The sequence below is a fragment of the Ruditapes philippinarum genome, unplaced genomic scaffold (genome assembly GCF_026571515.1).
Source record: "Ruditapes philippinarum isolate M1 unplaced genomic scaffold, ASM2657151v2 ctg12004_1_1_1_1, whole genome shotgun sequence".
NCBI lineage: Eukaryota > Metazoa > Mollusca > Bivalvia > Venerida > Veneridae > Ruditapes > Ruditapes philippinarum.
The window spans coordinates 623-72,711 of record NW_026856601.1 but is presented as its reverse complement, the minus strand read 5'-3'; the positions used below and the strand labels follow the sequence as shown (position 1 = coordinate 72,711).

Sequence of the window (72,089 nt, the reverse complement as noted above, 5' to 3'; positions counted from 1 at the left end):
TAAACATTACAGAAAAGAGGGACAGCCAGGTAGATTATCACAAGCATGAGGATGATATAGTGTAAGTGTCTCTTTACTCTTAATAAAAACTTTATCAAAAAATTAGCTTGTTTGTAAACATGTATTTAAGACATTTGTCTCAGGTAGTACAAAAAAAAAAAAAAACAGAAAAATCTAATTTTTTCTGCAACTATATATATGTGCATATAATTATTTTATGTTGGCTTTTTAAATATATCTTAAGCATTAACGATCAAAATTTGATTGTTTTATCACATGATATTGTAATAACTAAAACCTTTTTTAAATGATTTGTATATTTCATATTTGTGCCATGTTACAATTTAGACTGTTCAATTTAAATCTAATTTTAATCTTTAAAAACAATCATAAGAATCATGGTCCTGTGTATACGATTGCAGATTTTCTAAACAAAACCCGGAGGTTCGTCCTTTGGGAAACCTTAATCAGAATGCGCATGCGCTTGAGAACGAGGCAGAAGTACCTGTATATTCTCAACCAGTTAAAAAGAAAACTATAGAAGACTCGGACAATACATATGCGCAAGTAAACAAAACAGGAACATCAGCTTCTTCTTCAAAAACGGAAAAGGTGTGGATAACAATTATCACATTTTCATTTGTTTTTATAATTATATAGAGACGTTGTGATGGCCATGGCTTGCGCTAGGTAATCTGCATATTTGATATAACAATTTACTTGACTGAACATTTTGTAACAGCTTTTCACCAGTATAAATTTAGATTTAAATATTATGAAATCTGGAAAATAAGTATATTTTATGTTTGTGTTTGATTTAATTTTAAGCCCAAACATTCACAGGACGGACAATTACTATATGCTGATCTTGCCTTTGATTCAAATGAGACTCCATCAAAAGCAGCAGTTGCCAAGCGGCGAGATTCCCCGACAGAATATGCTGATATAGATTATGTGAAGACAAAAACTAATAAAGGCATCGATGATACTCCTACGGAACAAGACAATATTTATGCAAACCAGTAGATTTATTTGATAGAAATAACGTTTGTGTCATTACACAAATCAACTTTACACACGAAACACTGTAAATATTAGCATGTGTATGCGAGTGTTTGTCAGAGCTTATTGCCAATACCCTAAGATTTAATCTGTCGTGAAAGTGAGTTATTGAACTTTGATGAACTGCTTTTTGTGTTATGTATTTTTCCTTTGTTTTTTTATGACAATGTTTGTTGCGCATGCACCTTTAACTGATAATTGCAAAAGAATATTTTATCATTAATCAATGTAGTTATATTGTTAAAAACTTTTTTTAAGTTTCACTTGCTATCTTATAAAACTGACAACTAAAAAGTCAGACAAGGATTTTATTTTCATTCAGAACACCTTGCCGATAGATTATAATGGAATCCGGAAAAGGATTTAAAGACGTTGCGTGCCATTAACAAACCAGAACGTGTATTAATGCATAACAAGTAACATAAAAAATTATGAAAAAACATCAGTATTAAGTGAAGTACATTTCGATTAAATTATGATATTTTAAAATATCCCGCAATCAGAAACTTTAAAAAACAATTATGAGTGTAAACTTCAAAATTATGCCATTCACACTTTTTGATTTTGTTAGGAAATGATAGTCAACGTATACAAAAGTAAGTACAATTAACCAATTGACTTCACACCATATAATACCGCATAATTAGGAATTATATCATGATTTTGAGAGGGGTTTATTTTTGCTATTTCATAGGAAGGTATGGAGTTCAGATGTTCAGTTATATCATCACGAAGGTCGTAGACTTTGATAATGTCAAACATCTGAAACGACATACCACAACAAACTTAGATTTATGATATTTTGAAATTCAATGAATGTGATAAAAGTGAAGGAAAACAGTGTTTGACAATAAGGTATTTCATTATGCTATAAAAATGTTGATGAATTTATCATTTGCACAATTATTTTGAGAGCACGTTTTGAAAATGCCGAACCTAGTTTTTTCTTTAACTTGCATAAATTATATGAAGGAAATACAAAGTATGACTGGTATTTAGTGACCGTTTCGATCCTCGGACTCGATATTAAACAGTATATGTAACCGATCTGAACGCATCCTCTCTTTTCCTCTCAGTACGGGTACATCGTAGAAAAACTACAAGCATCGGCATAAGAGTTGGAGCCTGGCTGATTCATCACCAGTGACACGTTGGTAAAGATCTGAGGGTTGTTGTAAACAAAAAGGGTAGGTCCTGGATGCAAAACCTCCCAAATCGTCGCTATAGAGTTTAGATTCTATCGCAAACTACGACTCAGCTGTCGAGGTCGTGGGGATTGGCTTTGCAAAGTAGGAAGGAACGACGAGGAAAAATGCGTCCCAAGCACAGAAAGTGATGAGCCTTATCTGGCATAACAGTCCTTTTCAGAGCTACCTCATCCTTTTTACATTGTCCCAGGTACTGCTACTGTTAGGCTCTCATTTTCCGCCGTTCAGTAAACTTTTTCTTTAGATTTCATATCTTTTGTCTATACTAAACTGAAAATGCTTGTAGGTCCATTCTTCCAATTAGTCTGAATGTCTGATGAGAGAGCGGATGGACCGTCATTAAAGGCAAAGACTACCGTAACGTTCGGACAAAATGCATCACATATGTGCGTTTGAAGAACCAGATTCTAGGTTAAGTGTACTTAGTTTTATCAAGGTTTACTTTAAAGGCACATTACGCTTCAGAAATGAACATTTTTTTACTTCTATAGAAAAGGAAACATGAATTTAAAAAAAAATTAAATTATTTTTCAAGAGTATGTTAGATGCTTGTTACCTGACGAAATTAGCAGTAAATGCGAAATAGTTTGTCTTAAAAGTACCAAAATGTAAGCTGAGATGTATTTATTATAAAATAATAGCATAATACAAAATGAATCTAAAATTAATATAAAAATTAATATAAAACCGTCTCAGTACAGAATAAGATAATTAAATTCTCGTATAATTAATTTCCGGACTCACTAAATATTCAGGACATCATATGTTATTATCTGATAAAATGCAGACGAATACTTCCAATTTAAACTCTTTGCCAGCTGAATTTATGCAATGGCAACTCCCTGCTTTGAATCTAGCACAGTTCATTCGGGGTTGAAAGGATTTCAATATATATAACCAAAAAAAAAAAGAACCTATATATACATGTATATATCTAAAGTATAGATTTTTGTGTGAATCCCGTATGGGGAGGCTTGCGTGACTCTAAACTATTGCAGAGTGTCGGCATGCCCGAGTGGTCAACACATCGGAAATCTAAGGATTGCTGACCGCGTGGATTCAAACCCTGTCAGAGGCAAGACGTTGTTTACCTGAGCAAGAAACTTTACATTCACCACTTAGCATTTGTTTGTTTCAGGAACGGATTTGAGAGTGTTTCAACTGAACTAAAATGAATTTGTATAAACGAATACTATTAGAAAAGTCACACCACTCTCGGGTCCAGCGGGTTTAGTCTAAAATAGCAACTTAATCAGCAGTGTTATGTTTGGTCCAATGAACTTTACATAATTCTTTATACGTTTCTAAAGTACTTGTGTTTATATGGTTTTTTTGTGTGAGTAGATTATAATACATATTCTGCATGTATTTTTGTTTTTATTCGGTTGAAGCTAGAAACTTTCGCGGATTTGTTATAAGTGACATATTCGCGTCTATAAAGATTCGCGGAATCATGCCTACCGCGAAAAGCGCTAACTTAAAACGCGCGAAATCCTTTCTAGGAATACAGTACATTGTCGAAAATAGATCTCATTATAGATTATTTCAGAATAAAGATTGGTAACTCTTGCACTTTGAGCGATGGGGATATATTCATTTCGCCAAATTGACTTTTCGCATACGCAATTGGAAGTTTTTATTTATTATAGATAACGATTTTTGTGTTCAATCATTATTTCATTATAATCGTACATGTAACTTATGGCATAAAACCTTCAAAATATTTATTTTACTTTCATTTTAGAGTGTAGAACGACATTTATTTCATCAAAATTTTATGATAACATTTATGAATAAGTATAATTTTCCCATTTGTTGTACTTAATGGTTATTTATGTTTCTTATACTCTCGCAGATATTTAGGAATCCAATCAAAACAGTGCAGACATATTCCTGAAGCTGGTCCTTTCTTTAAAACGATCTGTTTTTTTTTATTACACTATATACCTATTGTGTGTCGTCCACTTATACTGCGTAGGATTTAGAACTTAACATACTACTTTGTGTGAAGCCAAAACATGTTAATTTTAAACATTGTATTTACAAAAAGACCATGTAGCAATTATTGATATTTTCAAATATCAAATTTAAGCATAGTAAGTGTTTTATAAATAACTAATTTAATTTTTAACTTTGGCAATATTCTTCATCTATCAGGCATTTAACATGTACTGCATCTACGCCGACACCCGCAAGTCTATGACATAGGTGTGGGACTGTATTGAGAGTACTATCTTAGACTTTCAGGTTTCCCAATGCCACTCCAATCATATAATTTCTATGTTTTATAATAAAAGATAAAAAAATGTTTTCTTAGACCCTCGCAGACGTGCAGGAATCCAAGTGTCGGTCACAATTATGACATGTTTGACGTCTGGGGACCCACCAGAGTACATTGCACAAGTCTGCGATTATTTCGATATCTGGAAAAAAGTGATCCCTCGGAGGCATAAAAATAAGCTAAATTAAATGAAAATTGCAGACTCGGTCACACATCACCTGACAGCTGCTTAAGCTATTTTTCAACAATCCAAGGTGTCAAGCGATATATATGATGCAATTTTTATTTCCCGGGATACTCCAGAAACTTGCAGAAATCCTGATGCCAATCGACATAATGACACGTAAGCCTTTATGAAACTCATCTGGGGAAACTATATGAACCTGCCATTGTAACTTTCCAAGAAATCCTGGTAAAATTTGTCATGTTAAATTGTGAGAAAACTGTTGCCCATTGCCTCGGAGAGGGGTAGAATATACAAGAATTCTTACAGAACAGATCAACTTTATTTACAATAATGAATTGAACTTTTGCTTCTCCTCCAGTATGGAAATATAATTTTAAAAAGTTTATATATGAATATTTAATTACAATTTTACAAAGCATACAAATTCTAAATATATGCTTAACGGAATGTCAAAACTAGCAAACTGTTAAATGTATATACATGGATTTAGAAAACTTAGTCGAATAAATAAACTATATAGACCAGGAAAATAATATAAGTCAGAGTTGTATAACAGATTTTGTTACATAAACCTTTGCTATATAAACCTTTGCAGATGTATGTGATGTATTTTTTTCTTTTCTTTAATCATATACAAGAAACATAATGACATTTTTATGTAATTGTAAGAAAATCCTCAAACTAGTGACCAAGGCATATGCTGGGATTATACACAATTACTTAAAGGATCAACACCTTATTAGTGGCCTTTATAATTGTTTTAGCAAACCAAAAGGTCTATAGACATAAAGCATTCACAATAAGTTTCTAGATATAATTTGAAACAATATATATCAACACCATTGTGAACGCCGAAGTCTTATTAGGGTCAGAGTAAATTACAAAGTTTTAAATTAGATAATTATTGAAATCCACTATGAAATTTCGACAAAGCTTAAATGTTTTGATGTGTGCTCAAATTCTGAAATGTTATCTTATGCAACAATGTTCGCTTAGGAAAATAAGTTTTCCTTATGTTACATTTTAATACATTTTGTTCAAATAAATACATGTTTCCTGTTGATTTTGTTTTCACTTAAGGATCAACACCTATCAATGTTAACACTTGTTTTTATCAATATCAAATATGTGTCATATACAGAATATGTATTTATACATATGTATTAACATTTCTTTCACTTCCATATCTAATACTTGTTTCACATCAATATCTAATAAGTCCTGTATTATAACACTTGTTTCACTTCAGTATCAAATATGCATCAATATCCATTTCATATCAATATCAAACATTCATCATTATTTCTTTTAGTTCCATATCTAAAACATATCGATACTTTTCATTTAAATATAGAATATATACAGTATACATGTATTTATAAATACTTCACTTCAATATCGAATGTATTCAATATCTTTTTCATTTTAATATTGGATAAGTTTCAATATTTCTTTCACTTCCATATCGTATATGCATCTGTAGTTATGATACTTCAATGATGCATATGTGTAAATTTCAATGTCACATAATTATCGAAAATGTATCAATATTTCGTTTACAGTTATTTATCAATATTTCTCACTAATCAGGTATGTACAACATTTGTTTCTCTTCAATTTCAAAATGTAAAAATTATTTCACATCCATTTCACTATTTACAATACTCCTTTCACTTCAAAATAGATTAGGAATCAAAAGTTATTGACATTGAGTGATGGTTGTTCACATTGGTGTTGAATATGTTTTGTTCGAAGCGCCATTTCTACACGGTGAATTATCTAATTCATACGGTGAAAGAACTATGTTAACATAATCTCTGAAAAAATAAAAAAACACAATATTTTAACCCAAAAGCTGCTGACAGCAAAGGACTCTACTCACGCGACCAGTGCATATCAACTTCATGATCGGTACTGTTCGCTATTGAAAAGGAACTTACCTGGAAAATCTATCTAAAAATGACGATTTTGTCCAAAGTGTAAGATGGACACGTTCATGAAAGCAGAGTGAAAGTTAAATATTGATAAGCAACCCTAAGAGTTAGTTATCCCCATGCTTATCTGACGAAACAAAGGACTTAAGTTTTGACACAGCTTTAAGAATAATCAAATATATTATTTAATTTTACCCATGAAATATGGTGCTATATCAGTCAAATATATTTCATATTTTTTAAAAATAAATATGAAATATAAATATGAAAGTGGGCGGAGTTAAAACTCATATTTATTTTAAGGGACTTCTTTCGCCATTTTGTTTGAAAAATCTGATAAATACAAAGCAACTTTTTGTTGAATTTCGTTTTGAAAACTATCTATATTGATAGAAAATGGTCTAACTAAGAAAATTAATTCGAACACCAATATCTTTAATTCAGTCATCAACGCTGTACAGACGTTTTAGAGTTGTTTACGTGACGTCACAATGTAGCGCTAAATATCGCGTGTAAAACAAGACGATACTTAAATTACTGCGCGCTGTACAATTGCAGTTGCGTAGCAAGCAAAGGGGGTTCGCAACCATTTTTCTTTGATATTGAAATTAAATAAAAATGTTATTTTTTCGTTTTTCGTGAAATATGGTATATATTTTCACGAAACATGATAAAATGCCACATATTTTCACTCGCCGTCCCGGCTCGTGAAAATATGTGGCATTTTATCATGTTTCGTGAAAAATATATTCCATATTTCACTCAAACGAAAAAATATCCTCTTAATATTCGTTGGTATTGTTTTTGCTACTTTAAGAAAACTAGAATTACTGAAATTCATTGCCTTTTTATTTGAAAAGTTAGTATATGCTACAAAATCAAGAACTTATTCAGTGTTACTACACGGAATCAAGAACATAGAATGATCAGGAACACAGAATACGGCAAAGACACCAATAAGACATATTTTTGCAAATAACGCACGTTTCTGTTTCGGCAACAATGCCTTTCATTTGCTTGATTTGTAAGCATATTATACATATAGTATGTAATTTTCTATATTAAAGTACAGCTGTTCTCAATATCAAATGTGCATTGATATTGTAAAAAAGTGCTTAGATGCAAAACACTGATACCCAAAATCTCAATCTACAATGTCACCGACAAAACACAATGGAGCAGCAAATGGGCGAGCTCGCAACGCCTCGACATAGTCAGCATAACCACTATATCACTGCGCATGTTCTTTATTGTTTTATTTTGCTGAACGTCATGTGTTTAAACGCGTACTTTTCTCCTAAAACACCCTTCTAGCTTCTAGTTATATTAGAAATTTGTTTCATATGCCAACAAACGAACTAACGGGGGACATCCGTCATTTCATTCTATTACTCATCAAATATTAACATCACTGAAAATGAATATTCGAAGATGGAAAAGTTATTCACAAACTTTACTGTTTTTCTCATTATATATTGTTGTTTCTATTTCAAAACAAGTTATCTAAATGTTCGAAAATCATTACCAGATATAGATTTAAATGACAAACGTAAGTGCTTAAAAGGTTGAATATACATTGTATATGACGAATTTTGGCAATATAAATTGCAAATAAGGAATTTAAAAAAAAACAGGAGAAGACAATTTATGAATCATCAGTTTCGTTACCGGAAATGAGTGTTTGGTTAAAGCGTCTAAACAATTACATGACATCAATGCTCATGGAACATACAATAACTTTAATTTCCGTCATCATTACAAATATCCTTTGAGGTCCACAACGGGGAATCTAGAGACAACATCGTGAATTTTTCACTTTTAATATACAACAGCTTAGTAAAATCGATCGCATGTCGGTACTTTTATACCACCGTTTTTTTATGTTTCCTTTATACATGTTATTGGGTTTAAATTCTTCCCATATTAACAGAAAAAACAATTTTTTAATTCATGACTTGTAAATAAGTACAACCATTAACTATAGTCAACATAATAATCTTAGCAAAATTATGTCCTCCTGCTTAAGTAACCGCACAACTATTTTATTAGTTGTGACAAGAAGCCCTTGGTAGTCTTCTAAACGGAATTGTAATGTATCCATTCTCTTTTATTATTTTGAAAACAAAAATGTTCTTTAAGAAATAATACCAAAAAAAAAAACGTTTGTCAAATTGTAAATGCTTTTGATAAAGGTGACACGTACATTTATATGATAACTTGAACAGCACACGAAATTAAGACAAAGAGTAAAATTAAGTACTTTCTATATATATTCTATCTAAATTGTACTGCTTGTAGGATAAGGATTAAATGTCTTTTCATAAACTGAGTGAGAATTAGAATTGATTAGATTACATGACTATTATAGGTTCTGATGATATAGTATATACATTAATAAAAAGAATCACTGACTTACACTTTGTCATCGGTATCAATATTTCTTTCCAATTCTGTTGATAATGCTGAAAATAAAATCAGATTAAATATTAACCTTTAAAGAAATTGATAACGTTCTTGTTCAAAATGGAAAAATGGAAACTTTACTGATAGCACAAAACGGGCAAACTAAATAAAAAACAAAATTTTCTATAATCAAATATTAATGTGTTTGCTTTTTCCCCGTTTCGGGAGTTAAAAAGGTTTTTTCCCGTTTTCGTTTTTTGGGCCCATTTTGCCCCAAAAAAAAACTTTTTGGGGAAAAAGAGAGAAGGAAGGGCTAAAAAATCTCCCATTAAGTAATTGGAAAACATCAAATGGTACAGAACTCTTGAAAAAATAAAAAAATATGTCAGGTCCCGTCCTGTCAAACAAACAAAAAATGAATGAATAAATAGAAAACGAAAAAGAAAAAAAAGAAAATAAACACCCCAAATGGAGTCCATTGAAATCTATGTTCCTTGAGGAAGTTGAATTACTTCTTATCATTGTATCAGTTTCAATTAAAAAAAATAAATATACAAATAAGAATTTAAAACAATATGTTCATGTTTATCATGAGAATGGCAAAAATTACAATAATTGTAATTAGTTTTAAGATTTGCACGATAAATAAAACTCAAGTGAAATACTTAGGATTGAATTTCGAATTGATGCACCCGTACTTATAGTTTATTAATAGAATAAGGTATCAACATGAAGCCGAAATAATAAATTATGAGAATACACGATATACCTTTAGTTCTTTTCTGTTTGATCATTGCAATGGCAACACATACGCTGAGTAAAACAATAGATGCAGCAAAAATGGAACCAAGAAGTGTCCAAATCAGCCATTTGTAAAACCATTTTATGGTCTTCGTAGAGCTATAATCTGTAGTTAAACAAATTTTTAACGTTTAGAAAATTTCACTTTTATCATATTTAACTATTTTAACATGCTATTTATTTGTGAATTAATCTATGCACTGTGGAATGAATGGCTGATTTTTGTTACGCCGCATATATTTCCTGAAAAACATAGCTCTCTGCAGAGCTTTATACGTTACTCGGTAACGCAGATCGCTCTTTAACAGCTATATTCGTAAAGTTCAAACGACAAAAGCGCCCGGAGCTTTATTCGTCAACGACATGCATTGATTTTGAAAGTGACACCTCGCTTCGACGAACAAAGCTCCTCGTCATGAAGTTAGTTGTAAATAAACAACGATGTCACCAAGAAAATTTTAACTTACATCATCGTCCTTATCACCATTAAGTCATAACAATCATTACTTCTATTGTCATCAACATCATCATTAAGCTCATCATCATGCCCATTATCATCAAAAATATCAGCAGCATCATCAAAATTGTTATACTATTATTATTGCCTTTATCTTCATAATCATGAAAATCAAAAAATAACATTTTATCAAATTTATAATCATCATAAGGATTTCAATCACATCAAAATTATCATCATCATCATCATGGTCGTCGTCGCCGACATCATCATCATCAATATTAATTTCAAAAACATTATAATGATTATCTTGATGTTCATTTCCTGTTTATGATGATGATTTTTATGATAATAGTGAAACTATTTAGCCGATGCAAAAGATGTTGGCCGTGACAATGCTGGTGATGATGAACTGGTGATTATAATGAAAATGGTCATGATGATGATTTTGATGATGATGATGATGATAATAATAAGGTACAGGTGATGACAGGGGATATGGGAAAATATTATATTAACATTAAATTGACTAATTTTTGTAGAGAAATTTCCCGAAATTGTTTGTACGGGTTTTTGGATGATTCTGGAAATAAAACCCCAAAATTTAACAGCTTATTCACATCTATCAAGTTAGAAAGAATATCTAGCTAATTTTCATAGCTCGTTATTTGCATGTTAAAACTAAGGGAGGTTTATACATCAAAATCCGGCATCTTGACGTATACACCCTATCTTTTTGCGGAGCGGATTTGTTTAAATTATTACAATTGGTCTCGACGAATGGAGTTCCCCGGAGAGCTTTAGTCGTTGGAAGTTCTATGCGGCGTGACACAGAGCAGCACATGTAAGATAAATGTAGATAAGTAAACAACTCTGTAAGTATTAGTTATTGCTCTCTGTACACTTATTGTCATATTATTATAGCAAAAGCTGAAAACTCACATAGAAAATCAACCGTTGAGCTCTGGTTTAATATCTCATTCAAGTCAGGAGAGACGGCAGCGCATGTTATCTGTTTGCCGTTGTCGTCTTTACTGACTTTCAAGTTCACAGCGTATACTGCCGTCCAAGCGTCATTAGATAGACTTGAGTTTGTGGAATACATTTCAGAACCAATGATTCCACTCGGTGCCATGAAGCTTGCTTTATATACTGGGTTTGAGTCATTTAATATACATACAGCGTACATTTGTGGTGGTTGCAAACCTTGTTCAACTTTGATTTTTAGTGTGATTGTTGCTGGAGGAACTGCAACAACAAAATAATGTGTCAACAATAATTAGTTTGGATTGTCAGGCCATTCCCTAAACAGTTTAACGTTTCAATCACATATCCATTTACATTAAATTGAGCGTCCTTAGCCAGTTGGTTAAGATGACTGACTTCAATCCACGTGTCCCACACCGCTGCAGATTCGAGTCCCGAAAGGGACTTTGGATTCATTCGTGTGAGGAAACTATCCAGCTAGCTTACAGAACTTTGTTTGTGAAACTCATGTGCCCGTTCGTGCTTTAAATAATTCACGAGAGGGCACCTGTAGTCGCCCTCTACCAGAATAGCTTGTAAGTCGCTATATGGTCTATTTGATCTATACTGTGTTGGTGCAACGTACGAAACAACAAAAAATCGAAAAAGAAAAAAATATATTTTGTTTGAGGTTAAGCATTTTGCACCTTTTGAAATATTTTAATTGTTGAAAACTAGTTTTATAGGTCAATCTTAATACCTTTGTGGAAGCTTCCTAAATGAGTTAGAAACATTAGACATACAATAACAATTAAATGTAGTTTGATTCTAATCAGTTTTTGTGTAATCTTTGGTTTCTTAAAGTTACATTAAATAAATTTCATAAAAAAAGAAATAGCGACATTTCATTAATAAATTGGGTTTCATATCGACTCCAGATCTTTTTTAGGTGTCTAGACAATCCAAATGAGTTTAATGAGCATACAAATGTGCAACCTCAATGTGGCGAATTCGGAAGTACAATTTCTGTTTGCATGAGAACTCGCCTTCAGATCATCCGTACATCAACATTAAATCAACAAACATGACTATAAGTAGCAATCCTAATTTAACGGTATATGTCCGCATTGTGACGGATATTTTCATACAAATTTAATCTTTTTTATGAGATGAATTTTTTTCTGAACCACAGGCCTAGTGCACCGTGAAGCTTAAACGGTAAAAGTGTGTTTGCACAAGAAAATCTTATATTCGCTGTGTTCCGGATAGCAACTATAACAGCGTGACGTAGCGCATACACGAGCTGATTATGGTCTTCATTTGCATGTTAAAATTCGTATACGAACTTTAGTGTTACCGTGGGGTTTTCCATTTAAAATCCTAATTTATGAACAATATTTGATGCGATTTACAACGATACTGTTAAAAAGGTTAATGAAACTGTAGAATGCTTGGTTTTTAGGCCGACGGCAAAAATTATTTTAACATATTTATTTAATGTAGCTTTAAGATTAAATGTAACAAGAAATAAAAATAAGACAATACAAACAAAGTATTTTATGCAATAATTAATACCGTTCAAAGCATACAGAATATAAAAGACAAACACAATCTTATCAAAAAGCAGCAAAGAATGAAGAAAGATGTCAAACGGCATCGATTAAGCTATTATGTTTAAACTACGCAAAAGGTATAGGTAATAAGTAAAAAAGGGTGAGAGAAGTTGCATAAATAGATGTATTTCTAATTATTTTTGGTTTGTGAGTAGCAAATATGTAACATATTACTAAGTCGTTACCTTATTGTTTGTAGAGTTTTAAGTCTCACCGACACTGACCTCAGATGCCCCTGCGTGCAATTATACAGGTAAGCTAGCACCTGAGTAGAACCACTGATCAGGTGAAGGGCAAGTATTTTGAAGTCAACGACCTCTATAGACAATTTGGTTCAACAGAAAGCAAATATCCATTACACATGTATTTAATACTCTTACCTCTAAATGAAGCGTATTATATGTTTACAGAGTTAAAATATCTTGTTAATAAAATCATTGATACCGATTCATTTACTTACAGAGAAAATGTACTTGTTTTGGTTGTGTGCATTCTTCTTTGGTCATGTACCATTCTTTATGAATACAGCATGTGATATTCTTTAGGTTCCATTGTCTTTTGAACGTTGGCAGATAAAAATGATACGTCCAATTGGAATAAAGAGGGTCAACATTTATTTCGTGATAGCTAGGGAAAATCTTAACCCCGGAAATGCTAAAATACACATCAGGGATAGGTCTTGCATCACCAACTGAACATTCAACATCAGTAGAATTTCCCTCATTGAGTGTTTCTGGTGCCGATAATTTCTTTAACTTGGGTTGTTCTAAATATTATACAGAAACATTATATATCATTGGTTTTGCCATAACAGCAAACATTCGTATTTCATGTTATTTAAAGAAGAAAGTATTTGGTTGCGTTTGAAATAAAAAATTGAAACACAAATGAGTAGTCTGTTCAATTTAATATGTTTTAAAGGCAAGTAAAAAAAATAATAACTGTAGTTATTAACATTTTAGCGCTGGAAACGTTTTGAAATATGTCTTCATGTCTTTAAAATAAGAGCATTAAAGTTTGAGTTATCACAAGTTGAACACAATACAAAAGGGCTTCTCCAAGCTGTTTGGTTCATGGGTAAATGTTCAGCCATTTTGTATGTGATAGGTAGATTAGTATGTAATGTCTAACTTCATTCAAGTAGGACATACTTGTCAAGATCTTTTACTTGTAAAAATTATGATTTTTTTTGGAATTACGTTTAATGTCCGTTTATTTAAGAAGAAAATACAAGAATACAAACCATGATAATTTTAGCATTTACATTGATAGGTAGATATTTAAAAATAAATTTATTTTGATATGTTTTTAGTCAGGTATTATATCAGAATATATAAGACATTTTAAAAAGTTAAGAGGTTCATTCATTTACACAATTACACAAGAAAAGGTGCAAAAGGATGGAAAAAAAAGAGAGTAAATAAACCGCTTTGGTATCATTTTTCTCTGCATGTACTATTTAGATATCAAACAATTCAATTAGATTTATCCAGCAATTTTCAAATTTTTCTAATATATCATTTTGTAAGGCAACAAATCTTTCAATTTTTAATCTGTTTAAAATATTTCTTTTGAAGATAATTTTATCTGGAGTTTTGTTTCTTTAATTTCTGTATAAATGTAATATTTTGAAAAGGGAAAAGTATACGATGTTTTCTTATCTTTTGCATGAAAGAAAGATGTAAAATTGTCATACGTAACATTTATTGCTATTTCATTAAGCCATTTGAATAAATTATTCCAGAATATTTGTACCGTTTGGAAGTCCAAAAGTAGGTGCTCTATACTTTCAACATCCTTACAGCAAAAATCACAAAGACTAGATTCGGTGAATTAACATTGAAGGAGAAATTTGTTTATTGCAATATTCATGTGCTAAAAAATATATTGAAAGTTTTGTAAAATATTATCTTTTCGTTTTATCTTAACGTTTTCGTAAATATTTTACTATTGAAATATTTTTTGCGGGAATCGTTCTTCCCATTTTATTTGCCTTATTTCATTTTATTTTATTTCTATTTTATTTTATTTATATTATTTTATTTTATTTGTCAAAATTATGATTAAAAACAAACTCAGGTGTATTTAAAATTACGGTTTCTATATGTGGATAGTACATCAATAGTCATGCAAAGATGTGACAGTGTTTTTCTGTTTCAGTGTAAAAAGGTATTGTATTTTTATAGTCTCTTGTAAATCAAATATATTTAATTGGTTTCATAAATGTATGCCATTTGTTTTATTGTGTATTTTATATATCGATATATATATATATATATATATATATATATATATATATATATATATATATATATATATATATATATATATATATATATATATATATATATATATATATATAATCTATGTTTAATGAGACCTAAATAAATAAATACAAGAAAAACATACGGTTCTAAGGAAAATATTGAAACAATGTATGAACATATCAGCTAGGTCTTCAATGAAATAATGCCTAGTAAATTGTTCTTACTGTCATTACATTAAATATATGATAATTCCAGGCATTTTTAAGTTGTCCAAATTAGTTTTAACCCCAACATTCTACATTTGTATTTTGATTTAAAATTATACTAGTGTGTAATCAAAGTGCTTCACTACTTTAACAATATTCGTTTATGTTGTTATTGTTATTGTACAAACTGCTTGGCAAACCATTATGTTTAAAGTTGAGAGGGTTTGAGATACGAGGACTGAACATCAACAACGAGAAATTAAAAAGCCTTTAAAAAAATTTCAATTTGTCTTGCAACTAGTTATGAAATAATAAAAATGCGTAGAATAAATAACATTTAGAATCATTCCTTACTTTTCCTTTAGTAATACAAAAGAAAATAATAATCTTGTTATCATCAAATCATTTAAAATATGGTATGTATCCTTCTTAAAATCCTCTGAGCGTATTTAATATATAGATCATACGAAAAGAAATATCTCACGACAAACCATATACATATGAAATGATTATATCAAGATAACATTATACTTACTTATAACGTATACTAGAGCTGTTGTTATCAAAGGAGAGACCAGTGCTTCGTTCATTACTGTGCATGTAATATTTCTCCTATGGTGTTTGTTTCTCAAAGTAAAAAACGCCATATAACCTGGTTTCAGATCATATTCAAGCGGTTTCAATGACTCATTCCCTATAGTTATACTGACGTTACTTGGCGGTAAATCTCCTGCTGTCTTACACAATACGCGAAACTGCTCCTCGTCTTCACCAACAATGCAACCTCTGCAGTCATCAATGTCTTTCAAATTATCAAATACTAGTGCACTGGAAGGAACTGAAAATGATATTGACCATGCTTATCCAGGTTAGTTAGTTAAATTATTTTGTGGTTTCATCTAAAATACCTTTTTAAACACATGGCTGTTCGATATTCTGAAACACATGTAAAATATATATCCTGATAGTCATAGTAATTTCTAAATGTTTAAACTCGCGGTTGTATTCCTTATCAATACTGTCTTTAGATATAACTATCATTTGATATGTGTTTAAATACCAATGGTGGAACAACATAACGAGGTCCGCTTGCTTGGCTTATTAAGGAGACAATCGGATAAGTTAACCAGAAATAGCTGGTTTGATACTCGGATGAAATGAAAGTTCTCCGTGACAACTAATTAAGTCAAATAGTCATTTGTCTCTCCCTGCTGATTAAAAACAAATGTAGTCGGTCACATGACATGCACATGTTTATCTAACATTATCTGAATTCAGACTCTAGCAAACGTTTCACAAAATTCTTAACTACTTTACCGTTAACACTATTGGTCAATGATTCAAACTTCAATGTCGGACAGCTACGTTAATGTGTGATTTGATTTTGTTTTAAGATGCGTGTTTGAGGTCAGTTATATTTTTATATATTTATTAAGAAATTCAGTTGCCAATAGTTCTGTTTAATAAACGTTTCCTTTGTTAATAAAATTAAGCTTGACCAGTGTCATCAATACTGTTATAGAATCCAAATGACATAATAAAAATCAATAATTATAATAACAACAATGTCATGCACACAACTTTTAGAGAGTGATTTTGTGTTGCATTGAATGCTTGCATTTTCTATATGGATTCTGTAGATTTCTATATCTTCACCTCTGGTACTGTTTGTTAAAATCAAGTAATATTTCAGATCATTATGATATTGAATAAACTTGGATAACAACGAATGTTGTGGTATCGTCCATTCACTTGTTTCGTTGTCTTTTGCCATTCTTGGATCATATGTATAAGGAGTAAAAGTAAATGTTACACTTCTTCCAAGAAATGCTGGTTGAATAATTTGTAAATACCTAAAGTTGTTTTTTTTTTATGTCAAAGTGTTATGTTTGGAAAGGTAGAATACATGATTGGTTTAGTTTGTTTGTTTGTTTTGAACGACACTGTATATGCCATATAGCGATGTTCTAGCTTTACTGGTGAGGGAAGACCTCAGATGTCCTTCTGTGTATTATTTCAGGCACGAACGGTCACCTGAGTAGAACCAACGACGTTCCGTAAGTTAGCTGGATAGCTTCCTCACATGAAAGAATATAAATTCCTTATCGGCTTTCGAACCCACATTGAGGAGGGGCAAGTGATTTGATGGCAACGACCTTATCCGCGACCAAGGACGACCCTAACGTAATTGGTGATCTTATCTTCAGAATATAAATGATACAATAGTGGCATCAATATTATGTATGATTATAAAGGTCCATATCTAAGAAGATTCCATGAAATCACTTATTTCAAAACTTATCACATTTAAAAACAACATGTCTCGGCCTTTTGTTATCTTGTCTATGGTATATTACTGAAAGACAGACATTCATGTTAAATGTTTTGTTTAAGTTGCTATATAAATTACTTAAGATATTTAAAACATTTAAGAAACTGAAAATAAATATTTAAACTTAACGTACCTTGACCAAAGAGAAACACCATTGATGTTATCAACACAAACATTGTCAATTGATTGCGCATTTCGTACGAAAGTTAATATTTAAAATCTTAGGCATTATGACTAAGTACGTTGAAATATTTTAATTACAATGCTTACTAATATTTTAATACAATGGCCATGCAGTGATAAAAGTGCATATATTATATTTTTATCATTAGTAATACTTGAACACTTTTAAGTGTAAAATATATGTTTAGCTATTGATCTCGTTGTTTACATAGTATGACATTAAGGACAATTACATCCTTATTCCATCAATGTATGTATTAATTTCCAAGTTTGCAAATATAGCTTTAATGATTAAAGATAACTTGCATTAAGTCCCTGATAAAAAAAAGAAAAGCAAGGATGATTAAACAGACATTTTTCAAGCGGTAAAGTATTTTGTATAATGATTTAATTTCCGTATCTTAATTGTTGTATTATTGTTGTATGCTGAATGCACTGAGTGTTTTCCGGTCTAGACCTCACAAGTCACGTAAGCCATTACTTAATCTAGAGGAACTGGCTTCCAGTTAAGGAGGCTGTTAAGTATTAAAGGAAAATATACATATAATTATACAACTTGCTATACAAGATCAAAAATTAAGAATCTATTGTTAACATAAGTGATTGGACCCAAAGGCGCTGGGTCAATGCTATCATTAATGTTTCCATAACTGGGGGAGGGTGTAATCCAACAAATTTGCGGTGTGAGGGAAAAATAATTTGCAAACGCCTTGTGTAACATGTGGTTACAGGCCTATATGGTGGCTAATTTGGACAACTAGATAGTTAGGGTGGTTAATTCCTAAGAGATTATGGTATGGCCGTGTTCTTCAATATCTATAATAATCTAGAAGACAGCTTCTCTTTAGTGTGCTCGCCATTAATGTGTTTTGGAGTTGTGAGACACTCTTTTTTCAGATAAGTCATTTAAACCCATTCGACTGATCCTTTTTACCATTTGTAAGGCGTGTGTATTTGCATGTTTGCTTGCTATGTTAAAACTGGAGAGATACGCATGCTTTCAACTGGTCATAATTAAGGATCGATTGGAAAAGAAGATATTCTTCTATATGTCTTTTTTTAATATCTGGGACATCAGTCTTAACGATCGTAAGGTTTTGAGATCGAAAATGCTGATAGTAGTGCACTTAATACATGGAAACATAATATATTTAATATTATTGAATCACGTATAAAATTTTATCGTGGTAATGAACATCTTTTACCACCAAAACCTAGACTTAGTTTACGACATCTTAGAAAGGATATATTAGCGTTCCACTCTAAATTTGTTTTAGTTCTGGCTGACAATACGGCCAATAACATAATTATCGTGTACGTACTCATTTTTTAAATGTTATACAAAATGAACTTTACAGCACTAATGCTTATTCTAAAACCGTTCTTTCTGAAACAGTCATATTTCTAGTATTTCTAATTTTAAAGTACGTGTTGATGAGAAAGAGCTTAAACTTCCTATCATGTACTGGATTCCAAGATAACATAAATATCCATATAAAGCCCACTTTATTGCTAATTCCACATCTTGTACTACTAGTAATCTTTCTATTTCATTAACTTATTGTGTTACTGCCATCAAGGCACATGTCATTAGATACTTTGAAACAGTTAATGAAAATACGGGCATAATCTTTTTTGGTCTGTTAAAAATTCAACTGAAATCTTAAATAAGTTTAAAGTTAAGAATTATCAAGCTTCATCTGTTAGTACTTACGATTGCTCTATCCTATATACAATATTGCCACATAATCTTACAAATAATAAATTATTATATTCAATTCATAAAACATTTGCAAGAGAAAAGGTCACGTTTCTTGCTTGCAATTCAAAGAAGGCTTTCTTTACCAATGGTATCATTAAACAATAAAAAATGTGGACCTGTGACGAAGTTTGTAGAGCACTTTCGTTTTTATTAGATAACATGTATGTCAGGTTTGGTAATACGGTTTTCAAACAGATAATTTCTTTACTGCTATGAGAGGGATTTTATGTTAAGTCTTTCCCCTACTTCATATCAGGAAATTATTACATGCATTTAATAACACTTCCCGCTACCTAGATGATATCCTTAACATGAATACTCCTTATTTTGATCAATTTGTTTCTAAATTATATCCCAGTGAACTTATATTGAATAAAACTAATTTCAGACATTATTACATTGTTTTAGATCTAAACATTTCTATTATTATCAATACTATAGTAACTAAAATCTACGATAAAAGAGATGATTTTGATTTTAATATTGTTAACTATCCACATTTAGATGGAGATATACCTCATGCTATGGGGTATATATTTCTAAATTAATTAGATTTGCTAGGGCGTGCAGTCTTGCTGATGATTTTAATGAACGCAATTTATTTATTTATTACTAACAAACTTCTGAAACAAGGCTATCGCTATCATAAATTGCGTAAATATTTTCCATTTAGTTTTACCATCGTAATTATGATTTCGTTTTAAAAATTAATTATTATTTGAAAACTCTTTTAGGACTAGGTATTAGCAAACCTGATTTCTATAAAGAGATGTGGTTTACAAACTTCGTAGGATCATGGGTCATAGTAATTTTCTGCCGTCTTCACTAAAATTATCAAACGGTTTATAAAAAGAGGTTATGACCCAATTATTTCAAGGCATACCGCATGCTTGGTGTTCAACCCTTTACAGTTGGACGCTTCGCTTTCCTCTTTTAATTACAACTGACGGACTTTGTGGGAGACTATGATTTATTCTTGTTTTTTTAAGGTTCAAGGACATTTTTAACGTAAATGCATGTATTAGGCATGACAGGGAAGTTTGGATTTCCCTCTTGAACTGTGAGGCTTGTGGAAACATTTTGAATAGACTAAAATAATCTGTTTAGGACAGCATGTGGATTTATTCTACCGCCCCAGTCAAGGTATTTGGTGTTTTCGCATATGCGGAGATTTTAAATTCTGCTTGTCCATGTGTGCGTGGAATTTACCACGGTTTTGCTGATTTTTCAAAGTTGATACTATATTCTGTTGATGAGAAGAGGGGTTGCAAATGACTTGTGCATAACTAATTTACGAAACGAAAAAAGACACGAAAATATGCTTAATCAGTTTAATTTGTAAAATATATATGGAATTTAATGTATCAATAAATTAATGAGAATAGCCAAAATATCATCAGTTATATCGTCATGAAACTTACAACTAAATTGAACAAATGTAAAGAATACTTCAATCATACAAATGTTATTGTGATTATTATTTTTGTGTGTTGTAAAAGCTACTCTCCCACACAAAACGGGTCTTTCACATCAACATATTTGTTGACAGTTATTGCATATGCATAGAAAGAAAAATACAGTTTCCATGAGAAAACTGTGTTCTAACAGGTGTTGTTAGTTTAACGTTGCATAGATATAAACACCCCTTTCATAACACCCGTTAACACGAAGCTAGTAGGACAGTTGATGCAGGTAAAACTTACTATATAGCATCAGTTTTAAACTGGATTACCTAGGTATGTTCTTCTCTTTTTTGTTCTTTTTAGTGACATAATGTTCTATAATATATTGTGCTGTAATCGATTGCAGTATAAAAGACTTACCATGCGCAATTGTTCTACTAGCAACCTACTGGTCTACTTGCAAACAGTTAACGGGTGTGTTTATAAATTAAGTCAATATGTACAAAATAAAACGATACAACGGTTTAAAAATCACAGTAGAATAAACATTGCAAATACTTTACTTAGATATTATTTTCGCCGGACAAGACATGTATATACATCTAGTTTCGTATAAATGTACAAGTCTGTGGTGAAATGCTATCTTTTGATGACAATTTATTTTAAAACCGCCTAAACTACTATGTGTGGGAAAGTAACTTTAAAGTGACATTATACTCATTTGTTAATTTTCAAATTGAGCTGAAATGACTACATATATTAAAAGATTGACTTAATAATGGTGATGGACAAATAGATGATATTATAAAATGTTTAGAATATAATACAAATCTGCCAAAAACATGAACACTTTTTAATTGAATTGTTTTAGGTAAACTACGATGGATATTTACATATATTCCCTTATAACACACGAGTTAGTTATCATTCATGCGAGGTAAACTGTAGAACTGAAATAAATTATGGCAAACTGTAAACTAAAACTTTCACCTGTTCACTGTCTTTATACCTTAGGATAAGCATAATGCCACTCCACTGATGTTAGTTTAATGAAGCGACTAGAAATATCATTCTGAGATTTGTGTACCATTACATATGGGTCTGAACCAATAACTGGTAAAAATTCGTTCACTTCGTGTTTCTAAAATTACAATTCATATTGTGTAAATGATCCAAAAATGAAAAGCGGCTAAGAATTGCATATAAGATAGATTTTTGTTCAATTTCCGAGTACATTCCTTTACCATCTTTTATTTTCCCGTTTTAAGTGTCCTACTAGATTTCCAAATATCCATTTCTTAGGCTTTGTCTAAGGTAAATCATGTATATTGTCAAAAAACGTTATTTCATTTTATAGGGGTAATTATTATACATGTCAAATAAGGAAATCCATGTTTAAAATAAACTGGAATTTTTTTTTTTGACTTACACTAGAACTACAATATAAACATAATTGCGAGAACTTAAAAGTACATGCATCATTTAAGAAATTTTCGATGAAGATAAAACAGTCACAGCTATTTTAAGATGTGTGAGTCATCAAACTGTATACTTCATGAAAACGTTTATTTCACAAACCCTACCTTTTACCTGTTTTGCTTTTTATTATAAGCAGGTCACATGAAATTTTGCAAATGCTTGTTGCTAAACACTGATGGCCAATATTTGCAACAAAAGACCCTAACCTTTTCAGGTTTTATATTTCTTGGTGCGTATAATGTCTCGTGCCTGGACCAAGATGTCTGTGATTCCAGTAATAACAATAATACAAAATTCACACAAATATGATTATTCGGTTATTCTATGCGTGCCTTTTTCCAGATGTCTGTTACATCTTTTCATATATATCTTTTCTGTCTGCAATTTATAACTCACATAGATTCCATGAATATATGCCGTTCTTTAATCAATGATGATTTTGTGGGTTTTCTTTTTTTAATTTACTGATTTACATAGATACTGTCCATTTCTGTCGTGTCATTCTCTTCAGCAACATAAGCTGCAGTCTTTGCGAAATCTATACCAACGTATTCAGTAGGTGAATCACGCCGCTTGACGACAGCTTCTTTTGGCATCTTTCTATCTGCATTGAACTCCAGGTCAACATACATAAGCTGTCCATCTTCAGTGCGCTGAAAAATTTAATGAAACGAAATTCAATAATCAGAACAACTAATTGATTGATTTTCTCAGTTATCATGAAAACTATAAATTATTTTTTAAAAAACATAAAATAACCACCGATAATTTGGAATGATTTTCTTTAAAATTCACACGTTATCTATGAATATTTGCAAATAAAATTTTTGTTAAAAACATGTGTTTAGAAACAATGTTGCTAATAAAGGATAAACAGTATTAAAAGGTCATTAAAATCTAAAATGGACTATCTTATTACTTTCTCAAAGAAATATTAAACAATCAATTTTGACAGTAGATTCTTCAAATATAAACATGAACGAAATTGAATTATCGATTTATCATACAATTCATTTAAAGTGTCATAGCTCATTTTTACGCTGTCAAGTTGAGTTAATTAAGTAATACATATTTCAAGAGATTGACTAGTATAATAATGGTGATTGACCACAAATTGATAATGAAAAATGTTAAGGATAAAATATAGACTACCTAAAATATAAAAAGACTCTCCTTTTTTAAAAAAATTGAACTCTACCGATACACTTCTCAAGTTTTAAAGATATTTTCGTGGGTTACATGGATTTTATTGATAATCTTAACATAGTAAAATATAAATTGAACACAATTTTACAAAAATCACAAGTTATTTCAACTTTTACCTTTGCACTCACCATTTATATTTGGATTGGTATATTGTCACCTTAATTGAATTAATTGGTAAAACTTATTTAGAAAAGAATAACATCTACATAATAAACTTATTGTTTCTATTATTTTCTATGCATAACCTTTTGACAGTATTTCACCAACTAGATTTAAAGATTCGTGATAAATGTAAACTATTTGATACATTAGTAGGATCCATCTTAAATTATAGCGGAGAAGTGTTTGGATATTATGATTGTAAAAATATTGAACTTGTGCTTGTAAATTTCATCGAAAGATCCTTTGCATCCGTTATATGGAGAAATAGGGATATATCCAATGGCAGTACACCGCCAAATCATAATGTTTAAGTCACCTAATAACTCAATTATTTAAAAATGTACAACATGCCTAAAGGAAATGCAGATGATGAGTTATCATACGAGAAATGAATCAAATAAAAAATATACGGAACCAAATAGGAATGCCTAACGTCTGGCTACAACCAGATAATTTTGATATTAATGTATGTGTCATCAAACTGAGAATTGTAGATATTTATAAACAAATTTGGTATTCAAACATATATAAATCTACAAACTTTCGTCTAAGAGTCATTTTAAACAAGAATTTCAGTGTGAAAATTATATAAGCGTTACCATAGGATTACTTTAACCAAATTTACACTATCAGCTCACAATATGGAGATAGAAAAAGAAAGGCACGATAATATTCCAAGAGAAAACAGAAAATGTTGAAATTGTCCATTACATTAAGTAGAAACAGAATATCATTTTTATTAATATACCCAAAATATTATAACTTACATAGAAGGTAGCATTAAACCACATTTTTGTAGATTGTCTTCACGGCAGAAATTCGAAACACTGATGGCAAGCACAAATATCAAAACATTTAATAATCTAGCAAGTTATCTGTATTATGCATTTAAATAAATGACAAAACTTTACATTTTAGCCTTTTAGTATCCATACAACTTCTTTTTCCATATGCAGACTGATAAAAGGGAGAAAACTACGACAACAAATGCTTAGAAAATATAACGGTTATGTCACACTAGAAATATTAATAATTGCTGTTTAATTGGTGGATAATTATTTAATACAACGTAAACAAATATCTCTCTACTGTGTTCAAGAACATTTATTTCTTACATATGCAAACTCTGTTAGATATGTCGAAACCATTGTTTGGTAACTAACTGTAACTTATAACTCTTTACACCACACAGTATCTGAAATATCTGACTATAAATTGTATGAAAACAATTTTATGTTGAATATAATATATGTTATGTTTCTGTATTAATATAAAAATCCACTCTTAATTAAATATGACGTATTAATTTTTTACGATCAAGAACATTAATAATGCACAGACACTTCCGTGCTTATCCATTAATGGAAGCAAACTTTAACTGAAAAAGGCCTTTTATGTCCTATCAATGGCTTTATTTAAATGTTTCATAGCTTTCATTGCTTGTGTTCTGTAACAGTTATAAATTTAAAAAGATACTCTAAGCTTGATCTATCTTTTTCTTTTGTTGCTTTTTGCAATAAGTATATTGATAAATTTAAATGAGAGTTATCAAATAAGTAGTAAGTCAAACTTTATTTTCTGACGTTCATCTAATATTGTATTTAAGGAATGTTAAATGAAGAAGGAAATTTATTAAAAGGCAATTTAAAACCATAATCTAGAAAAATGTAAAAGTTATATGTAAATATAACATGTTTATTAAAGCATTTGTAAAAAGCTTAAACTATAAGTACACAAGGAAAATGATATGAGAAGAAGTCATCCAATTTTTTTAGAAAACATTTTTTAAAAGATTAAAATAAAAATGGTGAAATTATAATCCTTGCAGACATTTTGATCCTTTTAAAAAGATTTTCAATTCGAGTGTAGAGTAAAGATATGGAATTGTTAAAAGCTTTTATCGCAGATTGATAGAGACTCAGATTGTAATGTTTATGTAATGAAAAATGCTTCACGGAACTAGATCTATCAATCTCAAAACAGGCACCAAGAAATTTGGTTGTGACAAGTGTATTCACTAGACAATATCTTTTGTAGATATTTTGATATTATTATCTTTTGTTTGTTTGTTTTTGGGTTTTACGTCACATCGACACATTATAGGTCATATCGCGACGTTCCAGCTTTACTGGTGGAGGAAGACCTCAGGTGCCCTTCCGTGCATTATTTCAGGCACGAACGGGCACCTTAGTAGAACCACCGACGTTCCGTAAGCTAGCTGGATAGCTTCCTCACATGAAAGAATCCAAAGTCCCTGTCGGGATTCGAACCCACAGCGGTGAGGGGCAAGTGGTTTAAAGTCAACGACCTTAACCACTCGGCCACGGACGCCCCGATATTATTATCTGAAGAAAGTGTAACTGTAACGAGACATTCAGTTAAATATTTTAGCCATATTTGGTTTATTTACTTGTCCAGTAGTTGTGGTTAATTATATATTAATGCATCCCAAACATGTATAAATGCCGCCTCTTACTTTATGTTTATTTACATTATGTTTGCACACATAAACTGATGCCTGAAACTTTACGATTATACACAACTTTCTTGCACTAATGGTTTTAACGTGAAACATATAATGTATACCTGACTCTCGGTGGCTGAACATGTAGCTGGTTGTTCTTTATTTCTTGTTTTATCTACTTCAGCATATGTATCCTCACACACTGTGGCAACGTTTTGCTTCTTTATTTGTTGGGAATATGCAACTTCCATCTGATCGTCTGCATCGACAACATCGTTTCTTGTTTCATTATATTCATTTTCTCTGAATTTTCAAATTTAATGATAATATATATGCCGTTTTGTTCATTTTATTTCATTCCTTTTCTTAGTATTAGCAAAAAAGGTCGGAAAATCTTGTCTGATTGTAATACAGGCTTACATACTTGTAACATTGCTAAGTATTGAAATATAGGCTGAAATGCTTGACCAATTGCTAAGGGTTTAGATAGAGCCTGTAAAATTTGCTTAATTTGCTTTCTTATCTAATTGCTAAGTGTTGAATTGCAATCTGAAATAATTACCTAATGCTATGTGTTAAAATGCAGCCTTAACAACTTGATTGATTACTTATTATAAACATTCAGGTTGAAATACTTACCTATTTGCCTTATTGCTAAGTATAAAAATACAATTTGAAATACTTGCTTAATTTATTTGTTTATTTATTTTATTGCCATTATTATTAACAAAACAAGAATCTTAATGCCGTAATAAAATACAAATTTAGTTTATTTGTAAAACGATTTTTGCATAAAGGAGTTATCTTTAAACTTGTAATGATTTCGATATTTACTTTTTGCTGAATATTAACTGCTTTTGGATATGAGGTGAATGGAAATATTTTAATTGAATGTCAATGGTCAAAGTATAATATTGGTAAATAGTATATGATATAAACAAACCGCAAAGGAAGACTGTTTCTTTCAAGAACTGTTTCATGTTTCGCTGAAAAAAATTTTAATCTTATGAATAAACAATCGATGATTATACTTTCTTCAATGTTTAAAGTGTCAGTGATAGTAATGTGAAAGCATAAAAAAGAGAAAAATGGATCCATACAAAACACCTAAAACGCAAAATTGAAAACATTGCAGGCTCGGTTTGATTGAGCCTGTTTATGGACGATACTGGAAAGTGCATGTCATGGTCCAGGCCTCGTAACATCGGTGTAACAGATAGGACGTACTTCTGAATCAATATTGATGTAATGCAAGGACTTATGTCATTGTACATGTATTTAAATGCGTTGTACTCAACCATTAAATTGTTTACTTGTGATGAGTCCGTACTCCCAGTGCCTGAAAGGGCGGATAGATCCTCATTAAGCTTAGAATAAAATACATGCATATATACCCTTTCCCAATTCAAATTTATTAAGTTCCTCTGATTCTATTCTCGTTTTTTTTTACTTGGGAATCATATGCAGCTTTACATGGAATAGCACGTAACACTAAATTTATCATAATAACCGCAAAATGAACACATATGTGGATGCTTTTTTATTCAAATTTCGCAATTTTGAATGTCACATAAGTGTCCGTGGAACAGGCACAACCAAACCAACACTGCTACATTTCGATTGTGCCGTTTTGGACGTTCTTTTAAGGTTTCCATTTTTGACCATATATTACTTTAATGGACTTTTTTGTGCATTTAAAAAATCAAAGTGTTATAGGGAGTTGTTCCAACAATTAATGTTTTTATTTGTTACATCAACTAATATGTATAGATTACCTTGATCATTGTTCCGTTTGTCTCTGATGATTAAGACAACTATGACAACTATTACCAGAAGCGCTGAGCATATTCCGGCAATAAGTATCACATTTATAACACTGTCTGAAATTTTGTGAAATAAATGTTTAATGGCACTCAGTTAAGTCAAATAATATTCACATATATGTCATTTAAATGAGCGCAGTTTATATGACTATTGAGCGCAGTTTATATGACTAATTGAGCGCAGTTTATATTACTTAATGAGCGCAGTTTATATGACTAAATTAATGGTGAGATCTTCATTTTGACTTGTTTATTAACTGAAATCAATTTAATACGGTTTGTCTTAATTCATAGAAACACTGTTTAATAGGTAAACCAAGGCGCATGGTTGTCGAAAACCAATTTAATTAACAAGATATTACACTTAGCTAGTGTAATAACACTTTGACGTGACGTCATTTACGTATACAAACATAGCGTTAAAGCATGTAAGCATTACACGTATCAATGAAAAAATATTCTTTTTAACTGTAAACCGATCTTATTTTGAACATGTGATGAATAGAATATTATATTCGCGTAGATTCAATACTACATTCATTGAACAGTCTCACGCTCGCTTGAGGCTCGCATAATATCAGTATTAAATCTACATTCATTCAATATCTCCTTTCTAACAAGCGAAAACAGTGGACTGGGTGAATATATTTATTTCTTATTGCACCGTTTTCAAATTCATTTCATCGGCAGATATTGTAGCAATGTGCCAGAATACACTCGTAGTTCCAGATTAATGTTTTACTAAGAGAAAAAAACACGAGACATTTAGAAATGATCAAAGACTAAATGCGCAAAAGCAACATAACACATCATCGTTACCATAGCAAATTAAATTACAAAACTTAGGATTGCCTTCTAACAACATTGTATTTTCATCCTGATCTGATGTAAGTTTAAAAGAAAAAAAGAAGAAAAGAATGTACAAGATCTTTCTTACCAGGTTCGTGGATGTTAATAATCAAAGTTTTATTATCGTTGAATTGCAAATAGCGTATCGCACACACAAAGTGTTGCCTAGAGATGACATCTGCATTTACGTCTAACACACATTCCTGTTTGTTATCACATTGCTTCTTGGCTTTGACTCCCTTATCTGTCTTCTCAATCCAAGATATATTAGAAGCGGGGAAGCTATCAGCTATACATTTAACTTGTGCTCTTTCTCCTTTAGTAATACTTAACATTGGTCCAGAAATGTTGAACTTTATGACGGGGTGGTCTGGAATTTAAGTCTTATTAAATATAATCATGTTGCCAATAGATAAGATCCGTTATCAATGGTTGTTTATTAGAGGCGGAAACTCATTTCGCCACACATGTCACATGTACCCGCTCAGGGTCAGAAAAATTATATAGTTCTAGACACATTGAACTTTATTATCTGATGATTTGTATTAAGAAAGGTTCACAGTGTCACAAAAACTTATGTGCTTATCTTATTGAATAACAATGTATATAGTCTGTCACTGCAGTGAATAATAAGATTTTACAGTGATTACAGTTAAATATTCAAGATTCATGCTAATTTTCATATGAAAAAAATGAACATGTATTTCAATGTAAAACAATGTGGCTAAACAAAAAGTAATTTTCGTACTACAAACGGCACTTGCAATCCTTGTTTATTACCAGGAAACAGGTCAAACTATGCAAAAATAACCCTTACTGCGTTCAATATGGTATTTAATTCTGCAAACTCAACTGTCAGTTGTAAACAACATGTAAATTACTTGGATTCTGGATCTTGTTACTTTTTTCTTGAAACCGTAGGATATTTTTCTTTAGTTTGATATTCCTGAAATTGTTTGGCTCACTTGGAGGCGTACAGCTTTTAATTGTTATTTTGAATAAATATGAAACTTAATGCTTGCCTATTTGAGGACAGCAAATAACTACATGTATATAAACACAGGAACTTGAAATTCTATCACTATTAACGATAATATGCGAAATATACCCCTACATACTATAAAAAAAACAGAATATAGGGGGTATATTTGGATATTATAATTAATATTGGTTATTTGATAGAATTTCAAGTTCCTGTGATATAAATGTCCTTAATAAGTAGAAGGCTGCTCGTTTTTTAATACAAAGAAAAAAGAAAAAAATAGTTCTAATAACGTAAATTTCATAAAGGCATGTATTAGGATATATCAATCTCTATGCTCTATATAATATTGTTTTGTATTTTTGCATGTGTACGCTGAGAACATGTCGTCCTGGGCGTATAAGCCTTATCTGATTGACATAAATGTCTGTCTATCTATCATGTATAATATATTATTAAGAATAAAGAACTTTAATGAAAGTGTTTGCGAATTTAATCAACAAATGGAAATATCCAAATCAAAACACTACAATTGTATCTATCATATTATTGTTTAAATTTATTATTATTAAATAACTTTAATTTCTGGAAATTCCCCTTCAAATCTTCGTTTTTAGAATTGGTTGACTATTTTTTTTTTATTTTATAAATATCTTTAACTATTTTAAATTGTCTAAGTTGTTTGATAATGTAAAAGGTAATCATGATGTTTACTTGAAACAAAAAAAAACAATGTGCATGATCTCACCTAAGTTGCCATTTTTAATCTTGATAAACAAGGTTCAAGAAATCATTATTATAAAGACCAACGTAGATAATGCTTAAAATATTACAGAGAAACAAACAGCAGCATCATGCGCAGATATACAATTACAAATGTATATGAACATTTGTAAACATTAAAAACCTACAACTTCAATTCCATCATTTGATATTTATGAACTGAAATTATTTTTTCAATTGAAACTATATAAGTGACCATCAAATAAGATGCGTAACTTCTGTATTAATAATAATCAGCTTACATGGGACTTTTATTGTTTTTGTATCTCTGAGTTCCAGGTCTTGGAAGTCTGCACATTCGGCAGCACATGTTACATCTTTACCATCGTCTTCTTTACTGACATTCAAGCGAACGACATACTTTGTTTTCCACGCACCACGTGGGAGACTCGTGTTACTTGAGTTCCTTTCTAAACCAATGACTTCGCTTGCTGCCCTAAAATTAGCCCTGCAAGCCGGATTGGAATTGTTCAGGGTACATGCAGCATACATACGAAGTGGATCTACAGAGTCATATTTTATTTCAAGTTTGATGTCAGATGGAGGAACTGAAAAATCATATTGGAAATATATCATAAATGAATTGTTTGACTTGATTAATGAAATCAATTAATTCATTTCAATATACTTAGGTAAGAATTATTGTCCTTTTCCTCTGCTAAATTCAACTATAATTTATTCTAATGGTTATTTAGAGTGTCTCAGTATACGGGTTTTCATGTAAAACAGATAATTGTCAATCAATACCGCGTACTTTGTTGTTGAATTATGCCTTCTTACTGGTTTTGCAAATATAAGTCGATGTAAAAATATTGTATGTTTTACGTGGTTGTTTTTTATTATTATTTTAAGAGGACAATTATTATATTCCCAAGCATTGTTCCAGTTTGCTTTTTTTGTCAGAAAAGTAAATATATTTGACTGTTGTCCAAACAGTGTAATCAGCGAGGAGATTTTGTGCTAATCCTTGCAATAAAATTTTAAAAATCGTGTTATTGTCACATGTAATTAATGAATACAAAATTAAGTTTGAAAACACTTACACAAGAAGTTAACTTTTTTTGGTTCGGAGCATTTTCTAGGCGTACTGTACCATTTATTATGACGACAACAGAAGATGTTCACTCCGTTCCATTCCCTTTTAAACATGGTTAGTGTGATATTATTACCGTATACCATAGTGGTGGGTTTGAAAATAGATGCAGTACTTGTTATCGTCGATGACGAACCTTAACCAGAAATATTTAGGAAAAACCCGCCGTGAAGGCGTGAGCTGCACAAACCACGTTATAGAAACGGGACCCCCTTCTGAAATTTTTCATTTGGTCTGAAAATTCAAAAACATCAGGAATCGCAGAGAAATTTGAAGAGTTTTGATAATAACAAGCCCATAATAAACCTAACCGATACCCTTTTTTAAATGTATATAGAGAAACAAATTTAAATGTCGCGTTAGAATTTTTTCCCCGGTAACGAGAAAGGAACTGGCGAAATAGATCAATCACAAACTATGCTGCGGGGTTAAAAAACATCTTTAAGAAATTTAATTTTTGACAAAATTTTTTCATAAAATGAAAAAAATAATGGAAAATGTCACAATTTTGAATAACTTGGGGTTAAAATTCCAAATTTAATATAATAAAAAACAAATCAGTATGTATTTTCCTGAGAAAGAAATGGCAACAGAACTAGTACACAGATTAACAAATACAAAAAAAAACTTAAAAAGTACACATTACTCAGTGTTCAGTCCTAAAGAATTACACACACAAAAAATAGAAACCCCTATGTAAAGAATAAACAAAGGAACAAATTAAAAAACCCCTTGCAGAAAACTTTTTAATGATACGGGTCCACATCTTTGAAAACCTCACAAATTTACATAAAACCTAAAAATAAATAGCTTAAAGTAGAATTATGACGCGTCATAAGAACCAACAATGGGTTTTTGCGCCCAAACACGATCCAGACCACCGCGCACCTGCAGTATACAGGACCATACTTTTGGGGTTCAATCCTATAGCAATAAGGAAACTGAAAAACGAACAGACCGCGCAGTCTGATCGGGACCATCTGGCGCAAGCACTAGTTTTTGCATGCGCCCATATGATATAGACCCAGAAATCAATTATTGAACATCAATGAAAATAACTTTATTTTAAAAGAAAAAATTTTTCATACAACTTAATATCATCACCAACAATTTAACAAAGTAACCATTACTATAAAAAAAAATCCTTGCATTTTAAATTTAATGATATCATTAAACACCCAATAATTGTGAAAGACTTTTTAAAAAAAATAGACAAGTTTTTACAAAAAAAATAAACGGGCCAAAATAGACAATAACTATAAAAACACACATATTGTAACAAAGGACAATAGCTTTAATAAAAAAAAAGGGTACTAATATTTAAAAAAGATAAATAATTATAGATTAGTGCTTATATGATATGGTTTAGCCCCTCAAAATTTGAAAGACATGGCAAAAAGATAGCATTTTCAAAAAAAAAAAAACGCACAAACCCCAAAAAAAAATTAAATAACTGTTTTTCAAGTAAACACATCGTAAAACCCCCTGACAAAAAAAACTTTAAAAAAAATAACTTCATTGAATTTTATAAAATCTAGTCAGCACCATCCCAAACACAAAAAATACAAAAAAAAAATTATCTAAAAAAATAAAAAAATTTAAATGAATTTAATATATCAGGTCACACCTATTGTAAAGAGGTTTTTACAAAACTAAAACTGAGCATAATAAGAAACCCCCAGTAAAATATTTTAATATAATTTATAACATTCAATCTTTTGGGCCCAAAATACAACATTTTTAAAAAAAAATAATACAGAGATATTTCTCAAAAATAAAACAACTTAATAGTAATCAATATTTTTTCTTTAATACAATCCCACTAAAAGTTTTTTTTGTAAAAAGGGCGGGGTCCCAAAACGATTTTTGACCCATAAATTTTTTTATGCTTGCACACTTCATCAAGGTTTTCAGCTCGGGAAAAACTTTTGGGAAATTGACAAGATCCCACATTTTTTAAAACTTTTTTTCGTAAATTTTTCGGGTTTTTTCACTCTTTAAAAAATATTTAAAATTGTTTTATCCTAATGCATTCTATATGTTTTACCAAAAAAAATTTTTTTTGTTTCTTTTAAACTTTTTCCTTTTGAAAATTGCGTTTTATTTTTTGTGCTTAAATAAAAGGCAAACAAAATTAAAAACAGGGGGTAAGTTTTCTGACACGTAAACCTCGAACCCACACCTTCCCCGGGGTTTAAGGGGCCCCCATAAATAAACACTTTCACTAGTAAAAATTTGTAGAAAATGCCCCATACATTTCCGATAATTATGTTTTTGTCCACGGTTTTTTAGCCACTAGAAATTTCATGTACTAATTTTTAATTAGAAAAAACTTGTTTATTCTCCCAATGAAAAAGCTTTTTAAAAAAAAATTAAAAATTTTTCAATTCTAAAATTCAGAAAACACTCGGTTTTTTCAGTTGGGTTGTCACATTCTTTTTGTACTTTGCAGATTTTTTCCCAATTCTATCCATAAACTACCACGCGGAAAAGCAAAGAGAAAAGTTGATCAGCAAACATAATCATTGATGTCGCCGGAAACCTACTCGAAAGGGACAAATCATCATTTCCTCTCTTAAACAAATTTTGCGAGTTACACCAGGAAAGAAAGGGGGGAAAGAAATGTGAAAGCTTTTTCTCCATATGGGTATTATAAAAGAACCCCTTGGGCTCTAAGTATTTATATAAAGCTTCAAAAAATTTCATATAATAAAAGCCTGATGTTTTTAAAAATCTTTGGTTTTGTTTTGGGCATTACCAGGAGAAACCTAAAATTTTCTTCATTACTGAAAATTTATCTGCTGATTTTTCATCACTTTTGGCGGTTTCAAATTCATACTTCAAAACTCGTTCTTTTTTCAAGGAGTCAAAAGATACTCATCGTCTGTGTTTTCACATAACATGGCCAGAAAACCCCCACATCTCCTCCTAGGCCTTTTCCCTCCCTTCCTTCTTTGATTGACTCTTCAATGAAAACAATTTTTTAAAATAATGATTAAATTTTCCCCATTAAAAACGGTGTTTTATTTTATCAACAGGTACATAGTTCTTAAAAGGTTTCATGAAATGGAACTTTTTTCATAAAACCTTTTATAGTGACTTGTTTTTTTAAAGTACATAAGGGGAAAAACTTTTCATAAACAATTTAAAGAAAAAATTAAATTAAAGGTATATACAAAATTTTATCTTACAAAAATACCTAAAAGAACGGGCAATTCAAATATAAATAGCTAATTGTTTATACAGATTAATTTTGTTTGCTGTTTTAAAAAGATTGGTTGGGAAGAATAAGTTATTAAGCTTGTTTTCTTTTCCGGGCCCCAACCAAAATAAGCAGAATGTTTTTCTTGCTCAAGGGGAAAAATCTTGCCCCCAAAGGTTTGAACCTTGGGGTTACAAATTAGATTACTAGTAACATGCTAACCCCAGCCCTGCCCCACTTATGTGAGAAGTTTTGCAAAATATAAATTTTTTTTAATTTTTACTATAAAGTTTTTTTTAAGTGAAATTCCCCCAACCCCGGTCAATTACTAGTACTCAAATCTTTCTTTTCCCCTCATAACCTTAATTTGTTCACCCCTTTGAATTCGCTCAAGCTTTTTTTTTCGCACCGATGGAGTTGCCTAAAAAATTAATTAACAAAAAATATGATTATTGCTGGAAAATTAAACTAACATTTAAAATAGTTCATCATTTAAAAAGAAAAAATTAAAATTTAAAAAATTTGAGTATATTTTTATGTTAATGTGATGTGAACTGTCCCTTTATGTGCAATTTACTTGTGTGTCGGGTTTATTTTGCTAATTTTGCTTTATTTTTTTCAGATTTTTTAAACTAAAAGTTATACAAATTTTTAGAGTGTATTTAAAAAACAAAAATAAAATAAAAAGAGAACTACTTAAAAAAATAAAAGTTTTCTTGGTTTTACTTTTTGACATGGAGGAGATATTCTTGTTGGTCCCTTTGGGGGGTTTCTGCTTTTTTGGGGCTTGTCAATTTTTTAGGAAAATATTGATGGAAAAACAAGTTTTCTTCAGGCTAAAAACATTTAGGAGAAAAATTGTAGATTTTTCCTCCTCCGAAAAATGGCAGCAAAAATAATGGTTATCTTTGCTTCCCACTTTTGTTTTTGCCCTTTTCTTTTTTGAAAACCTTTTTAATGGTGCTTGCCACTTTTCATATAGCCACTTAGGTTTTGTGAGTATTGTTAGAAATTTTTGACAGGACTTCAGGGCTTCTCTTAGGTTGCAAAAAGGGCACACAGCAATAATCAACAACCCAAGAAACCTCAAATTAATTTAAAAAAATTGTTATTTAGTATAATTTTGAGTACAAATGTATTTTTAACATTAAAAAACCCCACGGTGGGCCTATTTTTTACCAATTTACCCCACACTTTTTTAAATTTAAAAAACCTAATTAATGAACAATGCATAAAATAAATATTAACCAAAAATTAAGTCATTATTAACATTGTTTTCCAACCTTTAAAATAAAATGGGTGATAATTTATGGTAATCAAGATTTTTGTTTACATTAACCCCCCCCACTTTTTACGTAAAATTTGGAGCAGTTTTACCTCTTTTTTACAAAATGCATTCCATACTTTTCCCCAAAAATTCTTACAATTATGTAAAATTAAGCCCAATTTAACTTCACTTAAGAAATCCTTAAAATCCTTTTTGGTGGAAAACTTTTTTTTGTTTACATTTTTTTTCCATTCAGTGCCCCCGTTTCCCCCAAGCTCGTCTCTCGCGTTCACGGGGCCCTCGCGAAAACCCGAGATTTCACCTTTTCAAAAAGGTAAATTGAACCCCACCTTTTCCTTGCTGATTTTTGTTTTCATATTTTAGCGAGCCAAGATTCATTTCACAGCGAACCTGAAAACCTTTCCCCCCCGACAAAACCCTTTTTAAACCCCCTTTTTTTTTTTTTCTTTTTTAATTATTTTTGGTTACTTTGTTGATTCCACCTTTCCCTAAAAATCAAACCCGTCTGAAAAAACTTTTTCCCCATCTTAAAAAATTTTTTTTCCCCTTTTTTTTTATGAAAAAAAATTTTTTTTTAACTTAAAAACTAAAATTCATTTTATTTTGAATTTAAAATTTTTTAAAAATTTTTTTTAAAGGCAAAATTTAAAAAAAAAAAAAACAAAAAATAAATTTAAAAAAACTAAAACCCCCCAAAAACAAAAACCCCCATAAAACAAAAACCCCAAAACAAAAAAAAAAAACCACAAAAAATCCCACAATTTTTAAAAAAACCCCAAAAAAAATTTTTTTAAAAAAAATCCCAAAAAAACAAAAAAAAGAAAAAAAAAACTTTTTTTAAAAAAGAATTTTATCACAAAACAAAATTTTAACCCAAAAACACAAAAAAAAAACTTCCACATTTTTTTACACAAAATAACCCCCAAAATTCCCTCATTTTTTAAAAAAAAACAAAAAAAAAAAGGGCCCACGAAAAAACCCCACCTTTTTTCCCAAAAAAAACCAATTTAAAAATTTAACCAAAAAACACAAAAAAACACACCCACCAAAAAAAACCAATAAAAACAAACAACACCCTTACCAAATTTTTTCCCCCTCAAAAAAACAAAAAAAAAAAAAAAACCTTTTTTCAATCCCTATTCCTAAAAATTTTTTTTAATTTTTAAAAAAAGGCCCAATTTGATAAAAAAGTTAAAATATAAAATATAAAAATAATTTTACAAAGTATTATTATTAAATAATTGGGAAAAGGGATGGGTAATTTTAAGCTCTTAACCAAAAGTTTTTTTGGGGAATGGTTTCTGGGGAAATTTAAATTTTCAAAACCAAATTTTAAACATCTTGTTTTGGGAAATTTCCCCTTTTTATTTAAAATAAAATCCCCCCTTTTTTTAAAAAATTCAATTTTTTTTAAACCCCAAAATGATTTTTTACATTTATAATGTTAAACCCTTAAAAGGGCCCTTGGGGGGAAAAAATTTTTTTTTTTTTTAAATAAAAATAACACAAAAAATTTTGAAACTTTTTTCCAAAAATGATTTTTGGGGGGTTTCTATAAAATTTTTCAAATTTAAAAAAGTCCAAAAGATGGACACGACGCAACCAATAGTAAAATTCCGGGTTTGATTTAAGGGGGGGCCTAGCCAACAACGCAAAACTTTTACTTTAATTGTAAAAAAAAAATAAAAGCGGGAAAAAAAAAAAAATTTCCTTTTAAAGCCCAAAAATTTTGGGAAATAATTTTGGTTTTTGTAAAAATAAAATTTATTATAAAATGAAAATACCCTTTTTTTAAAAAATACCCCCCAAATTCCTATAAATTTTTTAAGAAAAATTTCCCATTTTAAAAAAATTCCAAAAGTTTTTGGGATTTTTGTTTCTAAAAAATTTTAAAAGTTGCCGTGTTTTAAATCAAAAAAAAAAGTAAATTACCAAGCCCCTTTTTTTTGAAAAAATTTTTGCAAAAAATTTTTTTATTTTTTTAAAAATTTTTAATTTTTTTTGGGTTTTTAAAAAAAACCCAAAAAAAAATTATTTTTTTTTAAAAAATTAAAATTTTATTTATTTAATATGTAAAAAATGGGTTTTTTTTTCCCAGGAAAATATTGGGGGTTTTTTAAACCTTTTTTCCAAAAAAACCCAAAATCCATTATATAGGCCGGGTAGTCAATCCCATTTTTTTTGTCTTTTTTAAAACCCCCTTCCAAATTTTTTAAAATAAATCCATTTTATAGCCCAAATGGGCAGAAATTTCCATTTTGCTTTTTTTAAAAGGAAATATTTAAATAAAATAAAAAAACCCCTTTATAAAATTTTCAAATTTTCCATAAACAAAACCCAAGGGGGAAAAATTTTTACTTTAAAAATTGAAAAACAAATTTTTTTAAAAAATTAAAATTTTTTTTAACCTGTTGTGAATAAAAAAAACAAAATAAAAAAAAATGTATTTTCCCGGAACAAAAAACATAAAATTTAAAAAATTTTTAAAATTTAAGTCCCCTTTAAAAAATTTAATTTTTCCCCAACGATTTTTTTTCCCCTAAGAGCATTAATTTCCCCTTTTTTTAAATTTAAATTTAAAAACCTACTTAAAGCCCCAAAAACAAGGGGAATAAAAAAATTTTACAACATTATAAATAACCTTTGATTTTTACCGGAAATAAAAAAAATTCCATTTCTTTTTTCTTTTTTTAAATTTATTTTTTTTTTTGGAACAAAAATCAAAAACGAACGGAAAAAGCTTTTTTTAGAAACCAAATCGTAATATTAATTTTTTTTAAATAATAAAAACTACACTTTAATAAACACAGAAAATTTTTGTTTTCTGAAAAAGGGTTTGTCCTTTTTTAAAACAATTCCAAAAAATAAGTTTTTTAATTTTTTTTTTTGTTTAAAAAATTTTTTTTATTAAATTTTTTGAACATTTTCAAAAATTTTTAAAATTTAAGTCGATTTAAAAAAATTGGGGCTTTAAATTTTTTAAAAAAGGGTAAAAATTTTCAAAAATTAATCATTAAAAAAATTTTTTTAAAAATTTCAATTTTTAAAGTTCATTGAAGTTTTTTTGCCGCATAATTTTTTGAAAAAAAAATTGAAAGTCAAATTTTGCTTTTAAATTTTAAAATTTTTTTTTTGCGACAAATTCAAAAAGACCCGAAAATTTTTCTTTTAAAAACTCGATAATTTCCCATTTAAACCCCCCATAAATTGGTTTTTAATAATTCTTTTACTGTTTTATTTTTGATTTTTTTCTTTTTAAAAATTCAAATTCCAGATTGGGTAATTACCCGTTTTGGTAAATTTCTTTAAAAAATAAATTTTGAGATTTTAAAAAAATTTAGTTATGGTAAAAATTCTTTATTTAATGCGATTTTCCTTTTTAAAAACCCCATTTTCAGTAAAAGGGGTTGATTTTTATTTTTTTCAAAGTAAAATTTTTTAACCATTTTTTTTAATTTTTTTCCCCTTTACCCAAAAAGCATTTAAAATAAATCAGGAAATCACGGAAGATAAATACTTCTAATCAATGTTTAATTTTTTTTTTTCCTTTTATTTTAAATTTGGGCAAAAACAGTTTTTTTTTTAAATTTTGGAAACTGCAAAAAAATTTTTCCCAAGGGAACTTAAATTTTCATATTTGTAATTCCAAATTTATAAAGTTTTAATTCCAAAATTTTTTCCCCAATTTCTAAATTTTTTTATATTTGAATTTTTTGGGTATTCAAACTATATTGGTTATTTGTTAGAATTTCAAGTTCATGTGGTATTTCCTTTGGAACATAAAAAATAGCAGTCAAAATGAACAAAGTCTTATTGATTTATTGGGAGGTCAATCTACTTTTTTAATGAATTACTTCAAAATACCTCGTCTGACTCACCCGAGTGTTTACATTCCTATCAATAAGCCCATAACAACTCATGTTAAAAGTTCAGACGAAAGTTTCTGTTGTTAGAATGTCACAATATTCGGCAAATGAATATTCCATCCATACTACTCTTAATAGTTACATTAAGAGACTTGAACAGCGAATAGGTTTTAAAGTATACTACTGCTTGACCTGTTAACCAAAATAAAGGCGACATTTAAAGTTATGAACTAGGTCTATTTAAATATTCACGGTGCAATCAGGGCCGTAAAAATGAAAACCGGAGATCGAGACCTACGAAAAAGACAATTTCTATGATACAACAATTCGTAAAAATGGCCTACTTAATTTTTTACTATAGATTTATAAAGAGTTCAATTAATTGTTTGAATATGTTTCTGCAAAATTCTCCAGTCATAGCGCAACACGAATGACCGTAAACTACTTTTATAGATAGATTTTCAGACCTTAACAATGTTAAGGTCATCATTCTTTTTATTGGTACAGCAGTAACATACATAATAAACCTACATGATTAATAAAACAAACCGAAGAGCGCGATTAATTGACGGATAAGATAATTTCATTTGTATATGTTTGCATTGCGAAATTCTCCAGTTCGTTATTAATTATACATATCGCGATATTTCATTTTTCCTCATACCAATCGGAATGATCGGCTATTATGACAGACGAAAACGCCCGAGAAGTAGCAATTGCCCTTTCACAAAATCTGATTTCATTCCATAAGGGGCGTCGCGCTTCGGCGCGGACGCCAATAATCCCGTATATATGCACCGCAACTCATTTAAAACTAAAAGACTATGAATATGGACTACAGTCATAACTTCATGAATGTCCTTGAAATTGTAAAATGGCTTAAATCGCTTTCACATTTTTGTGTTTTCTAAATTCTTAATTACTTACTTGTGCCATCTAAATGGCATTGATAAGAAATAGCATTACCATCAAGTTCAAGTTTTCCTGTTTCCATCCGGCAGCGTATGCTTTCGTTGTAATAATGTATTCGGTAATTAACTTCGTCATTTGTAGTTGAACTGTCTGCAGCTAAACTGTCTTTTAAGACCATGAAGTATGTTCCATTTTTATTATACTGTGTGAACTTGTATGTTAAGGGACGAGTATACCATGGGTTTCCTTCAGCTGCACGTTGCCATTCCAGAATTGCATTTGAATCATATGAGTCCGGTGTAAAAGTAAAAGTGACGTTCCTGCCAAGTAAAGCTGGTTGCTTAATTTTCAAATTTCCACATTTTTCTACAAAGTCATTAACTGTAAAGAAATAGAAACAACGGCATATATACATGTAAATTGACGCTTGGAAAGTATCATGTGCATAACTGATCACATAAAATATCTTTTGTAAGGAGCTGAATCAGTAAAAATAACAACCAAAAACGATTAAAAATATAAATGAAGAATAGCTATTGCGGAATCTTTCATATATCATTTTACACAACATAGCTTTAACAAAAATATAATTCATTTTTATTGATATTATACATAGTGCATCATCATAAACACATAACCACAATATAAAAACCAATCGGAACATCGTCGGCTATTATCTATAATAATCTCGGAGTTAATACGGATTGAAAGTAGTTTTACCACGTATTTTTAGATGAAAACAGAAACAGGGAGGGTTATCTTCGTTAATTTAAAAAGAATGTATATATTTGACATGCAAATGAAGATTCAGTCTGTTTCGTTACAATTATGATTGAAAAAAATTCTGACAACCATTTTTGATTTACATAAACAGGATGTGGATGGGGTTCTGGTCGTTATCTTTTTTTTCTTCCTCAATTTATAAGTTAATTTGATAATGCGGTAGGAGCTTGAATTAAATTACATTTTCAGTAATGAAGTCCGATGCTTTTCAGTATATCAGATACATAAAAAGCTTTTTAAAAAATATTATAGTTACGTTATCAATTCCTAAAATGTCGTTTCATAGAAATAGTAAAGAAACCCACCTTCCCCCATTCCCGGTTGTAATGCTAAATCAAAAATATAATTGATGATTTTTCGTTATACAAAAATTCCGTTCAGTTAGTACTTTCAAGTACCTTTATTACTTAGAGTAGAATATCCCAGTTGAGTAGTGCTTCAAAAACAATAGACTGGCATGCTTGAGTTTACAATAGTACACTATTGCGCAGTCTAGCAGTCGTGTAAATCTGACGTTTGTTGTCTTTGCAACGCAACATGTTATCGGAAGTTTGAAGCCTATTGAGCTCTTAAAATCAGCATATTTATGCATATTTCACAGTTTTTCATGAGCTAAAATAAAAAAGTAATTACCTTTGAGTGAGATTTATCCGTAATGTCTGAAAATAATGACCGTAAGCCTTTCTTTACATATTTCCTATATTATCACTATTGTCTTTTTCCATCTGACCTACCCACAGAAGATATCTGATTTATTGGTTGCAAGAATTTATATGGGTTTCCCAAACATACATTTTTGAACAGTATTTCCTTCCGTTCAAAAGTTTTGTAACCGATCTTTTAACCGCTTACGTCTAAGACAGGGCGGAAATTCAAAAGTTTGAACATGTATTTGATTCAAATGCTATAAATATACTGTTCGCGATTTAAGTGATGCTATGCATGCAATTGAGCAAAAACAGGATAAATCTTTGACAAAGCTTTTAAGGGAAGATACTCGTATAAGACATTTTTTGTAATTTCTATTTTTTATTTTGCCATGGTTCTAAGAAGGATATACATTTTTGTAGTTAAGACGGTACTCTTGCGCAACACCAACTATTACTTATATCTTGGACTAAAGTACAGTGCCGTGCAGTGCAGTACAGTGCAGTACAGTACAGTGCAGTACAGTACTGGGGTACAGTACAAAGTACAGTCAGGTACAGTACAGTACAGTACAGAACAGTACAGTACAATGCAGTACAGTTCACAGTATTAAGCTATAAACTTTTAAATTAAATAGCAAAAATAATGAGGAGAATGAATTCATAATACGTTTCACTCAGGACAAACATAATGATTGTGGGAATAATAAAAATTAAGTGTATGAGAATCACAATTATTTCGTAGGATATGTTATCACTTACATACCAAAACTATGATGTCACGTTATAGTTTAACTAATGCTTTTATGTCGATTTTGTGTCGTATATTTTCCGTTGAACTGGCTTAGTAAGAAAGACAATGGTCTGCATATTTACGTGAGTGATTCGCGTCTTATTTATTTTTAGCTCATAAATTTATTTTCAAGACAATCAAAGGCTCATTAAACCTAAGAATTGAATTTTTGTTTTCTTTTTGTTGAAGCAAACATGTGCTTGTACTGTTTGTAATCATTTATTCAGAACACGTGATATGCTTAACGCCTGAATAAAATAGTGCTTAATGTGAAACAATTTGTAATAGAGGTATGAACATGTAAACAAAATGGTATATTATGATTTCCAAACAAAAAACGAAAATCACTATAACTGCACCCCCCCCCCCTAAAAAGAAAGAAACAAAAAACAATGACGAAATGGATGGGTCTGCTATATGTCCATTGCGATAGTTTTAGAAACTGCAACTTTACACATATTATTATATTATAAATTGATAAGCTGATTTATTACATAGAAAATCAAATTAGAAGTTTTAAATATTTAGCTATTATAAGGTAAACAAAATTAAGGTTAGGAATTTTTTCTAGACTTAAATTTAAAAGGTCGCAAAATAAATATCATATCAACATAGATTCATATACAATTTCATGCATACTATAAAATTATATATCAATAACGTATCGAAATGCTAAACCGGAAATAATTTTTAAGATTCAGCATTGATGTAATATATATTGTAAGTTATCGCGAATTATTTATTTACCACATTTTCCAATTCCACATGTGCCCCAAGCGCCATTGTTTGACGTCCAACACCAGAGATTATTCTTTCCAACTTTACGACAAAAGTTGGCTGCATCTGATACAGTAGCATCACGGAAATGGTCATTTGTGTAAGTATTTTTGTCGGAGGGAGAATCCCATCTTATGCATGGTGTCCCATTCTCTGTCGTCTGCTGATGTCCGATGTAGTCATCTACCGTTGTACTAAAACAGTCTTTAACCACGCCTGAAAATAAAATGCGTCTTAATATATAAACAATGTAGTAACCAATAAAATATAATACCTGTAATAAAACATTTTTATATGTGTTTGGTTTCTTTTTTTCAAATTAAATCAAAACTTGATTGATACTGTGGTTTCGGAACAGGTTAAAATTCTTATTAAGATTGTATTATCATCATCGTCACCGGCACATCTCAAATTATCATAATCGCTGACATAGTTCTCGTGATCATCAAAAGCACTATTGTCATCACAATTATCATAATTGTATAGATTATTATCAATATCATAGTTATGATCGATGTTGTCATTGTCAAATTATCCCAAGGATCATATTTTTCTTAAGAATAACCATCATTATCATCATAATCATCATCATCATCACCATCATCACTGTTTTCACCATTGTTTTCATCATTATTATCATTATCATAACCATAAAGATCATCATGCATAGAAAACGTAGCCCTTTCTCTTAAGTAATGTGCAATTAATAAAGGATGCAATTTACTTACCCGTTCCAGTGACCACACATGCTACTAAAATAATTGAAAATAATCCGAAAGAGAAACTGATATTATTATTCATGGCAAACATACAGTATAATAAATTATATTTAAAACAAAAGGGAAGTTATGTTCACATTATATGCCAATACATCATGAGGCTAATAAAGGCAATGCTAATGTTCTATTAGACTTCCTGATACACAACGTTTTCCTCGTTGTTCTCGTTCTTTCCCTCTCATGTATTTCTGGCATAAGTACCAGAATAAGGAAAATGTTATTAAACAAGTGAAAAATATAATTATTTATATAATATACATTGATATTAATGGAAAAGAATTCACTATCAGTAGATTATTTTAAGGGTTTTCAACCATAGCTAGCATCACTTCCACTGAAACGTTGTCAGTTTGATAAAATATGAAAAATGAGAACGAATTATAAAGAGTCAGTTATGCATTGATACATTCGATGAATGAGACTGATTACAAATGGCTAGATCAATTGATTAATGAAATATTGAACTCAGGAAAAGCTTACTTACAAAGAGTAAACTTTCATTTATTCGAATACTTCCATTGTATGTTCAAGTATTTAAAGTAAACTTACTTTTGGGATTTCAGTATTGTTCCTGCTTGCTTAAGCCTGAAAGGAAAGTGAGGTCTTCCTTTACTTGTAAAATTTTAATACCATATAAAATAACGTTGGGAATTTAAACCTCACAAAACATCCTAAAAACAACTGACGCAATATAGTTCAGATAATTATATCAATACTCGTCGAATTATCTTGATATAGATAATTAGACACAGTGAAATGCAAGTTTCTTATCAACTTTCAAAATTAAATTTTGTTTAGTTCTACCCCTTGTTATTCTCGATTAGAGTACACGCTTTCTTTGTGGCTGTTTTTAACGCAAAGTTCCACCAGTTTTTGATAAATACTGCACTGTTTATCTAAAACGACAACAAACTGGTATACAATTTTACGTGTCCGCTTTCATGCAGTAAATCTATTATATGAAAATTGTACATGCTATTCGATGCCCACTTTTCTACTGAATTACATCAATCGTCATTTTGTTCATTTTTTCTAACGTGACTTTAGCAAAAGAGATCCTGCGTAACAGTGCTTTACATTTTACCTGTTTTTTCAGACTAGAAGTTTCTCATTGAATTGAATTTAAATTGTAACGATATCCCAAAGGAATTAAAAAAAAACTGCTAGTGTCCTGGATTTATTCGCATAAAAAGGGTGTCGGCTGTCGACTTTTAATAAGTCAAATAATTTTAAACGTCTCAACGACCGAATGAATTCAAAGGTATACATATTCTACTTCAAGAACGTACTAAAAATGAAAAAAAAAATGGCGTCATAATAAATAAAGTAAAGCAATTCGTATAGCCCAAAATAAATGAATGAATAGTTTTAAATTACCTATTGAGGAAAAACAATGTTAAGATTGTAAAATTGACACTATTATATTTCTACTAATTCTAACCCTTTTTACTTACTCTTGGGTATCATAAACTAGAATGGGAAAAGGGAGAAAGCAAAATAAATATATTTTGCTGACTAATGTATGAGTCTAAAGAATTGGACCTGAAAATGATATTTTGGTTCTTGAAAGTGTATCTTTAAGAATCACTAAAATTTACTAAAGACTTTAAATTTTGCTTTTCTAATTTTTTGATGTGCATCTCATAACACATGATTACTCCTTTGAAATATGAATTTGAAGAACGGTTTATATCAACTGATACTGACAACGTTTGCATGATTTCATTCAGTTAATCAATGTACATGAAAACCTGTGATTTTAGAATCTTTTTTATGAAGATTTTCTGCATGTTTGATGCAAGAATAGGTGTAATACAAACATATAGTAACATTTGATAACATATTCATTATACCACATCGAAAATTTCTTGACTGCTTTGCAAATGCATTTGTCGTTTACTTTTATTTCACGATAATCATTATATCACTAATTATAATGTTATATGTATAACATTATAGTATGAGTTTATGAATGTCTATATTATGTATGATCTTAGGGCATTAATTAAAAAAATGTTAATAATAAATGCTCTGATAATGCAACTACTGGACCCAGTGGGATCGGGAAATATTTGTTTGCAATATAAACGTATTAATATTTATTTCAATCATACAGCTAGGTTCAAAACTTACACATTCAATGTGTTCCAAGTACTTACTTCTAACCTTAGTAACTTTTCTAGCCAGTTTTACACATTTAGTTTAATATAGCATGTGTTAATAAGTTTTAAAGGCTGATGATGTCGATTTATGAACCGGATGTCGCATCGTTGTAACACTTAAAAACAATCACATAACACTGAATGAACACTTGACTAGTTAAAGCGCTAGGTTGTTTATAATGTAAGGAAAGTGTAACAGGCATAAAATTTTCTTCCTCTTTCTGTATTTTATTACTATTCTTATAAACGATATAAATCATACAAGTTCTAAAATGTCAACGACTTTCTGTCCTCTGTGCATGTTATTTCGGTGTTAACTTCAGTCGTGTTCAAAATACAAACGTAGGCAGCTTACCCTCATGTGCTTGCGCATGCCTGATTGGAAAGTGAGGCCCTCCTGTACTTGAAAAATTTTAATACCATATAAAGAATAACGTTGGGAATTTAAACTTTACAAAACATCCTAAAAAACAACTGACGCAAGATAGTTCAAACAATTATATCAATATTCGTCGAATCATCTTGATATAGATAATTTGTCACAGTGATATGCAGGTTTCTGATCAACCTTAAAAATTCAATTTTGAACTAACACTAAGACATTTCTAATGTAATATTTGGCATTGTATTAACATATTAAATCGATAAATTTCTTGATTGCTTTGAAACTGTCGTTCTTTATTTCGCGATAACCATTTTTGTATAATAATGTTTATTTTAGTGTGGCTGCTCTTATTCCAATCGCAACTACTCGGCCCTTTCCGTCAGTCTTCGGATAAGGACCTTGAACACAATAGTATGAAAACACAGAACGGATGCGGTATTTCGGTCTAACCTACGCTAAGAAATTAAACATGTAAACAAATAGTTAATTAATGCTGGGAGTTGTTGACAAGTTTATTTCCAATATATGAAGTAGAAGTCCACCTAAAATAAGTGAATTCATAGGTACTAAAGCAAACAATACATTATTTATATATTTATTATTATGGTTGTAAAACCGAAAGTACAAAAAACCAACCTGTTGACATATAGTCGGATTTGTTTAAAATTGAACATCAGTGGGCATATTTAAAGTCAGACTTATTTTCAAGGAAAAGAGTACCGGAACAGACATTAGATGTCAAATATACACATTCGTTTTACATTATCTCTGTTTCTGTTTACATCTGAAATCACGTGGTAGAACTACTTTCAATCCGTATTGTTTCCGAGGTTATTATAGATAATAGCCGAGGCAGTTCCGAATGCTCTTATTCAGCAATTAACATGATATGTAAATGACAATATAGTATGTGTGTATGCATGCCTATAGTATGATAAAAAATTATTTATTAAAATACATGTGGTAATTTTAAATGTGTTTTTGACTAAAAAAGGATGTGATAATAATTATCCGGTGAAGTCTATACCGTTAACCGGATGACACATCATTGTAACACTTAAAACGGTTAGAAAGTACTCGTGAAATTACTTACTCACTTTATTTAAAGCTCCGGATGAATTATAACATGAGGAAAATATTAAGGGATAAATTTTTCTTCCTTTTCTTCATATTCTTTATTTTATTACTATAAATTATTCTAAAGGACTCTAAATGTTTTCAAAATGTCAACGATTGTCAGTTCTCTGTGCGTATTATTTTTGGTCATATTATCGATACCGGTAGAATCTAGAATAGGTAAGTTTGAGGTTTAATTTATTGAAGCATTTTCTGATATGCTGTACTTTAAATACATATTTGTAACAGAAATTTAAGTGACCAGTAATCTGTTACATACATTGTTTATCCGTTCTTCGCTTCCGTTTTTGTTTTAGTTTTTTTTGTGCCAGGGAGCGTTAGGAATATTAATTTGTTTTATTGTTCCTCATTTACAGACAGTCAAACCGAGTCTAAAATTTTCATGTAATTTTATCGTAAATAATGCTTGCGAGTGATTATTTTTCGGACTTTTATATATCAATAATGTATACTATTGAAAAACTGCAAAATGTACTGCTGTTTTATTTTGAAGCATCAAGCAAACGGCGCGAGATGTATTAAATATTGCCTATATGATTGCATGTTTATAATTTCTTGTGATCTACACGCTGGGGTGACCCTTTTAACCTGTACAATGCGGATGTTTTAGAAATGATGTTACTCATGTCCTTTTATAACTTTCGTGCTTTTATTGCTGTTGTTGTTTTCTTTTTTTTTCTTTTTTTTTTTTTGGGGGGGGGTTGTTGTTGGTTTTGTTTTTTTTTGTTTTTTGTTGTTTTTTGTTTTGTTTTTTTGTTTCTTCAACAAAGCTCAGTTGTATTCTATATATTGAGGATTTGAACCTTCTAAATTGAAAAAGCTTGTCTCAGTTACAACCTGAATTGTAATAGCTCAGCAATATAACAACCTAAATTGTAATTATAAAAGCATAACGCTGTTACAATTGTAATAACCTGTCGCTTTACATCCTGAATTGTAATAGCTTAGTACTGTTTAAAATATATGGTAATAGCGTAGCGCTTAAACAACCAGAATTGTAATAGCCTAACGCTTTGATAGCTCAGCACAGTACCAACCTGAATTATAATAGTATAGCACTGTAACATAGAATAGATTTGTTAAACCTGTATTGTAATAGCTTGGCTGCATTTTTATATACTATCCTGAATTGTAATAGTTTGACATATCAACATTAGATTTTGACAGCTGATCACTTTAACAACCTAAACTTTTACAGTTTGATAAATTTAGAATAGCGGTTTGTTAAAATCGCACCGTCGGTCTATGTGTGTGTACCCACTTTCACAGCATTTGTTTCCGAACTGTAATGTCAAAAATATGACAAAGTTGTTAAATGAATTATTAAACACAATTTTCGATTCACCTTAAATGTAAAGCTTTTTGGTGTGCGTGTGTGTGTGTTATTAATTTCGTTGTTGTTTAATATTTTGATATTTTTTATAATATTATATGGATGCTTATCATAATTACACACAATACCAACTTCCCTTCGCCATTTTTATCAAAAACATCATCAAGCCGAGGCGTGTATAAGATTATTAGATTTTATTAACAAATCGTGCCTCTTCGCAAGAAGAGACTATAAACTGTTTTTGTTTAAATATTTTACAGGCGGCGCTGTTGTGCGTGAGTGTTGCCAACTAACAATTGACAAACCTCTTGGCCAGAACTAACAACGATTTTAAATGTATTTATAATTGCAGTTTAAAAGTTATAGTTGTTCGGTTATATTAGTACGAATATTTCGGCTTCACTTACCTTGAAGTGTATGTAATTGCAGGTCGGAGAGAACTCTGAATTGTATTGTACATGTCGTATTGCCTACCCACCAAACATTTTACTGTTGTTAGTCTTAGACAAATTGTTATGACTTAAAATAGCTATTAAAATTGAAACGAATACGAGGCTAAAATGGGTGCAGCTTAATTTTAGCAGCTCTGAGATATTTTGATGTTATGTTTTTGAATGTTTTAATGTTCGGGACTAGCAAAATTAATGTAAACTCTGGTGATATGGATTAATTAAAAAGCACTGTGATAAGGATTATGCTTATTTATAGCTGGTGTTTCTGATAAAAACAAACAGTTTGTAGTTTGTGTACGTGTACGTGTATGACCTCTTTGTGCTTCGGTGATTATTATTGGATATACCTTATCAATTAACTGGTAAATCATTTTACCTGAGCTTATAGTAGCGTGACCGAGCACGAGCAACTTTTTTTAACATTGTCATAAGAATTATTGTTGTGTCTGTATGTATTTTGATAATTTTTTTCTTTCTTTTTGTTCATTTCTTTGTTTTCTTTTTGATTATGCAGTCACAATTTGTCCGATAATGCAACAAAATGCGACATTGAAGTATTTCCTTTTTTACCTGAAGTTCATTTCTATTTGAGTAAGCATATATATGTATATACACATGAATTCATGTAACTTATTATATACATGGTGTACAAATGCGGGAATTTGATTTGCTCGGATAGGTATCAACGAGTAAATATGTTTATATGGGAAAATATCTTTATATTGATATTTTCTTTATAAATATTAGAAAATGATTACAGTAAAAAAACAGTCGTCAAATTCAACAGAAATTTTAAAAAATGACTGAAAATAAATAAATAAAACTATAATTTAACTGAATAAATAATGAGTCATATACATGTCTGTAGTTTATATTTTAAAAAACATAATACATAATACATTTCTGTATATGTCGGTAATCAATTGACAAATGAACTTGTTAACTTGTTCGAAGCATCGAACAGTTAATCTCAGTCATTGAACTTACATTTTTTAGTTCTTTTATCAAATCTTATACTTTTATCGGGTGATGTTGAATTAAATCCAGGGCCTAATGATATCATTGACGGATCTTTCTCAGTTTTCATCAGATTATAAAAAGTATCCGGAATAAAATTGAATATATTATAGATACCTGGTTAGACTTTGATAGTATCTGTTTTACGGAAACACATTTGTACAACTCAATCAATATTTACAGCTTGAAACTAACTAACTTCAGCATAATATACCGTAAACACAACACGTGTCACTTTTGGTTTATGTTAATGAGAAGTTCGTATCTAAATGGCTTATTGATTTGGAAAATACCTTACCCGAATCACTTTGGATTGAAATAAAAGACCGTAATGAAAAAAATTGATAGCTTATATTTATCGTCCACCTAATACAAATGTAGACTTTTTGGTTAGATTGAATATAATATAATTATGTCTAAAAATGCTTTTACTAAGTCATGTAGAGTTCTATTTGTAGGCGACATTAATGAAGACCAGTTGAACATAAGGAGCCATAAACTTCGCGATGTATCAATTTTAAATAATATGTATAATGTTATTACGGAACCGACACGAGTCGAAGACACCTCTTCAACTCTTATTGATCCAATTGCTATCTCAGATCAGAATTTAATTCTACATTCGGGTATTTTTAAGACATCGTGGAATATCAATATCATTTTGGCACTTATATTTATATCAAATTTAAATTACCACAATCAGTACCTTACAAAAAAACTTGTATGGTATTAGAATCGCGCTGATTTTGCGAAACTTAACGATTTAATAATAACTACGGACTGGTCATTTACGGAATTTTTTCGATAAAATCTGCTCCATGCTGAAGATTTTTGCTCTTAAAAGAATAATTGCGACTGCCAAAAGTACATCCTCTCTCTCTCTCTCTCTCTCTCTCTCTCTCTCTCTCTCTCTCTCTCTCTCTCTCTCTCTCTCTCTCTCTCTCTCTCAGCAAATGATCTAACATTTTTTGTTCCTAAAATACATGTTCTTTGTTATATTCTTCAATGCCATTACTAATGTTATTTGAACTTGTGGTCCAACCCCGTTTTCTATACATTTGCTTTGTACTTGTAAAAATGGAAATGGATAAAATATGTTTAAACTAAACTAAACTTAGCCATTATTGTATTAACTATAAAGTAAGCAAAATGTAAGAATGTAACTGTTTTCAGTGGATAAGTAAAATCAAATGCTTTATCTTTATGGGCAGTAAAGCTTCTGGTTGTACATATCTGTACATATCGATATGTTAATAATCAAGATAACAGTTTATTTTACAGGCTGGGAGCTGTCAAGAGTTTAAGTACAGAGGTTTTGCTTCCACAGACATAAAGTGTTATTATATTTGAGCCGCGTCATGACAAAACCAACGTAATGCGTTGTCGACCAGCATGGATCCAGACCATTATGTTGGTTTTGTCGTGACACGGCTCATTTTATATTGATGTGTATTAAATTCTGATCTGAGATAGCAATTGGATCAATAAGAGTTGAAGAGGTGTCTTCGATCAGGATCCATGCTTTTCGCTATCAGTATAATAGGGTTTGTAAGCGAACAGCATGGATCTTGTTCAGACTGCACGGATGCACAAGATGGTCTGGATCCATGCTGGTCGCAAACGCATTATGTTGGTTTTGTCGTGACACGGCTCATTTTATATTGATGTGTATTAAACAATACTGAAACAATGCAAAGGTCTTCATCCTGTTTTAGTGTTGTTGTTTATTCCGTCCTATACCTCTTATTAGGTTATAAATTATTTATTTCGCTAAGCAAAGCGAATTGAAAAAAATAACAGTCATTATCAAGCTATTTATATTCTTCAGATATATGTGGAGAAGTAAAACTAAGATCTGAGAAGGTGGTTAATTTCGTAACAGTAGAAATTGAATATCATCCATCAAATTATGAGAAACGTAACAGTAATTCTAAACGACATTGGATATATTCCGCAAAGCTAAATTCGAAAAAGTTGAAAATGGCAGCTGGTATGTACGAACAAATACGGGAGACAAATGATGTATACGTGTTGAAAATATACAGGTTTAATATTTCTATGAACGGGCGATATGCTGTTTATTGCGACAACAGTAACACATTTACAAATCCCATAGAAGTAAAAGTATCAGGTTGGTTTGTATTTCAGATCGTTAGAAACTAAGCAGAAATTTACTGAGTACAATTTGAATTTTTAAAGAAGACATGATAAAGAGAAGCCTAATGACGTCGATTTGTACACTTATATATATTCAAATTAAGCACTTCTAAATATACAAATAACAGAATACTTTTCATTGACACAATGCAATCACTAACATTCTCCGTTTGTCAGCAATTATTCTGCATATTTTCAGAACCACCAAGTTTACCTGTAATAGTTGGTCTACAAAACATAGAAAATTGCACTGACTGTGTTGTTGGTGAAGATAATGACCTGTTCGAACTTGCCTGTGAGATACACGGTGGAACCCGTCCTCTAATTGTTACCATGACAATAGGAAATGAATCATATATACCCGAAGAATGGAATTCAACAACCTATATGGTATTGTTCAAGGTGAGGGACCATCATCACATGGAAAATGTGATATTTTCAGTCATGAACGATGCATTGTCGTCACCTTTAAGTGTTACTGCTAAGATGTTTGTTATAAGTAAGTATACTATGCTACTTAATGTATATATTGAAAATAGTCACCTTTAAGTGTTACTGCTAAGATGTTTGTTATAAGTAAGTATACTATGCTACTTAATGTATATATTGAAAATAGTATGATTATAGATTTACAGGTTGTTTGCACACAATGCCAAATGTTACAATCATATTTTTGAAAGCCATTTTGATTCTTTCATTTTTAAATGATGGAAAATGCTAATTACCTTTAAAATCAAACTTGATGTATCAACAAAATGTTTTGATTAATTCAATCTCATACATTTTATACTGTAACGGAGTGTGATACCACTTTGACCTTGAACCTTTTTTTATTTATATCAAACTAAAAATAATAACCTTTGTCAAAAAATAAAACGACATATTAACCTTCCGTTACATAATAATATTTGCTACTGTGTTTAAATTTGAAAGACAATAAGTGACATCAATTGAAAGAGCAAATATGGGTTTGTATTCTAGAGGTATTCTAGGCCTCTCCCTTTCTCTCTCTGTCCGTCCGTGTGCAAGCATGCACAAGTCTTTATTTGATTTTTATACTTTACATTATTATTGTAAAAGTAAATTGGAAACTTATATTATTTCAACAAACATCTGATGAACGCTTTGACTTGGTAATGTGTACATAATGTTTAAATAAAATTAATGTTTGACACATCTGACGAATAATAATTGAAACATTCACAAATTGCCTTATCTTTTACCGATTGAAGTTGCTGATGAAAAATATGTAACGCTTTGATCATAAGGCATCCGTCTGCGGTTGTTCATTTTCTGAGGCGATAATAATAATGAACCTAGTATGTGAACTCAGTGGTCAAAATGAAATTAGATTAAAGGTGTAGCAGTAAGATGTTTTAAAAGATGTTTTTTTTTTCGTAGCACATCATTTGAATCGTATGTAACCACTGGTACGTACGGGTTACATAGCACTATCCTGTCAAATGCATGTAGAAAGTAATAGGTAACGATAGTTATTAAATACTCTATTATATGTTACTAAATTTTCAATTTTAATTTTAATTACAGTTAGCCCAGATGGTAGAGAGACGGGCGAAAATATGAGTACAACAGGTAAAAAAAGTCCATTATTGCTCAATCTGTCAATGTGGGTTATTAATATACGTACAAGGATTGTTCAATTAGTTCGTTAAAAAGCCAAAACATAAAAAAACGAGAAACGTATTTGCATTCACAAATTGCCTTAATCTTTACTGACTGAAGTTGCTGATGAATAATAAGTAACGACTTTGTGATAAGGCATCCGTCTAGGGTCGTTCATTTACTCTAGCGATAATAATTATGAACCTAAGTGAACTCGCTGGTGAGAGTTAATCTAAATTAAAAATGAAGCAGTTAGAGGATGTTTTGATAGATGATTTTGCCCGTAACACTTCATTTGAAACATATGTGACCACTGGTACTTAACTACAGCAAAACGTTTAAGAAGTTTCCTGTCAAATGCCTGTATAATGTAATAGATTCAAGAAGCGTAATCATATTATAACAAAAGACATGCACAATAGTATTCACAGAAATAAACTCAATGCCATCTTTAGATAAATACTCTGTTATATGTTATTACTTTTTTTATTTTTTAAATTTCAGCTTATCCAGGTGATATAGAGAAAGGCGATAATATGAGTGCAGCAGGTATAACAGAAAATGCCCTTCATTGTTCTATCTGTCCTTGTGGGCTTTTGTAATACTTGCAAGGGTTGTCCTTTAAGTTCGTATAAAAGCCAAATTACGAATATTATAAAGCAGTAATTATATGTTTGAGAAAAAATATTTCTATTAACTGTCAAAATATCTATCCACTCGACAAAATTTTTGTAATTTCTATTTTAACAATCGAAATTTTGCAAATCTGCTCAGGCAAAAAATTGGACGATTTTCTTTAAAAACAAAACGCGTTATTTTGTTAGTATACAGTTAACACACTGTTCCAAACTACCGTGATTTTGTGCGAATCACTCAAGTTTTGATGCTATTCATTTACTACTTTCAATGACATCATACATCACTATCCTTTTACAGCACGCTTAATTTACTTCTCTAGTTGCAAGGAAAATGACCTTAAAACTGTCAAAGGGTCAAATGACATATGAGCATTATGTTTATAAAAATATTTTCTACTTAGTTCAAATTCGAATGATGATAAGTTATAAAAATGAAAGATCAAAATATCATATGTATCCTGGAGTGCTTGAAATGTCGCTCAACCTACTAACTATAGCAAATACTCGAATAAAGTTTTAGGAAACGTGTTACTCTCTTTCTCTCTCTCTCATATATAAAGAAGTTTGAAAAGATGTTTTTCTGTAACATATCATTTAAATCTTATGTGACCACTGGCACTTAACTAAAGCAAAAACGTTTTAGCACTATTCTGTCAAATGCATTTTAGAGGTTATACATAACCAAAATCCTTGTCACGAATCATAATCATAATATTTCAAGGCATTGAATGACATGCACAGTAGTATTTACAGAAAATAACTATATGTTTTTATACTCTGTTACATGCTATTAAAGCAATTCTTATATTCTAAATTACAGCAAACCCAGATGGTAGAGAGACAGGCGATTATATGAGTACAACAGGTAAAACTGTCTAAAATTGTTCTATCTGTCCATGTTGGATATTGTTATACGTTCAAGGATTGTCCTTTTAGTTCGTATATCAGCGAAATAATAATATTATAAAGCACTATTGTATATTTGAGACAATTATTTGTATTAAAAATCGAAATATCTAACCACACGGCAAATTATTTTTAAAAAACGACATAAGTTTTCTTAATTCCTATTTTGCAAACCGGCACAGGTAAAAGATCGGACGTTTGACTTCAATAGTGTACAATCAATAAACTGCATCTAACTACCATGATTTCCGATAGTTACTCAAAGGTGTTTTTAAAACTTTGACATTATACACAATTTTGCTCTTACAGCGAACTATTCTTACTTGACTTCACTAGTTGCAAGGATAAAAAAGTAAAAATAACCACCTCTGTCAAAGGGTAAAATGATATATCTGGCTTCTGCTACTTAAAATATATTTAGAACTGAGTTAAAATTACTATCCGAATTATAATCTGTTACAAAATTGAAAGAACAAAAAATGTATTCCCGAGTGCTCGAAATAGTCGATAAACTTACATACTATAAAACAAAAAAGCGATTATATAGAAAAAGGCGATATACAAATCCTGATCCGATGGCGGCATGGCCGAGTGGTTAACGCGTCGGACTAGTAATCGAAATGATCACTAGCCGCATGGGTTCAAACCCCGTCAAGGGGAACTCGTTGTTTCCTTGAGCAAGAACCTTTACCGCTCTGAAACTGCCTTATGCATGATAAGATTTTAATTTTCTTTCACATATGAATTTACCATAGATGTATGGTGTGTTGCGAACAAGACTAGGCGTTTCTACGACTAAGGTCAAGGTCACTGTGAGATTCAAACTTTGTTAATTTTGATGTTGATATACATATAGGTAGAGACGGTCGTGATGCTCTGAAACTAATATGCATGGAAGGATTATATTTTTTATTTTACATATGTAATAATCATTAATATATTATGTGTTGCCCTTGAGACCCGTGTTGCTACGCCTTAGTTTAAGGTCACTGCTGGGGCTTAATTTTTTCAATATTTATGTTATATACATATAAATAGTTGTTATTGTATCCGCTCTGTAACTTCCATATACATAAATTTTTCAATTTTTATTCAAAAATATAAAGTCACCATAGATGCACAATGTGTTGTGAACAAGACCTAGATTTCTTTGTCTAACTTAAAGGTCGCTGCTTGGGTTCAAACTGTGTTAATTTTTACAACCAGACATAACATGTAATATGTGGTTTATAACTAGAATCCTTCGGGGCATTTTTCACGTTCTGTGACAGCGTTTGTTATTATAGTATTTTTCATCGTCGGATACCCACGGCCGAACCATTATCATTCATCATCATTCATTGATTGCATGTTATGTGACATGTTTATCAATCGTGGGTATCCGACGATGAGTATTTTTTTGAAAACCAATATCATTAAGGTATGGAATTAATTATGTTAAGAAGACATTTATTGCATTACTATAGATATGATGAAAAGATTTGAAATCGCTTTGAATAGTTTTTCATATGATATAAATGAAATATTATGTGAAATTTCGGGACAACTGTCGTACACTTATCATGAAGGGAAAACCTGGCTTTCTCTTTTAATTGTCACCAATTTGACCTTATGAGACTAATTATATATATGATACTTTGTAATTGTAATTTAGAAGAAATCACATGTTACATGTATTTTAACTGCAGGTCAACAATAATAATGTTTGGCATTCATTTTTAAAACTCTTTTTTGCCACGTAAACTTAAGGTAGAATACCCCTGGCATTGCAGAGTATTCAAATAGGCTAAAATTACTGTCAACTGCATTGAAATTGAAGACGTGGGTTCTGAATACATTTCCGTCCAAATTTGTGCTATATGAAATGTCAAATTATGAGTAACAACCAATCCAGGATTTTTGTTTTGCAAAACAGAAATAATAAACTCCTTAACAATAATGGCATGCAGGCCCCTGTGTCAAAAGAATAACATTGGCTGCCTGTGCACATCAGAGTCGAGTACAAACTCCTGACATAATATGTGTTTAAGGCGCTTCATGGACAGGTACCTACGTACATACGAAACATGATAGACATTTATATCCCATCCAGATAACTTATGTCCCAGAATTATTATGATTGCTTAGCACTGGTTGTACCGCGTAGTAGGACTGTGACTTATGGTGATCGTGCTTTTATGCCCCTCAACTCTGGAATGCCCTATCTAGAACACTTAAAAGCTGTGAAACTCTAACAGTGTTTAAGAGAGCACTTAAAACTCACTTATTTAAGAGGTTTTACTTGGATTGATTAATTTTTAGGTTCGCCTTTTTAACAATTCTTAAGTCTTTTCTGTATTTTATTATTTATGTGGGTCTTTTTAACTTTTAAAACTACATTTGATTTGAATTTGTGACTTGAGCAATATTGATGTTTTAATTTGTTTTTTAAATATTTTACATCTATTTGGTAAAACTGCACAGAATTTTTGAACGTGCCAATGTGCATGAAAAAAGAGCTTAATAAGTTTGGTAAATAATAATAATAATAATAATAATAATAATAATAATAATAATAATAATAATAATGATAATAATAATAATGATGATAATAATAATAATAATAATAATAATAATAATAATAATAATTTAATGTTAGTGTTGCTAAATGCAAGATTATGTAGGGCATTGATCTTTTTTGTGTTTACAGGCATAAACGAAACAGGTGTAGGTTTAGGAGCTGTTGTTGGGTCCGTTTTTGCTGTGTTAGCTGTTGGAATTCTTATTGGTGTGATTTCTACCTTGTTGATTCTTACTAGAAAATGAATTATAGCAGGTATTGTTAAAACACCGGTCTTTTGTCATTTATAGAATATCATCTAAGAAATATGGTTTATAGGCAAATTTGAAATAGATTGATAGTTATCGATAACACATACAACCATATTTGAAGACTGCATTAGATCTTTAAAGAGAATTCTTACGCTTTAACCTAAGGAGTAGTTTTCTATCGTGTGTTGGTTGTTGTATTAGTCAGTAAATGCAGAAGAAAACGTGTTATTATGTCTATAAAGTATGTAGCAGCTATACCGATTGATTTGTTTTATAATGATTATTTTTGCAGAAATGATGTAGAACCATTTAGCAATAAACAGCTTAATTTTGTTATTATGTACAACAAATAACTGAGAACAACATAATATGTTATTCTATGAATTATTTACCGTTTTAAGTGGTAACAATTCTACTTCTATCAAACACAGGCTCGAAAACTCAGCCGACAGTTTCTTGTGACATAGAATTAACTGGACCAACAACTGCTCTGTAAGTTACGAATGTTTTAAATGATTTCTTGGTGTATTTCGTTTTGAAAATCACGATTTTTATAACACATGTATGTCATAATCATATGAAAGATCAGTTCAAAAAATAAAAATGGCAAAACTAGGGAGAGGCCTAGTTGGTGAATACCATCAATTAATCTTATTCGCCCTTTGACTACAACACTAAAATTTATAACTTTGGCATTGAAATTTTACTCGTTTTGAAAATCATTTCTACTAGGGATACCTACGAGCAACTTCAAAACAGAACAGATACTGAAATCAGGGGAACTTATCATTCTCTTGAAGGTATGTTGACTTTCAATAAATTTTTTCATGTCGTTATTCATTTAATATGTATTTAATATATCATTATTCGGTTTGATGAACTAATATTACAAATGAATCTCTTAATATAGATCGTGTAGCGTTCTGAAACATATATGTTGAACTAAAATTGTTTTTTTATTATTTTGCAATATAAAGTCTAACCTTTATTAATGATGTATACACAGAATAATTGCTATTAAAACGAATGTTATTGTTTTCTTAACGATATTTACTACCAGCTGTTTCTTTTTAAAAATTGTTTCAGTCAACTCCAGAGTACAACAAAACAGGTATGAAAATCATAAATATTTACAAAAGTATGTAATTATTTCTTAGATAGCTTTAACTAAAAATATCTATAAATACTAAGATTGAGATAACTGATTTTTAATGCAATGCTCTTCAAATATTAAATTCTTAGCCTATTATTATGAACATAAATATAAGATACATACGGGAGTAGTGTAATGTACATTCTTGCCTTTGTAAGACCTTGTTTCAGCTGGCTCAATGCTTCAAATTATTAACAATGATAGGTGAAAGACAAAATGCTAACAGATCTTTCGATGAAATACAAATAGTTGACCAGGGACTGTAAACTGAATGTTTGGCATAATCATGATAATTATTGTTATTAGATCTGCTTTTTACATGCTTATTGTAAGTTAATTTTACTTAATGTTTTTAATTCGTCATTGTTAAATGTTCATTCATATGTCTATTTTCAGCCAATCACAGTATGAGAGTCTGAATCAGGAAACAGAGAACTATCACACATATACAGATCTAAAACAAAGTCGATAAATCTTGAGAATATACTTGAGAGATTCGTCTTAAACGTTCTTGTCTGTTCGGGAAACTTTATAGCAGGATTGTTTGTAATATTTGTATTTCTGTTATTTTAATGGAAGATATTGTTACACAAATAGTCTCACTGACTTGTGTAATAGATTAAAAACTTAATGTATTATGCTATGTATAATGTTGTATAAATAACGGGGTCGTTTGGAAAAAATAAAAAAATACTGTTTTAAGGACTGGTGATTTCTTGCAGTTATGTTGCTACTTGAAATATCAACATAATTCGCAAAAAAGACTTTTTCATTAAATGTTTATATATGTGTGCTTGACATGTGTAAAGCTAAAATATGTGTAATATTAAAAGTAAATTGATTGTCGAATGTTATTTTCACATAGATGATATCAAATCAAGCTTATATTATGTTTGTTAATATTGCTTAAGCGGGTGCGTTTTGTTATTCTAGTGATATTTTGTAATAATTATTATCTTACATTTTCTGTTAATAAGACATGAAACATTTGTATTCACGTATAACCTGTGTATATGTTACAATGACACTATTGTTGTTTGTTCACCTTTTATTCATCCGTATGAAACTTCTATAAAAAAAACTTATTGGTATATATTTTTATATATATTTTGATTAAGTTTCTTTGAACAAGTGCTGCTGGTAACCGGTTATCTAGTTTGTATGCCATATATTGAGTTATAACACTTCCTAATAATTCTCATTAAGTACGTAAGAAGAATTCCAGCAACAAGCAAAATTTAACATTGCATTGCTTTGCTCGATTTCAATCATAGTTGAAACATGTGTAGTGAACCAGGATGCGAACATTAAAGGGATTCATAATCTACAAGTTTATTTTCAGGTTTCTGGCTCTTAAGAAATTTAGAATAAACCGTTTGTAATGTTTTTGCCCAAAATTATTTTTCAAAGAATATAGAAAAGCTATTTCTGTTCCGAAAAATATCGATATATTAGCAGAACGGAACAGAACAGAAACTTTATTTCTTGGTTTAAGCATAAAAAGCTCACCACCATATTACATATAAAAATAAAACATATAATACATAAATGACACATGACATGAACATAATAGTATTTAATTGCAAAATAATTGTTTATGTAATGTGAGAATGTTTAATGAGATAAGAAATTACTTAAAAAGCATATGAATACATGTATATAATACACAAGAATTTGTCTATCTTTACCTAACATTATCAATTTAAGCTGCAATACATTTTCTTTTATGTTTGAGAAATTCGGAAATGCGTATCAATAGAAGCCACAAAAAAGCAAATTCGCAGTTTAAATTGTGACAAATGAAGGGGAATAACTTATGTAACTTTACATAACCAGTATTTTAACATTTACTTCCCTTTAATAAGTCATGATCAATATTAATAGAATTCATTTCTGTATGATAAATGAATACGTTTACTGATTTTGTACGTTTTTTATTTAAAGAAAACACCCCACACAAATCAGACAAATAACCAAAACTAAATTATAAAGATAAGTTTTGTCAAAACATTTTATCATGGTATTTATATTTTTTATGTGTTGAAAAACAGATATATTTAATTTGAGAAGATACAAATATAAATAAATAAATAAAAAATATATGTATATATGTACAATTTCATATTCACATATAACTTAACAAATCTACATGATGAATATACAATGCGCATTTAACAGTTACAATGATACTTTTTTTTTAAAACAACAGAAAAAAACAGAGAAAGAGAGCAAAGCTTACATGTCAGTATATTATAACAAACTATCTCTCAATTTAAAAGCTTTGACACAGAATAAAGCTAAATTTTTCAGTTCTTTCTTGCGACCAGTTTGCATTAATGAAATGAATTTAAACATACTTGTGTTGCAATAATAGTATCTTGGAATGTATTGCTTTCTTAACTCAGAATATATCAGACATTTCAGGATAAAGTGTGATTCATCTTCTATATCATTCATATAACATAAAGTGCACTTTCGTTCATTCCTTGGTACATTATTATGTCTTCCTAACTCGATATTAAGTTTGTGTGAGGACAGTGTAATTTTGGCTAAAACATTTCTATATTTAACATTTTCAATATATTTTATATATAACGATTGTTCAATTGTGATCTTATATTCCCTATATACATCTTACAATGATGAAGATTGATTACCATCATTCCAACAACTTATATAAATATCCCGTAATCTATTCCTAAAAATAGGTACAAATAGCTTTATATTTACAGAATCGTGATATATCCAGATTTCATTAAATCCTGCTGACTGAAGAATGTTTTTAACTTTTGAAGCCCAGTTTGTTGAACAATTTACCACATCAACATCATATATCTGTCTACACAATATTGTTCTCATTTTTTTACCTGTATATAACTTATTATAATAATAAGAAAATATTTTATCATACGAATATGCCTTTCAGTGTAAAGAGGGAATCTCCCAAATTCTGCATATAATGCCAAAGTATTTGTTGACTGTTTAACATTTAAAATAAACCTACAGAATTTTTCATGTACTCGTTCCAAACTTCTACATTCATAAACCCCAATACTTCACAGCCATAATTTAAAATTGATAAAACATAGGCGTCAAAGAGATTAAGCATGTTAACTGGTAACTGGTACTTTGTAGTCAAGTAACAATTGTAACAATGAATATAATAATGATCTGAGCCCTTTTCCAGCTAACGTCTTTGTAGCTTGCATGAATGACCCCCCACTCGTGAATACCACACCTAAGTAGTTAAATGAATTTACTACCTCGATTTCTTGATTATTATAAAACCACTTATCCATATTTCCAAGTCTACCACCTTTTCTGAATACAATTATTTTTGTCTTTTCAACATTTACCGTCAAATTCCAACGATTAAAATAGGACAATAAACTATCAAGTGACTTCTGCAAACCGGATCTAGATTCTAAAATGATGGCGGCATCGTCAGCAAATAACAATAAATAAATTGATATTTGGTCGATATTAAGACAAACGTCAAAATTTTCTTGCAGGTGTAATTCGATATCATGCAAGAACAGGGAGAAAAATATTGGAGAAGTTATCTCCCCCCTGGAAAAGACCATTGATTCTATTAAAGACATCAGATAGAGATGTTTAACACACAATTTCACCTCATTATACATTGATCTTATGATTGACAGGAATTTGCCGTCAATACCTGATTTTATAAGTTTATACCATAACCTTGACCTATCAATACAGTCATATGCTTTTCTATAATCAACGAAACAACAGGACAGCTTATTTTTGTTTTCAATTTGCCTTTGTATCAGTGAATGCAAGATACAAACAGGATATTATAGGCAGAACTGAACGAAATTGCTTCACGTGGCTCTTGATATGTCTTGAGGAATATTTGTCAAATGTTAAATATGTTTGTGCAATATTTAGTATATTTATATGCTTCATAGATTTAAATTCAATTTACTCAAACTTACATGTGATAACGCGCTGTCCTATACAAATACACTTCCAGTATTGTATGTTTGTACTATTATTTTGCGTAACCATGTGTTACTTTAAGTGAAATGGTTTATAATGGAAGGTTTGTGATACAATAGATAATTGGTATCATACACGACAGCAAACCACGAAATATTATATATTTTTATATGAGTGTTGTATAGGGCCAAGCAAGCTGATTTGCCTAGGGCCTGGAAAGCTAGTACATCCGGGCATTCTGACTTGCCAACAGCCAAACAACCTAAATAATTGCGCATTCTGACTCGCCTTGATCCAAGCATGTTTGTACATCCGGACTATCTGGCTTGCCTTGAGCCTTGCAAGCTCGTACATCCGGGCAGCCTAGCGCTATACAATTGATAGCTAATATATTATATTCTGACCAAGAAATCCCTTTAATATTGAATGAACTGTCCCAAATTTTAAGGAAAGGTAATTTTATATATCATGATAGCTTTAATGTGACTATATTGAGAGTTAATTTGCAAAATATAGATTCTTCCTCTTCTTAATATTATATATTCTGACATAGAAATCCTAAGTTTACATTTCAACTGCCATATTTTTCCACAAATCACTCAATGTTGTTTTGATGCCATTCATTTAAACTTTGACATTTTACACCACTTTGGCACCTACCACCTTGCCAATCCAACTATTCAAAGGCAGTGTACAATACAAATTGTGCATTGTTATGTAACACAGGGGTAATAAAAGTTAATTATAATCACCCTGCTGTTGCAATTTTAATTTCTGATTGGAAAGTTGTCTAACGATATCTTAGAAAGAGGACTTGTGGTCATGCGTTTTTTTTCATTGAATTATTATTCCCTCATAGTTTCCTATATCTGTCATAGATACAATTAACGTACTTGTTGCTTTAAGTCATCCCAAAATGACTGTTTTCCGGGTGACATAACTTGACATCACGTCTATTAAAGCATTTAAATATGATTAATTGTAGTCATCGTTGCGTTAATGCCCTACGCAGAATACGCATGAGTGATATGCAACATTCGCTACAATATGAAAAAATCGTATTAATATCATAAAAAAACTAGAGTATTGATCTTTTTTTGTGTTTACAGGCACAAACGAAACAGGTGTAGGTTTAGGAGCTGTACTTGGGTCTGTGATTGGTGCATTAGCTGTTTGAATTCTTATTGGTGTGATTTGTACCTATTTTAATCTTACTAGAAAAGGAATTTTAGCAGGTATTGTAATATCATCGGGCGTCTGTCATTTTTAGATCATTAGCTACGAAATAGGGTTTATAAGCAAACTTGAAATAGACTGATAGTTATCGGTAAAACATACAACCATATTTGAACACTGTATTAGTTTAGATCTTTTAAGAGGATGCTTACGCTTTTACCTAAGGAGTAGTTTCCTTTCGTTTGCTGTTTTTTTTTAATAAGTCACTAAATGCAGACGAAAGCGTGTGATGTCTTTAAATTATGTAGTTATAACGATTGATTTGTTTTATTATGATTATTTTTGCAGAAATGGTGTAAACCATATAGCAATAAAAAGTTTGATTTTGTTATGATGTAAAACAAATTGAGAACAACATAATATGTTATTCTATGAATTACTTACCGTTTTAAGTGGTAACAATTCTACTTTTATCAAACATAGCTTATAAAGGTTGGTCTCTAATATATGTTAAAAACAATATATTTTGCATGCATATGTGGTTTTGAACGTTCATTAGTTTATTTAATTTTAGACGCAATAACAGCTTAGTATTTAAATGCTTTACATGTCCTATGCTTTTTGATAACACAGGCTCGAAACCTCAGCAGACAGTTTCTCGTGACATAGAATTAACTGGACCACCAACTGCTCTGTAAGTTACGAACGTTTTAAATGTTTTCTTGATAAAACATAACATTGTCAAGTGTATTTCGTTTCGAAAATCACGATTTTATCATACATGTATGTCATAATCATATGAAAGATCAGTTCAAAAAATAAAAAAGGCAAAGCTAGGGAGAGGCCTAGTTGGTGCATACCATCAATTAATATCATTCGCCCTTTGACTACAACGCTTAAATTGATAACTTTGGCATTGAAGTTTAACTCGTTTTGAAAATCATTAATATTAGGGATACCTACGAGCAACTTCAAAACATTACAGATACTGAAATCAGGGGAACTTATCATTCTCTTGAAGGTATGTTGATTTTCAATAATTTCTTTCATGTCGTTATTCAATTAACATGTATTTAATTTATTATTATTCGGTTTGATAAACTAATATCACAATTGAATCTTTTAATATAGATCGTGTAGGATTCTGAAACATTTATGTACAACTAAAACTATTTTATTATTTTGCAATATAAAGTCTAACCTTTATTTATGATGTATACACAGCATAATTGCTATGAAAACGAATGCAATTGTTTCCTTAACGAAATTTACTACCAGCCGTTTCTTTTTAAAAATTGTTTCAGTAAACTCCAGAGTACAACATAACAGGTATGAAAACCATAAATATTTAAAAAAGTATTAAGTTATTTTTTAGAGAGATTTAACATAAAATATCCATTAATATCAAGATTGATGTAACTGATTTCTTAATGCAATGATCTTCCTATACTAAATTCTTAGCCTATTATATATGAACATAAATATAAGACACATTTGTAACTAATTTACGGGTATAGTGTAAAGTACATTCTTGCCTTTGTAAGACCTTAGTATTGTAGCTAATATTTCAGCTGGCTCAATGCTTCAAATTATTAACACTGGTAGGTGAAAGAAAAATGCAAACCAATATTTCGATGAAATATCTTTAGAGAACATATTGTTGACCAAAGACTGTAAACTGAATGTTTGGCATAATCATGATAATTATTGTTTTTAGATCTGCATTTTTACATGCTTATTGTTAGTTACTTTTACTTTATGGTTTTAATTATTCATGGTTCAAAATCATTCATATGTCTTTTTTCAGTCAATCTCAGTATGAGAGTCTGAATCTGGATGCTGATCAATATTACACATATACAGATCTAAACCAAAGCCGATAAATCTTGAGAATATACTTGAGAGATTCGTCTTGAACGTTCCTGTTTGTTCGGGAAACTTTATAGAAGGATTGTTTGTAATATTTGTATTTCTGTTATTTCAATGGAAGATATCGTTACACAAATAGTCTCACTGACTTGTGTAATAGATAAAAAAGTGTTATGCTAGGTATAATGTTGTATAAATAACGGGGTTGTTTGGAAAAAATAGAAAAAATACTGTTTTAAGGACTGGTGATTTCTGACAGTTATGTTGCTACTTGAAATATCAACATGTTCCGTAAAAAGACTTCTTAGTTGAATGTTTTCTACATGTATGCTTCACATGTGTGAAGCTAAAATATGTGTAATATCAAAAGTTAATTGATTGACGAATGCTAATTTCACAAAGATGATATCAAATCAAGCTTATATTATGTTTGTTGATATTGCTTAAGCGGGTGCGTTTTGTTATTCTAGTGATATTATGTAATAATTATTATTTTACATTTTCTGTAAATAAGACATGAAACATTTGTATTCACGTATTACCTATATATATATATATATATATATATATATATATATATATATATATATATATATATATATATATATATATTATATATATATATATATATATATATATATATATATATATATATATATATATATATATATATATATACAACAATGACTATATTGTGGTTCGTTCACCTTTTTATTCATCCGTATGAAACTTCTATAAGAACTTGTTGGCAAGATATGAATTTCACTGTGCTTAAATTTTCATGTGAATAAGGACAGAAGACTCATCAAATATCATACTTGTTAAACGTTCAATATTGTTTTATAATGTAATGATTCATCGTTATATTTTTATATATATTTTGACATGTTAGTTTCTTGAAACAAGTGCTGCGGGTAACCGGTAATCTAGTTTGTATGCTATATATTGAGTTATAACTCTTCCTAATAATTCTCATTAAGTACGTAAGAAGAATTCCAACAACAAGCAAAATTTAATATTGCGTTGCTTTGCCCGATTTCAATCATAGTTGAAACATATGTAGTGAACCAGGATGAGAACATTAATTTAAAAGGGATTCATAATCTACAAGTTTATTTTCAGGTTTCTGGCACTTAAGAAATTTAGAATAAACCGTTTGTAATGTTTTTGCCCAAAATTATTTTTCAAAGAATATAGAAAAATTATTTCTGTTCCGAAAAATGTCGATATTATAGCAGAACAGAACAGAACAGAAACTTTATTTCTTGGTTAAGCATAAAAAGCTCATCACCATATTATATATACAAATACAACATATTATACATAAATGACACATGACATGAACATAATAATATTTAATTGCAAAATATTATGGTTTATGTAATGTGAGAATGTTTAATGGATAAGAAATTACTTACAAAACATATGAATACATAAAAATAATACACAAGAATTTGTCTATCTTTACCTAACATTATAAATTTAAGCTGCAATACATTTTCTTTTATGTTTGAGAAATTCGGTAATGCGTATCAAAAGAATCCACAAAAAAAAAGCAAATTCGCAGTTTTAATTGTGACAAATGAAGGGGAATAACTTAAGTAACTTTACATAACCAGTATTTTAACATTTTCCTTCCCTAAATAATTCATGATCAATATTAATAGAATATATTTCTGTATGATAACTGAATACGTTTACTGATTTTGTACGTTTTTTTTATTGAAAGAAAACCCCACACAAAACAGACAAATAAACAAAACTTAATTATATAGATAAGTTTTGTCAAAACATTTTATCATGGTATTTATATTTTGTTATGTGTTGAAAAACAGATATATTTAATTTGAAAAGATACAAATATAAATAAATAAATAAATAAAAAATATATGCATATATGTACAATTTCACAAATCTACATGATGAATATACAATGCGCATTTAACAGTTACAATGATACTTTTTTTAAAACAACAGAAAAAAAAAACAGAGAAAGAGAGCAAAGCTTACATGTCAGTACTTATACTATAACAAACTATCCCTCAATTTTAAAGCTTTGTCACAGAATAAAGCTAAATTTTTCAGTTCTCTCTTGCGACCAGTTTGCATTAATGAAATGAATTTAAACATACTTGTATTGCAATAATAGTATCTTGGAATGTATTGCTTTCTTAACTCAGAATATATCAGATATTTAAGGATAAAGTGAAATTCATCTTCTATATTATTAATATAACATATCGTGCACTTTCGTTCATTCCTTGGTACATTATTATGTCGTCCTAACTCGATATTAAGTTTGTGTGAGGACAGTGTAATTTTGGCTAAAACATTTCTATATTTAACATTTTCAATATTTTTTGTATATAACGATTATTCAATTGTGATCTTATATTCCCTATTTACATCTAACAATGATGAAGATTGAATACCATCATTCCAACAATTTATATAAGTATTCCGTAATTTATTTCTAAAAATAGGTATAAATAGCTTTATATTTACAGAATTGGGATATAACCAGACTTCATTAAATCCTGCTGACTGAAGAATGTTTTTAACTTTTGAAGCCCAGTTTGTTGAACAATTTACCACATCAACATCATATATCTGTCTACACAATATTGTTTCAATATACAATTATCTTTTTTACCTGTATATAACTTAAGAAAATATTTTATCATACGAATATGCCTTTCAGTGTAAAGAGAGAATCTCCCAAATTCTGCATACAATGCAAAAGTATTTGTTGACTGTTTAACATTTAAAAAAAATTATGTACTCGTTCCAAAACTTCTGCATTCATAAACCCCCATTCACAGCCATAATTTAAAATTGATAAAACATAGGCGTCAAAGAGATTAAACATGTTAACTGGTAACTAGTACTTTGTAGTCAAGTAACATTTGTAACAATGAATATAATGATCTGAGCCCTTTTCCAGCTAACGTCTTTGTAGCCTGACTTGCTTAGAGTCAGGCAAGCTTGTCCATCCGGACAGTCTCAATTGTCAAAAACCTGACAAGTTTGTACATCCGGACAGTGTCTGCCTTGCCTAGAGCCTGACAAGCTTGTACATCTGGGCAGTATCTGACTTGCAGAGGGCCTAACAAGCTTGTACATCTGAACAGCGTCTGACTTGTATTTCTCTAGAGTCAAGCAAGCTTGTACATCCGGACAGTCTGACTTGCCAAGGGCTTAGTAAGCTTGTATATCCGGACAGTGTCTGCCTTGCCTAGAGCCTAACAAGCTTGTACATCCAGACAATGTCTGACTTGCCTAGAGCCAGGAAAGCTTGTATATCCGGGCATTCTGACTTGCCTAGATCCAAGCAAGTCTGTACGTCCGGACAGTCTGACATGTCTATACTCTGGCAAGCTTGTACATTGGGCAGTTTGACTTGCCTAGGGCCTGGCAAGCTTGTGTATCCGGAGAGTTTCTGACTTGCCTAGAGCCTGATAAGCTTGTATATACGGGCATTCTGACTTGTCTATATTCTAGCAAGCTTGTACGTTCGGACAGTCTGACATGTCTCGACCCAGGGAAGCTTGTACATAGGGCAGTTTGACTTGTCTAGGGCCTTGCAAGCTTGTACATCCGGTCAGTTTGACTTGACAAGGGCCTGGCAAACTTGTGCATTCTGGGCAGTCTGACTTGCCTAAGGCCTGGCAAGCTTGTACATTCAGGGAGTCTGACATGATTAGAGGATGGTAAGTTTGTGTATCTTGACATTCTGACTCAAGCTTGTAAATCCGGGCATTCTGACTTGCCAAGAGCCTGGCAAGCTTGTGAATCCGGGCAATGTGACTTGCATAGTGCCTGGCAAGCTTATACATCCGGGCACTCTGACTTGCCTACAACCTGGCAAGCTAGTATATCCGGGTATGCTGGCATGCCTAAAGCCAAGCAAGCTTGTACATCCGGGCAATTTGACTTGCATAGAGCCAGACAAGCTTGTATATTCGGACAGTCTGACATGCTTAGAGCCAAGCAAGTTTGTACATCCGGACAGACCTACTTAATTTTAGCCAAGCAAGCTAGTACATCCAGATATTGTAACTTGCCTAGAGCCATATAAGCTTGTACGTACGGGTAGTCTGACTCGAATAGAGCCAAGCCAGCTGATACACCCGGGCAGTCTGACATGTCTAGAACCAGGCAAGCTTGTACATCCGGGCATTTTGACTTGCTTAGAGCTTAGCAAGCTTGAACATCCGGACAGACTGACTTGCCAAGGGCCAGGCAAGCTTATACATCCGGGCAGTCTGAAATGCATAGAGCCAGACAAGCTTGTGCATCTGGGCAGTGTGACATGTCTAGTGCCAAACCAGCTGATACATCCGGGCAGTCTGAC

General features: G+C 30.5%; 5 protein-coding genes across 8 annotated transcripts in view; 2 read left to right on the top strand and 3 right to left on the bottom strand.

Annotated features, from left to right (window-relative positions):
* Window positions 1-1,356, top strand: part of LOC132747099 (uncharacterized) — a 3,428-nt gene extending 2,072 nt beyond the window's left edge. The window contains exons 3-5 of the mRNA XM_060736413.1: window positions 13-61; window positions 423-612; window positions 829-1,356. Of these exons, the coding sequence (XP_060592396.1) occupies window positions 13-61; window positions 423-612; window positions 829-1,026 (437 nt within the window). The 3' untranslated portion in view covers window positions 1,027-1,356. The remainder of the gene's footprint in view (window positions 1-12; window positions 62-422; window positions 613-828) is intronic.
* A 3,971-nt stretch (window positions 1,357-5,327) lies between these two features.
* On the bottom strand, window positions 5,328-18,182 carry LOC132747098 (uncharacterized). Of its 2 annotated transcripts, XM_060736411.1 has the most exons (7): window positions 17,851-18,179; window positions 15,921-16,223; window positions 13,373-13,678; window positions 11,276-11,581; window positions 9,845-9,982; window positions 9,089-9,134; window positions 5,328-6,555 (listed from the first exon to the last, which is right to left on the bottom strand). In XM_060736411.1, the coding sequence occupies exons 1-7, from the start codon at window positions 17,909-17,911 to the stop codon at window positions 6,462-6,464; spliced, it is 1,254 nt and encodes a 417-aa protein (XP_060592394.1). In that variant the 5' UTR covers window positions 17,912-18,179; the 3' UTR covers window positions 5,328-6,461. The 2 variants fall into 2 exon arrangements, with proteins under 2 accessions (XP_060592394.1, XP_060592395.1); XM_060736412.1 differs by lacking the exon at window positions 13,373-13,678 and having other exon boundaries at window positions 17,851-18,182.
* A 4,808-nt stretch (window positions 18,183-22,990) lies between these two features.
* LOC132747097 (uncharacterized) lies at window positions 22,991-32,019 on the bottom strand. Of its 2 annotated transcripts, XM_060736409.1 has the most exons (7): window positions 31,857-32,019; window positions 31,056-31,361; window positions 29,137-29,418; window positions 28,152-28,256; window positions 27,320-27,362; window positions 26,499-26,679; window positions 22,991-23,197 (listed from the first exon to the last, which is right to left on the bottom strand). In XM_060736409.1, the coding sequence occupies exons 1-7, from the start codon at window positions 31,990-31,992 to the stop codon at window positions 23,006-23,008; spliced, it is 1,245 nt and encodes a 414-aa protein (XP_060592392.1). In that variant the 5' UTR covers window positions 31,993-32,019; the 3' UTR covers window positions 22,991-23,005. The 2 variants fall into 2 exon arrangements, with proteins under 2 accessions (XP_060592392.1, XP_060592393.1); XM_060736410.1 differs by lacking the exon at window positions 28,152-28,256.
* Window positions 32,020-40,912: 8,893 nt separating this feature from the next.
* LOC132747095 (uncharacterized) lies at window positions 40,913-45,137 on the bottom strand. The gene is made up of 3 exons (XM_060736405.1): window positions 44,903-45,137; window positions 44,145-44,390; window positions 40,913-41,555 (listed from the first exon to the last, which is right to left on the bottom strand). Exons 1-3 carry the CDS (start codon window positions 44,982-44,984, stop codon window positions 41,182-41,184), a joined length of 702 nt encoding a protein of 233 aa, XP_060592388.1. The 5' UTR covers window positions 44,985-45,137; the 3' UTR covers window positions 40,913-41,181.
* An 8,102-nt stretch (window positions 45,138-53,239) lies between these two features.
* On the top strand, window positions 53,240-62,670 carry LOC132747096 (uncharacterized). Of its 2 annotated transcripts, none has more exons than XM_060736407.1 (10): window positions 53,240-53,570; window positions 53,796-54,095; window positions 55,145-55,189; window positions 55,724-55,768; window positions 56,678-56,722; window positions 59,468-59,578; window positions 60,006-60,066; window positions 60,307-60,374; window positions 60,661-60,685; window positions 61,124-62,670. In XM_060736407.1, exons 1-6 carry the CDS (start codon window positions 53,420-53,422, stop codon window positions 59,566-59,568), a joined length of 687 nt encoding a protein of 228 aa, XP_060592390.1. In that variant the 5' UTR covers window positions 53,240-53,419; the 3' UTR covers window positions 59,569-59,578; window positions 60,006-60,066; window positions 60,307-60,374; window positions 60,661-60,685; window positions 61,124-62,670. The 2 variants fall into 2 exon arrangements, with proteins under 2 accessions (XP_060592390.1, XP_060592389.1); XM_060736406.1 differs by having other exon boundaries at window positions 59,453-59,578.
* The last annotated feature ends 9,419 nt before the right edge of the window (window positions 62,671-72,089 follow it).

Bases quoted from the DNA above. Each gene is read 5' to 3' on its own strand.
- LOC132747098 (XM_060736411.1), bottom strand. From the start codon at position 17,911: ATGCGCAATCAATTGACAATGTTTGTGTTGATAACATCAATGGTGTTT. The intron at 16,224-17,850 runs GTACGTTAAGTT...TATCATTTTCAG, and splicing joins GGTGTTTCTCTTTGGTCAAG to TTCCTTCCAGTGCACTAGTA. The intron at 13,679-15,920 runs GTAAGTATAATG...TATAATATTTAG, and splicing joins AGCTCTAGTATACGTTATAA to AACAACCCAAGTTAAAGAAA.
- LOC132747097 (XM_060736409.1), bottom strand. From the start codon at position 31,992: ATGGTATACGGTAATAATATCACACTAACCATGTTTAAAAGGGAATGG. The intron at 29,419-31,055 runs GTAAGCTGATTA...CTTAAATTCCAG, and splicing joins AAAAACAATAAAAGTCCCAT to ACCACCCCGTCATAAAGTTC. The intron at 28,257-29,136 runs GTAAGAAAGATC...ACAAAATTTCAG, and splicing joins TATTAACATCCACGAACCTG to ACAGTGTTATAAATGTGATA.
- LOC132747095 (XM_060736405.1), bottom strand. From the start codon at position 44,984: ATGTTTGCCATGAATAATAATATCAGTTTCTCTTTCGGATTATTTTCA. The intron at 44,391-44,902 runs GTAAGTAAATTG...TTTTATTTTCAG, and splicing joins ATGTGTGGTCACTGGAACGG to GCGTGGTTAAAGACTGTTTT. The intron at 41,556-44,144 runs GTAAATAAATAA...ATTTCTTTACAG, and splicing joins ATGTGGAATTGGAAAATGTG to TTAATGACTTTGTAGAAAAA.
- LOC132747096 (XM_060736406.1), top strand. From the start codon at position 53,420: ATGGCAGCTGGTATGTACGAACAAATACGGGAGACAAATGATGTATAC. The intron at 54,096-55,144 runs GTAAGTATACTA...TTTTAATTACAG, and splicing joins TGCTAAGATGTTTGTTATAA to TTAGCCCAGATGGTAGAGAG. The intron at 56,723-59,452 runs GTAAAACTGTCT...TTGTGTTTACAG, and splicing joins CGATTATATGAGTACAACAG to GCATAAACGAAACAGGTGTA.